The sequence below is a fragment of the Peromyscus californicus genome, unplaced genomic scaffold (genome assembly GCF_007827085.1).
Source record: "Peromyscus californicus insignis strain IS unplaced genomic scaffold, ASM782708v3 Scaffold_2__1_contigs__length_46816999, whole genome shotgun sequence".
Classification (NCBI taxonomy): Eukaryota; Metazoa; Chordata; class Mammalia; order Rodentia; family Cricetidae; genus Peromyscus; species Peromyscus californicus.
The window spans coordinates 5,511,639-5,572,586 of record NW_026294540.1 but is presented as its reverse complement, the minus strand read 5'-3'; the positions used below and the strand labels follow the sequence as shown (position 1 = coordinate 5,572,586).

Below are 60,948 nucleotides of genomic sequence, written 5' to 3'. Positions count from 1 at the left end.
CTCTACCTTCTGTCTTATAGTACTGGGGACTGAACTTGGGGCCCTGTGAATGCTAGACGAGCATTCTACCACTGAGCTACACCCCAGCCTCCCACTGGTCATCTATCTTAGGTCAGTTTGACCTAGAGGAGGGATGCAGTCATGTGGCGCCTCGCACCTCCCGAGGGGCACCTCAAAACAGGACACACACGGAGGCTCAAGCTCAGCACCGTTTTCAAATAATTTATTAGGAATTCAAAACAAAGACCTGGAAAAAGAAGTTACAGATGTGGAGAGACACCGAGGGTGGAATTTGCTGGCTTCAAAAACACCATGTAACATCTTTAAAAAAAAATAATAATTTTTTTTTCCTCAAACAAATCAGAAAATGGAATCCCAGGTCCCTGAACCCACAGTTAGGCCCAGTGGGGTAAGCGGGTCCAGGGACGGGGGCGGGGGCGGGGGTGGGGCGGGGGGGCTAAGTCTCCTGGGGCTCAGCTCAGATGCGTAGAAAATTAAAAATAAAAAACCAGTAAAATGCAGCTTCTCTTTTATTAGGAAATATTTAACAAAAACAAAAACAAAAACAAAAAAAACCCAAAAAACCGAAAACAGCCGCGCATCTTGGTGACGAAGATTATTGCTTTGAGTTCTCAGGGCTAATGGGTTGAGTGAGCGCCTCACACGGACAATTAACTCTCCAGAAGGGGTTTTGAGGGTTGGGGGCTCTGCTGGGGGAGGGAGCTTAAGCCCCCAGCCTCAGACTTGGGTGGGGAAGGACACAGAGAGGGGATAACAGCAGGTAGGCCTCAGCCCTGCCGCATCAGCCAGGTCTCACTCCACGTTCACACCCTGGCCCTGTCTCTTTTCTCTGAAAGGGGTTCCAGGGGAAGGGGCTACCAAGGGCTCTGGTTGCGGGACTATCCTGGTGGGAAACTGCAGTGAGAATGTGGGGGTTCCCTGAGAAGCCCTTTGCTTTCCCTAGCATCTACTCCTTACTGAAGTGCCCCTGATGCCCACCCATGGTGGAGGGCTCAGAGCAGAAACCATGAGGGTCCCGCCTAAGCAGCGGCCAGGAGACCTTTGGAGAGCTAATTCCTTCCCAGCAGGGGCTCTAGGCAGCCCTCCTCTTCCCTGGCCCCTTGCCCCCCACACTGGGTTTTAGGGGAGAGTAGGCCCAAGGCCTTGAACCCAGGAGGCCTGAGAGTGTGGGCCTGCCGTGGCCAGAGCTGAGGTCTGTAAGCTTACGTAAGTCTGAGGAGGAGGGCACAGGGAGGGGAGAAGGGGAGAACTTTGCCCTGTGGGGTCAGGCAATGCCCACACCCCAAGGGGCCTTAGAGAGGGGTGGGTGGGGATAGGACTTCACCTCACAGTATTTACATATGATACAGGACGGGATGGTTCCAGGGGCTCGGCCTGGCCTCCCCGCCGCCCTGCCCTCTGCCCTCCTCTCCAGGATTGGAGGGAGGTGGCCAGGAGACCACACCCATAGACACTTTGTTCTCAGCTGGTGGGGGGGGCACCTGGCCCCATGCCCCCTGCGGCCTGGGGCTTCACATTCACAAACCTAGAAATAGTTTAAAAACAGTTCCTTTAAAAAAAAAAATGTAAAGAGCAAAAGAGGGAAAAGCCAGAATAAAAAAACCAGGGTTGGGGCTGCAGCCTGTGGCCGCCTCCCTCTGTCCCCACTCTAGCTAGCCACAATACAAAAGCCTTCTTGGGGGTGTTCTAAACGGGGCAGCAGGGAAGGACGGGGCAGACCCCAGTGGGGAAATCTGGTGGGGGTGGGGGCGGGGGGGGGGGGCAACCGGCTAATCCAAAATAAATAAAAGCGAACAGGGAGAGGTGGGTGAGGGGAGGGGGCAAGGTCAGAAAGGGGGGGTTAGTAGGGGAACCAGATGTGTGGGGACAGCAGAGCAGGGGCTGGGCCCAGGGGCTGGGGACAGGCAGTAGCGGTCGGTCCGAGTTGCAGCGGAGGGGCTGGGCTGCTGCGGCTGAGGTGTCCCCATCCCCTTGCTGGCTCACTCTGGTCCTCAGTCAGCTGCAGGCTGGGGCGCTGAAAGGTAACGGCAAGATAGAGGGCGCTGTAGCCCACCTGGTCTCTCTCTCTAGGGCCCACAGGATAGGCATGCCCCCTTTCCTAAGCCCTTCCTAAAGGAATTTTGTTCAGACTTTACACTTCCTGTTACATGGCGGGGCTGGTGCTGGGTGCTTACCCCAGATCTTGAGTGGCTAGGTTTATGACCTGTTCCCTGGGAAGCTTATCTGAATCCCACTGAAAACAGCACCTTGTAAGCTATTTGGAAGTATCTCATTTGTTTGCTTTATTCTCACATTTTTAAAGATTTATCTTATTATGTTTATAACTATGTTCACTGATGGGCATGGTGGTACACGCCCTGTAAGCAGAGGTAGCCAGATCTCTGATCTGAGGTCAGCCTGGTCTATACAGCAAGTGCCAGGCCAGCCGCAACTACACGGTACGACTGTCTCAAAAATGAAAACAATGTTCACTTGTGTGGATACGTGCACGTGAGTGCAGGATCGTGTGGAGAGAAGAAAGCACTAAATCTGAACTCCTGGAACTGGACTTACAGGTGGTTGTGAGCTACCAGATGTGAATTCAGGCTCTCTGCAAGGGTAGTGTGTGTTCGTAACCACTGAACCATCTCTACCGCACCCCGTTATTTTTACACCTTTTAAAAGATTTACTGTGTGTATGATAGGCTGGTTAAGAGCACTTGTTATGTAGGACCTGGATTTGGCTCCCAGAACCCACATGGCAGCTCACAGGCACCTCGAACTCCAGCTGCAGAAGTCCTGATGCCCTGTTTGGCCTCAGCAGGCACCATATACATTCCTAGTGAGCATACATACATGCAGGCAAAACATGCAGACACATAAAATAAATTTAAAACCAAACCAAACCTGGACAGGGCCGGGGCTGTGGCTCAGTGTAGATCACGCTAGGAATGCACAAGCCCTGGGTTCAATCCCCAGCACAAATTAAAACCCTCAATGTGTAAGACTGTCCCTTGGGAACTTGGAGCCAATTTAGACAGACAGCAATGTTGGGTGTCATTGATTGCAAAAAAACTCTGTCAGTCCAATGAAGCATGATTAACTTATATTTCATTTACATATTTGTTCTATTAATTAATTAATATTTCGCTTCTTGAGACAGGGTCTTGCCATGCATATCAGGCTGGCTTTGAACTTATAACCTACCGACCTCTGTCTCCCCAGTGCTGGGCTAAGTTATATATATGTTCCTTGTGTAGCCGTGTGTTTGTATGGTGTATTTACTTGTTGGTGTGGGTGTAGCACATACATGTGAGGACGTAAGTGCACCCATGTGCATGTGCATGTGGAGGCCAGTGGCTGGTGGCAATCGTCTTCTCCATTTGGCTAGAATGGCTGGCTAACAAGCTTCAGGGACCCGCCCCTCGGTGCACGGGGCTCCCAGGCATGTGCCGCTGTGCTCATCCTTTTATGTGGGATCTCAACTCAGGTCTTCGTGTTTGCCCAGCAGGCCCTTGACCAGCTCGGCCAGCTCTCCAGCTCTCTTTTTGAGACAGTCTCACTAGGTAGCCCTAGCTGACCTAGAGCGTAAAGGAATCCTCCTGCCTCAGCTTCCCAAGTGCAGGGATTATAGGCCTCTGCCACCATGCCTGGATTAATTTACATCAGGCTGTAGCAAGCTAAGCAACTTCTCTCTTGTGTTTGTTGGCCACTGAGGGCATCCAGGTCTGTCTCCCCCAGTAGGCTGTGCACGCTATTTAGTGGTTAATGGAGCTGGCATTCACAACAGCATCGCAAATGATCGGACTCCGCGGCGGCCCCACCCACCTCCAATTCCTCACCTCCTGCCACCTCTCCCCTGCTTCAGTGGTACCCATTGGTGAAGGCTGTGGCAATCAAGGGACCCTGAAAAGAAAAGAATTAGATTCCTAGGATCCTGGGCCAAGTTCAGACAAACTGGGGGCTCCTGTCATCCCGTGGGAACCCCAGGGGGAGATACAGATTCTTCTAGCTGGCACGTGTTACCCCGGTACAAGGCAGGGCCTGGGAACCTGCATAGAACCAGGGATAAAACGAGGGCAACCCTGAGCTGGACTCTGACTACACGGAAAGGAGATGGTACTCCATTCACACAACATCCTGGAGCCACTGGACAGTGTCCAGAGGACAGTGAGTAAAGCTTATCACAGGACACCCTCTCGTCCTTCTCTTCTCTGTCATCATCCCTCAGTCTCACTTTGCCCGAGAAGATGGACAAGGCCTCTCCCTCCCCCAATTTCAGAGACCTCCCAGGATGAGGGGGTGAGGTGGAGGCCATGAGGCCTCGCCACTCACCCCAAGACTGTGACCGAAACCAGTGCTGGGGGCGGGGCTGGCGGCGCTGATGTAACTGCTGACCCCGGAGTCCTGGTTGGCCGCCCCGTAGAGCTCGGCCATGGGGCCGGGGCTCGTGGTCCCCAGGAAGCCCCCTGTGCGGCTGGGAGTAGAACCTGGAGGAGGAGCCATCGTCCAGGGGTGAGAGCCTGGTAACCCAGAAAGAAGACGGTGATAGCCCGGGTGCCCACGGCCACCCCACCACAGCCACGACGCCATCCCTGCCCAGGACCTGCAGACCCCCGCCCCAGCCCCCACCACGTTCTGTCTGACCCCTGGACAGCCTCCTCTCCCTGTGAGCCCCTTCAGGTCTTCCTCTCTTGCAGCCCAGCACGTTGTCTACGGCTGGCCGAGGTCACCCTGTTGCTTGGAGCCATCTCCCCACCCCCACCCCACCCCCCGCTCCCCGCTCCCGTACTTGACCCATGCAGACTGGCTGTTCTCTCAGCCAGAACAATCCTTGCCGCTTCCTCCATCCTCCTTTTATAAGCCCTTCCTCGGCCTCCCCTAAAGCACCCGCCGGCAACTCCTTAGGACCTGTTGCCTCCAGAGCCGCAGCCGCAGCCGCCGCAGCAGCAGCAGCAGCAGCGATCTTCAGGGTTACGCTCCTCGGCACACCCACACCCCACCGCGTGCATGCTCTGGGGGACGCTGCCAGTGTCGCCCTGGGCTGGCTCAGGCACTCAGCTCAGCCCATGTGTGGGTGAGCGAATAAACGAGCCCCTCTGTCAGTGGGTGGAGCAGGAGCCTCTTCCTCCAGGACGCCTCCACCCCCTCGCGTGCGCCCTTCCCAGAAGGCCTCACCTGTCCCTCGGACTACAGCCGCTGCCGCCGCCGCCGCCGCCATCGGACCATAAGCGGTGAGAGGAATAGCTGGAAGACAAAGTGTGGGCACTGAGCGCGAGGAAGAGGGGACCCGACCACCTGGCAGAGCTCCTCCTACCTGGCCCCAGCTTGGAGAAGGGGGGTCGTTGTGTCCTCCCGCCCCCGTGTCAAAGCACAGATAGCCGCTGTGGACAGCCATTCTGTGCCCTGACCTGATGGGTCCCAGGGAGCAGCCCAGCCTCAGTTTCCACTCTGGACTCTAGGACACCGCTGATCCGCTGTGGCAGAGGCAGTAGCACCTTATCCACAGGGCCCTTGGCAGGGGACATGATGCTTCTTGTCACTGACTGGCCCAGGGCACAGAAGCCAGGCCCATTACCTCAAGGCTGAGGACTGTGAGCTGCAGGGTTCCCCACAGGGTCAGGCTGGTAACGACCCAGCTCTGCTATGTCTTGCTGCTGTGGGTTCTGCATCCCCTCACGCTCCCCAGGGCCTCCCTGACTACCAGGCTAAGTGATCCGAGCCCCTCCCTTGTCCTCTACGTCTGTTTCCCTCCTCAGTTCTGTATACAACAGGTACTTAATAAATGTCTGCACTAAAAAGGTAAAAGAGACTTCTGCTCTTTTTTTTTCCTCCATTTTCTTTTTGGCTTTCTGAGTCATGGCCCAAGTTGGTCTCAGACTCCCAAGCGCTGGGTTGTGCCATCGTAACTGGTTCTACACAGTGCTGGGGACCGACGCCTGGGCTTCGGGCATATGAGGCAAGCAGTCCATCCCCTGAAAATCTTGAGCAAAGTCACTGTGCAGGGGCTTCAGACCCAGCGCCTGCGGTTCCGGAGCTCTGGATTCCCCTTTCCGCCAACCGTCATCTAGCTGGCAGCTTCTCACTGAGACTTCACCCCCTCGCCTTCTCCTGGCGCTTCCACCAGCGTGAAACCCTAAGTGCTCTGCACAGCTTTGTGCTTTATCTTTCCAAGAAACTTCATTTACTTAATTAATCCATCCGTCTCTACTAGCATACCAGCTCCTGCAAGGCAGGGGCCTTATCTGCTTATTTTTATATGTCCCCCAGTGCCTGGCCCAGAGTCAGCACAATAAATATGTACTGAACACATAAAAGAAATACCCAAATCGCTTTGTTCCAAGCCAAGAGAAAAGTTCAGACACCACACTCCCAAGAGCTATGGAGACTGGAACCCATGCCCTCCCCTGCCAAGATACCATGAGCATTGACATTTCCTGACTCAGGCCTACAGGGTAGACCCTGGGCACTAAGGTCTGGGTTCTAACCCTTCATAAAGCAACCTCTTAAGTAGCTAACCTCACTGAGCATTTATCAAAGTATAAAGAATTATTCTTGGCATAATAAATATTTGTTATCCCTGCCAGCCTGCACACTCAGTAACAGCAGGGCCTTGCTCCTTCCCCGCCCCCCCCACCCCCGTGGCCTGGTGGCGCATGTTGCACACAGTAGGTCCTCACACAGAGGTCTTACATGAGCAGACAGGAAAGCCCCCCTGCTCCAAGTGCCAGAGCACTCTCTCTGTTCATTTAAACGGCCATCATCTCCTCCACCACGAGGACTCTGCTTCCTGCTCCCTGTCCTTTACCCTGTGTCTTGCTTCTCCCACTCCTGTTCTGACAGACCGCTGGGGCATCCCTTGGAAGGAAGATCTGAAGCAGTCCCCCACACAGAGCCAGGTCGGGGGCGGAGTCTACAGGTAGGGTGGGAGAGAAGCGGGATGGACAGAGAAACCCCTTGGGGCCCACCTCATGTGCACAGTACTCCCCACTCAGCCTCGCCCCAGCCTCACAGCTGAGTCTGTTGGGGCCCTCACGGCCACAGACTTGGACCTCGTTTTCCCAGTGGGAGCCCACGGACATCCCTGGGGTCAGATGGAGCCATCAGACACGTGTCGCTTGGCCCACAGTGTCTTGAGTGGTGGGAAGCGTTACTATGACAGAATAAAGATTGAAAATTCGTATGAGAGAGTAAAGCTGGCAGTTCTGGCTTCTCGGGAGAAATGAGACGTGAGTACCGCATCTGGAGCCCCTCAAGGATGGGCTGGCACCCAGTAGAGGCATGCCCGGGTCCGGGTACCAAGTCCCCAGAGCCCACTGTGCTCCAGGTCTGTGACCCTGGTCTGTTCACCACTGGGGACCAGAGCTTCCATGGTGCCTGGCGCATGGGAGGCGCTAGATAAATATTTGCCGAATGGATGAATGAGTGACTTTACCTCCATCTGCTCTGCTTGGCCTCACGCCCCACCCTGGAGGGCCAGGAAGCTGAACCAACTGGCCAGTGCCCAGGTACAGTGAGTGTGCCGTGTCCCCACAGCCGTGGGGCTGGCGGGCAGGAGGATAGGGTCCTGCCAGCTCTCCCCGGGGACGGTCCCTCTCCCTCTCTCTTTCTCCCCACGTGGCCTATGAGAGATACGAAATCCGAGCCACTGACCTGTAAGCTCGGGGAGGACTGGGGCGCTCGGGAGAGGGGTCCGCTCTACACGGAATTCTAAAATGAAACGTAAAACAGCTTAGGAAGAAGTAAGGGAGGCCCTCCGGCGTGGCCGAGGGGGAAGAGATGCACCCACGGGGACCATGGGTGGGGGAACAGGCCATGCATGGGACTCGAGAACCCGGAATGGAGAGTGCACAGTCTCAGTGGGTGAGGCAGGGGCAGAGGAGTGGCACAGCCGAGAGAGGAAGAGGAAAGAAGGAGGAAGGAAGCCAGAGGCACCACCTAAACCTGGGGACAAAGCAACACGGGCACCAGATTCTTGACTTTTGCTGCTGACAGTCGAACCCAGGTCTTTACACAAGCCAGACGAGTACTCTACCACTCAGCGGTACTCCAAGCCCCGTTTTTTTGTTTTAAGATTTATTTATTTATTTTTGCCGTGCAGTGGTGGTGCCCACCTTTAATCCCAACACTCGGGAGGCAGAGGCAGGTGGATCTCTGAGTTGAGACCAGCCTGGTCTATAGAGTGAGTTCCAGGAGAGCCAGGGCTACACAGAGAGAACCTGCCTCAAAATACCAAAAAGATGTATTTTGTGTGTATGAGTGTTCGGCCTACACGTACACATGCATACCACGTGCACACCTGGTGCCCTTGGAGCTCAGGAGGACTTTAGATCCCCTGCAACTGGAGTTACTGACAGTTGCAAGCCACCATATGGGTGCTGGGAACTGAACCTCAGTCCTCTAGAACAGCCAGTGTCCCTGAGTGGGGTAAGCACCTAGCGACACCGCTTCCCCGGGGATTTTTGTAGCAGTTGGTTTCTCAGTCTATAAAATGGGATTCCTGAGAGGGTCGGACAACATGCGTACTAAGGACTCCAAGTTAAACAGCCCAAGGGCACAGGATACAAATGCTCAGGGACCCTCCAGTAACTAAGACTCAGATGAACTGGGATGTGGCTCAGTGGTGGAGCACTTGCCTAACACTCTTAAGGCCATGGATTCAATTCCCAGTACTGGGGGGGGCGGTGGGGAATGATAAATAATGCCAGGGGACTGGGGTTGTAGCTTAGCTGGTTGGGTGCCTGACCTGTGATCACGGCACTGAGGAGTGCATGGTGAGTTTGAGGCCAGCCTAGGCTACAGGAGGCTCTGTTTCAAAGACAAATGGCCAATATTGAGGGATGTGGTTCTGCCAGAGTACTGGCCTAGCGTGTGTGAGGTCCCAAGTCCATTCCCAGCACTACATGAATGAATAAAGGCCGGGGAATGACTTGAGACTTTAAAGAAAATGGTAACAGTAACAGGCCAGCCCAGAATTTTGTTGAAATTTCTGTTTAAATGGCAGGTCTAATGCTCTCTTTATGCTGAGTATTTCAGCTTTAAGAGTCAGCATGGCCGGGCAGCGGTGGCGCACACCTTTAATCCCAGCCCTCAGGAGGCAGAGGCAGGTGAATCTCTGTGAGTTCGAGGCTAGCCTGGTCTAGAGAGCGAGATCCAGGACGGGCACCAAAACTACAGAGAGAAACCCTGTCTCAAAAAAAAAAAAAAAAAGAATCAGCACGTAGGCTCTCAGTCTGCGTAACCCGTAAGGGCTCAGTACAGCACCTTTAAGTAGATCTGTAAAGGCCTGACTCACACTGGCCTTTGGGGAAGCCCCCACTACAAGTCCAGTGCTGTCTCTGGTAGAAGTGGCAATCCTGGAGTCGGGTAGGGGCTCGAGAAAGGGAGGAGACAGACAGAGAATGAATGGCTGGGCGAGAACTGTACCATGCAGTGTCACCCGAGGCGCCCCAACTCTCAACTTCTGTGGAGGGGGTTGAAGACGGAGGGGGAGGACTTCCTTCCTCAGACATGCCCTTCCTTCCAAGTCTCCAGTAGGCAGACCCCCCAGCCATGCACCCCAGACACCACCACCCTGAGGAGTCAACACTGCCTGGGACCTGGGGACATGCTAGCGGCAGAGGGTCACCCAGCAGGACTTACCAGGGAACTGGTAGGTGTAGCCAGGGGCAAGGCCTGTGTAACTCCGGCTGGCGTAGGTCGTGGCTTGGAAACCTGGGTAACCTGATGGGACAAGGGGGCAGCATGAGACGCCTGGCCCACAGCTGGGGGGCAGCTGGCTTGGATCTGAGCTATTCATCTTCTTCCCACACCTCGCCACAGATAATCCTCAGTTTCCCAAAGGCCTTCTGTGCAAACAAGTCTCATGCTAAGCACAGCGTCCACTTTATTATCTCATTAGACCTTGCAACGACTGTAATGGGGAGACACTGCAGGGAGTCTCAATGTACAGGCGTGGAAACTGAGGCACAGAGGGACGGCACTGACTGAGAACAAAGCAACCTTGTTACCCAACTCCCTCCCACTGTGCGGTCCCCCGCCGCACCGCACAGAGGGGGGGGGGCGCTTCCTCCGGTCCCCATTTCCCGCCTCCTCAGCCACACCGATTTGCTGCTTTTCAAGTTTGCAGAGCGCAGCCCGGGGTCTCCGCGTGCACTGTCACCTCTGCCTGCGCCATTCCCCGAGAGACCACCGAGGCCTTGCTATGCTAGTGTCAGCCGGGCCTCCCGACTGACACTTTCGGCCGGCCGGAGGCTACAGTTTCCACCATGTCATCAGCTTACGGTTTCTGTGAGGGCTGACAGTCCACCTCTCAAAGAAAACGCCTCAGTCAGTAATAATGGAGCGCTGGAATTCAAGTTCAGACCTGACTAGCTCCTGTCTGCACCACCAACCTCACTTTTTATTTTTTTAAGTTTTGTGTGTGTGTGTGTGTGTGTGTGTGTGTGTGTGTGTGTGTGTGTGTGTGTGTTGTACAGGTGTGCACGCAAGCCTGCTCTCAGGGACTGATGCTGAGTGTTCTTTTCTGGCACTCTCCGCCTTATTTTGAGGCAGAGTCTCTCACTGAGCCTAGAGCTCACTGATTGGCTAGACCGGGTGACCAGTGAGCCCCGGGTACAGAGGTGACAGCCGTAAGCTGTGACTGGCTTTCAAGAGGGTCCTGGGGCTGTGAGCTCAAGTCACCCTCGATCCATGGAGCCAGGACCCGGTAAACGACTGATGGCAGGCAGGTTTTTCTTGCACTTCGGTGTTGGAAAGGAGGGTAAAGCAGCTCACAGATCACAGAAGCCAACAACAACAAACAAAAGACAAAGGCATTTCTCAAAGTGCCGGGTGGAAGTGAGGACACAAGACAAGACAGTGAAACGCCTCATTCCAGCCCTATCCTGTCTGGGAGGGCCAAGGTCTGCGAGAAAGAACAACTCTGGGGCTGGGATGCAACCCGCTCAGCAGAGCGCTTGCTGCGACGCATAAATAAATAAAGCCCGAGCTCAACCTCCAGCCTGACGTAAACTCATGACAGCGCATGCCTGCCGGTCCTCTCGGGAGTTCAAGGTCATCCTTGGCTGCACTCTGAGTTCTAGACTCTCCTGGGCTACAGGGTCCATCTCAAAAAAATAATAATAATAATAATAATTAAATAAAATAAAATAAAGCCTAGCAGTGGTGGCACATCTGTTTTAATCCCAGCACTCGAGAGGCAGAAGCAGGCAGATCTCTGAGTTCAAGGCCAGCCAGGATAGTCAGGGATACACAGAGAAATCCTGTCTCAAATAAATACATACATACATAAATAAATAAATAAATAAATGCATACATAAACATATAAATAAATAAATAAATACATAATACATACATACATACATACATACATACATACATAAAGTAGAGCCGGGCATGGTGACACATACTTTTAGTTCCAGCCCTTGAGAGGCTGAGGCAGGTGGATTTCTGTGAATCCAGCCTGGTCCAGGACAGCCAGGGCTACAAAGTGAGACCCTGCCTCAAACAAACAAATAATCTGGCAACAGCAAAATAATCTGCTCAACTAACAACAGGAGAAAATAGTCCATTAGATGACAGTATTTCATCAATATAAAATCCCAACACTGACGACTACGCCGTGAGGTGAGGTGGGAGGGACAGTTCAGCGGGTAAGAGCATTCACCCCTACCCCTGACGATCTGGGTTCGTGCCCAGCGGAGTCCACTGTGGAAAGGAGGAACCGACTCCTGAAAGTTGTCCTCTGACCCCTACATGTACCCTGTTGCCTGTGTACACCTGCTCTCCTGCTCTCATCTACACACAATCACAATAAATAAAATAAAAAGATGGGGGGCCTGCAAGATGGCTCAGAGGGCAAAGCACATATTAAGCAAGTCTGATGATCCGAGTGTTAAGTCTCCAGAACCCACATGAAGGAAGGAGAGAATTGAATGAAACTGTCCTCCAACCTCCACAGGATGTGCACACACGCGTGTATGCCCCCCCCCCCCCCGAGACACACACACACACACACTTTAAAAATTAAAAAGTACTCTAAGCCGGGCGGTGGTGGCGCACGCCTTTAATCCCAGCACTCGGGAGGCAGAGGCAGGAGGATCTCTGTGAGTGCGAGGCCAGCCTAGTCTACAGAGAGAGATCTAGGACAGGCACCAAAACTACACCGAGAAACCGTGTCTCGCACCAAAACTACACGGAGAAATCCTGTCTCGAAAAACCAAAATAAAAATAAAAAGATAAAAAAAATAAGAAGTACTCTAAAGCCCTCAGAAGCAGAGGCAGGCGGATCTCTGTGAGTTTAAAGTCAGCCTGATCTATAGTGAGTTTAAGGCTAGCCTGGTCTACAGAGCAAGTTCCAGAACTGCCAGAGTTGTACTTCTTTACAAGATTTATTTTATTACTATTATTATTATTTATTATTTTTGTTTGTTGTTTTTTATTTTTGAGACAGGGTCTCATTATATAACTCTGGCTGTCCTGGAACTCACTATATAGACCAGGCTGACCTTAAACTTTCTATGTAGATCAGGCTAGCCTGAAGCTCAGAGATCTGCCTACTTCTGTCTCCCAAGTGCTGGGATTAAAGGCATGCACCACCAAGCCCAGTCCCTTAAAGACTTATTTTTAGTTTTTAATTATGTGTATACTATGTGACTATGTGGGAGCCCTCAAGTCTCCACAGAGGCTATAAGAGGGTTCAGGTCTCCTGGAGCCAGACTCAGGAGCTGCTAGACATGCGTACTGGAAACCAAACTCAAGTCCTCTGTAAGAGCAATGCACACTCTTAATCACACAGCCATCTCTTTAGCCCTTAAGCAGACCAGGCTGGCCACTAACTCAGAGATCCACTTGCCTCTGCCTCTTTAGGAGATACTAAACTCTCTTTCTCTCTCTCTCCCTCTCGCTCTCTCTCACACACACACATACACACACACAAAATGGGGGAGGGGTCGTGCCTCCAGTAGCCCAAGGTTGTAGGCTGGGCCCTTCTCGTGGTGGCACACGACTTTAATCCCAGCACTTGGGAGGCAGAGGCAGGGGATCTCTGTGAGTTCGAGGCCAGTCTGGTCTACAGAGCGAGATCCAGGACAGGAACCAAAACAACAGAGAAACCTTGTCTCGCAAAAACCAATATATATATATATATATATATATATATATATATATATATATATATATATATATATATATATACGCGCAAATGTTGTTTTTCTCTTACGTGTATTAGTGTTTTGCTTGCGTATGTGTCCTGCACCACATGTGCGCAATGCTGTGGAGGCCAGAAGAGGGCGTTGGATCCTCTAGAACTGGAGTTACAGATAGGTGTGAGCTGCCATGTGGGTGCTGGGATTGAACCAGGGTCCTCCGGAAGAGCAGCCAGTGCTCTAACCACCGAACCATCTCCCCAGTTGCTTGGGTGCTTTTCTTTTCTTTTCTTTTTTTGGTTTTTCGAGACAGAGTTTTTCTCTGTGTGGCCCTGGCTGTCCTAGAACCTGCTTTGTAGACCAGGCTGGCCTTGAACTCAGAGATCCGCCTGCCTCTGCCTCCCGAGTGCTGGGATTAAAGGTGTGAGCCGCCACCGCCCGGCTTCTTGGGTGCTCTTGAAGGTGCAGCTGAGTCCTGTCTGATTGTCAGGGCTCACGGCCACTTCCATCACCTGCTCCGGGGAGCCTCCCTGACGCCCACGGCTCTTTAATGTGTCTTCTTGAGACTCCCAAGGCCTCCAGTCACTCTATGGAGAGACTCCTATTTCTCACTTGAATCACAGCCCTATGAGAGCTGTTCCTGCCTCTCAAAAAGCACTATAAAAATCAGCTGAGTAGGAAGAGGCAGAATTCTCCACACCTTTGGGCCTCTGGGATGCTGCTCCCTGTGTCCGGTTCACCATTCCCTTCCTCTTCCTGACCTCCCACAGCGGGCACCCACTCACCCTGCAGACTCAGCATAACTCGTACATAGTTCCTGGTTCTCCAGAGCCTTGGTCCAATTCCCTATGACCACACTCTCCTGGTATCCTACACTTCACCCTAAATTTGTCTGTCGTGTTTTCCCTGACAGACCACAAATCTCAGGGAAGTCACTGCTGGAGTTCCCAGAAGAGGGCATGGCACGGATAGGCGCTCAATGCGGGATGGATACGGATATCCCGATGGGTTAGAGTAGGGGTGAACGGCCCGAGGACCAAATAATAAGAAGCGGCTGGACTACACCGGAGCCACCACAAGAGGGCAGTGCTCCACACCAAACTGCCCACCTTGGGCCGGCACACCAGATCTGAAGCACAGCTTTGCCTTCACGCAGGAGGCCAGACCACAGAGGAGAAGCCCCACCCACACAATCCCCGGGAGCCCCAGGAACGGTTCTAGGCAGGAAGAAGCCACAGGTATAGGGCCAAGCACCTACCCAGCATGCCGATGCCCAGCATGAAGGCGTCCATTCCGTAGGGCATGACTCGAGACCTGCCCCGGGCCGAGCCGGTCGGGGACATCACCTCCTTTGGCTGAGCTTTCTTGCACTCCACCTGCGATGAAACTGGATGGTCAGAGCTTCCTGGGCTATAGCTGGTCTCGTTATCACTATTTAAATGATCGTTTATGGAGTGCTCACTACGTCTAAAGGGCTTTACATGCACTAGTTCGCTCACTGAATGTTCACACCAAACATACGGTGAACATGTACTGTGATTCCGTTTACTTTCAGTTTCAATTAAATACATTGATTGATTGATTGATTGATTTTGAGGCAGGGTCTTATTGTGTAGCTCTGGCTAGCTTGCAACTTGCTATGTAGACCAGGCTGGCCTTGAACTTGTGACCATCTTTTTGCCCTTCTCCAGAAAGTTGCGATTACAGATGTGTGCCATCCCATGAAGCTGGGATTCCTGTCTTATGAAAACTTGGGCTCGGCCAGGCGGTGGTGGCGCACGCCTTTAATCCCAGCACTCCGGAGGCAGAGCCGGGCGGATCTCTGTGAGTTCGAGGCCAGGAAAAGGCTCTAAAGTTACACGGAGAAACCCTGTCTCAAAAAACCAAAAACAAAAAACTTGGGCTCTGAGAAGGACCACCCTGTGACATTGCGTCCTCAAGGGTGTAGGAGAACAGGCTCTGTTGATTTCGGGGAGAACCCCACCCCTGCCCATTTTCAGACCCCCAGCACTTCCCTGACTGCCTCATCCTGGAGTCCCAGCCTCCGATCCCCGACCTCCATCTAGCCCCAGCTCACCATTTTGTTGTTGATTTCGTGGAAGTGGATCTCACACACTTTCTCTACGATGTCCTCACTCTCGAACGTGACAAACCCAAACCCTAGAGGTTAGACAAGGGGCAGGGTCAGAACCAGGGCTCACGGTCAACACCCAGCCCCATGCCGCACATATACCACAGCTCATCTCTTGCGGGCGAGTGTCTGAGAGTTAATGAAAGGCTCTGCCCACAGCCTAAGAGCATCTCAACTACTGGCTGAGTCAAGGTTTCAAGTCCCAAATTACAGATGAACAAGCCAAGGCTCAGAGAGGTGAGCTCACTTGTCCAAGGTCACACAGCCAAGTTAGAAAGTGGTAGCCCTGGGGCTGGAGGGACGCTCAGTTGCTAAAAGCACTCGCTGCTCTTCCAGAGGACGTGAGTTCAGTTCCACAACACTCCCATTGGGCTGCTCAGAACTGCCTGTAACTCCAGCTGGCCTCCAAAGACACCCCCTACACACCACACACACACACACACACACACACACACACACACACACACACACACACACAAAATAAATCTTTTTTTTTTTTTTAAAGTGGCAGAGCCACCATGAAAATACAGTCATCCTTTGGAATCAGAGGGTTAAGGGTTCTAGGTGCCTGCCCTGAGCCCCAAATCTAGGCGGTGCTCTCAAGTCCTTTATACAGAATGGCACATTTGCATAGAATCCATGCATGCCCTTCAGTGAACTCCAGTCCTATCTCGGGTCCTTCTATTGCCCAGCACAGTGTAAGTGGTTCACAAATCCCATTACACTCTACGGCTCAAAGATTAATGGCAAGGGAAACATCTGTATTCAGTACAGATGTAACGGGGCTTAGGGGCTTGTTCTCTTATTTATTTTTCTTTCTTTCTTTCTTTTTTTCAGTGCTGAAGATAGAACCAGAGTCTTGTATCTATCAGCCCACTGGGCTACATTCTCAGCCCTTTAGATATCACTTTTTTTTTTTCTTGGTTTTTCGAGACAGGGTTTCTCTGTGTAGCTTTGCGCCTTTCCTGGAACTCACTTGGTAGCCCAGGCTGGCCTCGAACTCACAGAGATCCGCCTGGCTCTGCCTCCCGAGTGCTGGGATTAAAGGCGTGCGCCACCACCGCCCGGCTAAATATCACTTTTTAGGGAGGGAGGGTCTTTTTAAATTGAAGTTGCTTGAACCCAAAAGTACACAACTCCATAGCAATGTGGGGATGACCTCACGCCTAAGATGCCCAAACCAACCTTCCTACAGAGAACATGTAGGTATACACGCAAACCCTATCTCACAGACACTTGGGGGGCACGGCACTCTACAGGTGTACTTGCCCCGACATACCGGGCACACTTTAAGACCCCCTCACCACACCCATTACACACTCACAGCCCACACCACTCTGCCCAAAGAAGCTAAAAGCCCTGAAGCCACTGGAGAAACAGCCCCTGCCACCTCCTCAGGGAGTCCCCCCAAGGGCTGGGCTGGGATTTCTCAGAAGGCAAAACCCTTGGGAGAAAATCACCAGGCAGGACACAGCAGAGAGGCCCAGATGTGACCAGGTTCTGGGCCAGGAGGACTGAGGGGGGGGAGGGGGGGCGGCGCCTGGGCTTAGCTTGTGTGTGGGGGGGTGCAGACTGCCTGGAGCTGTAGAGTCTACCTGACCCTGGGGCAGCCTGGCCTCAGTTCTGGTGACCAGGGACAAGGTAGCTGGGGTAGGGGGGCAGACACTGACCAAGGAGGGGTCCAGGGTACCGTTGGGGGTGTCCTCAGCTCCTCGTGTGTGTGTGTGTGTGTGTGTGTGTGTGTGTGTGTGTGTGTGTGTGTGTGCAATTGGCCAAGTTTCGAGTGCAGGAAAGAGGACAAAAGCCTTCTGTGAGGCCAGGCCCTGGAGAGGACTTGGATCGGCAGGGATAGGATGTCAGGAGGCACCATGAAAGGGCAGCTGTGACCTGCAGCCCCCTGGCGGATGGATCACAGGCCCCGGGCCCAGCCCGGGAGGGGGGAGGGGCCGCACTCACCTCTGTGTCTGTTGGTAGTTTTGTCAAACATCAGCATGGCATCATCCACCTGAAACACAGCCCGCTGTGTTAGACCCACAGACACCAGGGGCTCCCCAAACCTACACCCACCCATCTTGACTACCCCAGGCTTTATCTTAAACCTGCTCTCTCCAGGGGGACAGCACCCTAGACATCACAGCACATCAGAGTCCACGGGTCAGATTCTCAGCGGATCAGCCTTGCATTTATTAGACTCCAAATGTATGCCTGACACTTGGGCTCCTATCATCCCAACGCTCCCTGCACAGGCTCATCCCCACGGTACAGCTAAAGCAAATGGGATCAGAGAGGTGAAGTTGCCTGCCCAAGGTCACACAGCAAGTCCTGCACCCAGCCAGGGAGGAAAAGGCACAAAGTACGTGCTAGAGAAAGAAATATGGGGGACCAAGATTATGAGGTGGGAAAACCAAAGCCTCTTCCCTTTTTGGAAAAGGCCAGCAGCCAGACTCCCTTCTGCTACAGATCTGTTCTCTAATTGAGGTTTCCTTTAGCTAGAGGCTGTAATTAAAGCAAGTAGAGTTCACTGCCTGAGCTGCTAGCCTGGCACTGGCTGGGGGGAGGGGAGGAGGTGAGAGAGGGGGAGGGGGAGGGTCAACATCAGCTACACTCTCCTGAACCCCGGCCGCCGCTCCTCCTCGCTAGTCCCTCCAAACATCCTCTCCAGACACACCGACCTCTGCCGGTCCTGCCCGCCTTCTCCTGGGCCTGCGTCTTCTCCTGGGCCTGCGTCTGATCCAACCACTGACCTGACTCCTAATGGCAGGGGAAAGTCCTCAGACGAGAAGGCATAGCTTCTCCCCACCCTACTCCAGGCCCTTCCTGGGTCTTAAAAAGATGCCTCTCAAGCCTCATTAAAGCAGGAAGTGCAGACCCAGAAATAGGGTGGGCCTCCTTAGAGAACCCGGAAGCTCTCCTTAGGGGTCGAGCTAGACCAGGCCTCCGGTTTTCCCAGAGGGAACCAAGACCCCCCCCACTGAAATCGGAGACCGTGGGGTTCCTGGAGAATCTCAGCAGAAAATGACAACTTCCTGCAGCAGAATGCCATCCTCACTCCCGAGCCAATGACCACATTCAGACCTCTAACCCCAGCTCGGCCGGCAGTTAAGCCGACCTTCTCATCCCTAGCTTAAGCACTGGAAAATGGACACCCAGGAGGGTCCGATCAAAGGGGAAGCTTTGAGGAGGGCAGGCGTGAGTTGGCGTCTTGGATACTGTGTTTGCTGGCTGGGTGTCCTTAGGGTAAATGGCTTTGGGTTTCTACGACTTTGATCCCTCCGTCTGTAAAATGGGTGTTCACAGAGACTGTTTCTTAGAGAAGTTAAGTGTAAGGAGTACACAGAATACTCAGCTTCCAGGAGCTGGGGTTCAGGATGCACTGGATAAACAGCAGCTGTTATTATCTTTATTATGGAGGGACCTGCCCACAGTCCCAACAGGAGAGAAGGACTCCCAGGTCCCACCAGGGCAGCTGCATCAGTTATAATCGACATCACTATTCTACCGGGCATCTTGACTTGAGCTCAATTAATTATTTTTTGAATGGATGAGTGAATGAACAGAAAGAAGAAGAAGAAGAAAAAAAAAACAGCCACACCCTTCCTCCTTAATCCTGCAGCTTTGAGTTCCTTGCCTGACCCACAAACTGATTCAGGTCAAATCCAGTCCTTCCGGCCCCTCTTCCACCCAACCTTCCAAACTCAACATCCTTGGGTCCTCCAAGCTGGGCTCGGTTGGCTGGACGGACCCCCATGGAGGCGGTGGGGTGGAAGCCGGGGTAGGGCCCCCTGAGGAAAGTGGCTGGGGGTCTAGGGTACCCCCACACCGGTGGTGTGCCCCCCCCCCCCCCCCCCCCGTCCCGGGGCCGGCTGAGGGGAGGGAGGCTACCAGCCCAGTGTCCTTAATAGGCTTTGGTCTCCATGGGAACCTGGGGGCAGGGGGGCTCTGGAGGGGGGAGGGGAGGCGACCGAGGCCTGCTGACCAGTGGGAGCCGCCAAGTTCGGCGGCGGCTAAGCCTGAGTGGCAGCCATGGCGGCTGACCATTGTTCCCCCCTTGGTGGCGGCCCCTCGATCCAGGCGGTGGGGGGGGGTGGCCCCCCAGCCGCGGGGCCCTTGGCATTCCCGGCTGTCCCCCTCGCTCCCTGGCAGCCTATTCTCCAGCTCCCCCTGGCCTCCCCGGGCCGGTTTCACATGCCAACGCCGATTTAGGCCCGAACAAAAGACGCGGCCGCTGACGGCTTCTCCTGGGGCCCGGTTGCCATGGCAACGCCGGCCCCGGGGGCAGGCGGCCTCCAATCACAGCTGCTGGATCAGATTAGTGCGGGCTCTAATGCTCGGTGCTCAGACACAAAGACACCCCGCCGGAGCCGAGCCGGGGCCTGCAGCTTCCCAGGAGCGCCCTTTCCCTCTGGGGCCCAGGCTCTGCCTGCCCTGCATCTTGGACCCAGGGTCCCCAAGGAGGCGCCTGAGCCAAGGCCTCTGGCCCCAACACGTCAGCATCCTCTGGCCTGCAGACCCCCCACCCAGCCACAGCTCACTGTCTTATCTCCCAAGCCTGGTCCAGCTTGGCCTTCTGGGGAAATTCACATGTCGTGATGGACAGAGCAAGGGACCCAACCCCTGGCCTATCTCACCTGAAACACTCCAGCAGGCGGCCCCTCCTTCACCCCCTGCTCTTCAGACAGACAGACAGACCCCTTTGACACTTCCCCATGGAACCTTCAAGTTTACACTGCTCGATTTTTCTAGGGATACCTTTATTGTCTTAGTGGTACCACACCTCCTCCTCAAGGCCTACCTCTTCCAAGGCCCAGAAATGAAATCTCAACACACCCAAAAGCTGAGGGCTAGTCATCTATCCGGGCCAGAGCAGACTTTGGGATGTTTTTCTTCAGTCCCAATACCTAAGGGATCAGCACCATCCCCAGCTCCCCACCTGGGTAAGCAGGGTACCCAATGCAATAAGGGTTCTTATTTATTGGCGTCTTATCATCCTCCCCAGGAAGGTGCAGCTGCCTGTGGCCTGGACAGGTGCAAACTCCCAGGAGGCAAGGGGGGGGGGATGGATTGAACTGGCTACAGGAGCACCTCCTCCCTTGGGAGAGTGAAGAGAAGCAGGAGAAAAATACTGAGGAAGGGTGAGGACAGAGACTATGCGGCTTCCTCTCCCTGGAGAGGTCCAGAGTCTGAGGCCCATAGATGGGTGGGGAACCCAAACTGACTTGGTCTGACCTCACCTGAGGGAGGGCCAGGCCCTCCTCTGCCCTGTCGCTGGAACTGGGATGATCTGACTGCCACCCCCAACCTGGCCTGATCTATTCTCTCTCTGGTGCTTCCCCGGCCCCAGCAAAGCACCCCCAGTGAAGACCTACCTTTCCAAACTGCTCAAAATATTGCTTCACATCCTCTACTGTGGTGTTCACCGACAGCCCCCCTACAAAGATCTTCTTCGTTCGAGTGACCATCTGTTAGGGGGAGGGAATGAGAAAGTGGGCATCTGAGTCCTGTGGCCTACCACCACCAGCAGGGGCTGGGGGAGGGGGGCGTTTCCCCTGCCAGGATGCCAGCTGACAAGCTCACGGTGCGGTGGCCGCAGCTTCTCCAGGGCCCCAGCTTCTCCAGGGCCCCAGCTTCTCTAAGGCCCCCTTCCAAGTTCCCCCTTGGACTCCTGCTTCTAGGCCTGTCATAAGCAGCTGTGCACCCCACACTCTGGCTGGCATGAGATGCCAGAGATGCCCCTTTCTGTCCCCTAAAAAATGTGTTTCTTTCCCTCCGCCCACCCTGGGGTCTGTGTATGAAGAATGCCTTCCCTAAGGACCTATACAAGGAAAGGAGGGGGTATGCCCATAGCCCAGACCCACTGCCTAGCACGAAGACTCCACCAGTTCTCCTGGGAGACACCAAAGCCACCACAGGGTGTCACCAAACTTAACGCCGACATTTTCCTCATCAACCTTCCTCCCAACCCAACCTCTGGCAGCCCCGTGGCCCCAGCCCTGTTTTAGGAAGAACACATGGTCCTAATTACCCCAGGAGCGCATGGCTAATCCCAGGCAATTCCCAGCCCCATCCTAACACTAAGGGACCTTCTGTCACCAAACTGCTTAATGGAATTAACCCAATTCCGACCATGTGCTCCCTGGTGTGGCTTCCTTCGAATACCTGCTCCGGTAATTGCTTTCAGACCCTCTGCTGGACCCTTTCCAGAGATGCCCCTTTCTGTCCCCTAAAAAACGTGTTTCTTTCCCTCCGCCCCGGCAGGAGCTGGCAGCCTTGATGGAATCCATGGTGCAGAATCTCAGAGCACCTTACTTGCCACCAAGGGGGGAAATGAGACCTCCTTGAGAAGGTCCAGCCAGTCCTGGGGCGATCTCAGCAAAGTCCAGACTCCTGGTACCAGACTTGGCCTTTCTTCCCATCCCCGTAAGTCAATGGCTTAAAAAACTAAGATCTGGTCAGTCGCCATGATGTCTGGAATTGAATCTAAGGTCCTTGCCTTGCATCACAAGTTTTGAGTGCTCTTTTGCTCAACTGCTCAGATTTCCTTTTGCCCACCCTTTGCTCTGGAAGAAAACCCTTGAGAGCCCCAGATGCTCAAGTTAAAACACAACAGGTAGCCATGTGGTGGCGGTCCTTTAATCCCAGCACTCAGGAGGCAGAGGCAGGCGGGTCTACAGAGCAAGATCCAGGACAGCCAGGGCTACACAGAGAAACCCTGTCTTAAAAAAAAAAAAAAACAACAACAACACAAAAAAAAAAAAACAAAAAAAAAACCCACATACAACAGATGACAGACCTGAAGGGTTCCCCTCCAAAAGCACAACACACCTCACACCAGAGACAGGAAAGTGACTTGAAGTCAGAGGCACACTCTCTCATCCAAGCTAAGACAAGCTTGTCCCTCCAAGACTCAGGGTCCAGAGACTGTGATCTATGAGGCTAGAATCACACTCGGGGTCCAAACTGTATTGGCTTCAAATACAGGGCAACAAAATGACTTCCTCTTTTCCGACACACGCCAGCCCATCTGCTGCCCACCCCAGCACACAGGTGGGAAGATGCACAGTGTCTTCACTCCGTACAACACAGGTATCCCCTCTCCTCACCCCAGCACACCCCAGAAACACTCCAGACAGAGGTTCCCGACACATCTGCCAGAGAAGAGAATGCTGGGGAAACCATTACCCGGAACTGCCCAGGATAAAGGCGCTTCCCCAGCACATGCACACACAGTCATCACACCTACCTTAGGCTGTGCTCTCCGAGGAAAGGCCACCTTGGGATCAATCTGCAAGAGAAGTATAAGGGGACAGGTAAGGAGTGGTCTTCGGTATCACGTACAGCCTGGGGTGGCTGCACAGTAAGAATAAGCACAGTAGCTTTGGGCAGGAAAACACGCTGGGTTCAAATCCCACGTACGCCACTTTCTAGCTGTGAGACCCCTGGCAAGTTATTTAAACTTCGAAGAGCTTCAAGGTCAAGTTCACCTGCTAAACGGACAACTAATACCTATTCCAAAGGGTCGCCGGCAGGTTGGTGACTTCAGATAGTGCACACCAACCAAGCATGTGACGCAGTGTCTAGCTCACAGTAAAAATTCAAGCCAAGTCTTTATTTCACCAAGTATGAGACACCGAAGGCCTCGCCGAACAGACGCCACACACGGGTGTCAGTGTCGTGACCGACTGCCTCGGTGAGGCGCGGAATTCTAACTTTGCCAACGGAGACTCCCTGCCTGGAGAGGGCCAGGAGGAGAGTCCAGACCCTCCCAGGAACAGACTCAGTTCTCTCTCCTCACGACCTCTGACCCCTGACAAGCCCTCCTAGGGGCTGCTGCACACAAAACAGCTCCTGATAGTGCAGCCAGCCAGGCTCCAGGTGAGGCAAGCCGCAGTCTTTGGTGGTGTGAAAGGGCATTGGGGCTTGGACTTAGAAACTCTGGGCTAGAGGCCAAGCCTGTGATCTCGGAAGCTTCACCTGCCTCAGTTCCCTCATCTGCAAAGTGGGGACAAATCACACCCACTTCTGCTGAGGGCAGCTGCGGCGGGGTGGGGGGGACCACATGAGATAAAGGGTGAAAGCCGCCCTTTGTGAACATCCCTTCGCTGCACAAACAAAGGTGTTATTACCAGAAGGCTACCTTTGCCCTTGACTATGAACAGCCAGAGGGAACCAAATCAGGATGCACCTGGGTACGACTCCTGGGCGCTCAAGCCGCCCCGAACAGACGGTAAGAAACAGAACACGACACTCTGTGACCGAGACAGGGCCTACGAGGCTTGGTCATGCCAATTTCTTGCCGCTCACACGGACGGACATCACTTAGAAGTTACCAGCCAATCACGGGCAAGATCTATCTTTTCCCAAAGTTCCTTCCATTCAAAACTCAGCCTCGTTCTAGACAACTGGCCCCAGCCTCCCTCTGCCTGCATGGCATGAACCAGGAAGTAGAATTTCGCCAGCTCTCCTCCTGGAATCTGCCGAGAGACGGAACTCCAAAAACCTACCCTAGGACAACGTCCCTCCTCCAGCGAGGGTTCTGTGATCTCTCGGGACAATCAAAACCACGCACTGCCCGCCTGAAGTGTTGATTCCATACCTCTATGGACACTCACATCCTTTCATTTCTCCCAGATGCAGGCTCCTCAGCCACCTACCTACATACCTCAATGCACAGACCCCGACGGACAGACAACACCCAAGCCATACTCCCCCCAGACCCACATGCACCAAATCCTCAACACACATACACACCACACCACACCACCACCACCACCACCACCTCCACTCTGACTCACAGCTGGCAACATAAATAAAACCCAACAAGTAAATAAAAGGTGAAAGTTGGCATCCAAAATAGACTCCTGCCCGCCCCCTTCCCCAGCCCAAGAGATGCTAAACACAGACAAAGCCCTTGCGGTTGGCAGTCTCCATCTCCTAAGGATACCCATCTCGCCATCCACCACCCCCCCTTCCCTTATCAATCTTGCACTCCTCCAGTCCCCCAGCACCAGCTTCAGCCTCAAGCTTCCTAAAAGCAGCAGAAGCCATCAGGACATTCTGAGGACAGGGGATGGTAGGAGAAACAAGCTGCTTGATGGCAGATAATCACCAAAAAAAAAAAACAATAGGCCACTGTCTCTGCTTTCCCAGCCTGGGTCACTCAGGCTGAGCCAAGAGGATCCTTTCAGAGAAGGCAAAGTCGAGGCCTGGCCTCATTCGCTCATTACTGTGAACAGGAGTGGGAGCCACTGGGCAAAGATAAGAGGAGCTGGGGACAGACGGTAATTTAACAAATTCTTGGGCACAACCAGCCATTGTTGCAGGTAAACAGGAGCCAGTGACTGGCCCAAAGCAGGGAGGCCCAGGGTTGGGGAAGAATGGGGGAGTGTGGAGAGAGGTCACACTGTCCCAGCCCCCCCCTCCCGGCAGACAGTCACCCCCATCACCAAGTAAACCTTCCTATGATTTTTCTCCTTTTCCTTGTGGAACCCCCTGAGCTGGCCTCCGCCAGCGCCCCCTGCAGGGTTCTAGACACTGGGGAACAGTGGGGAAACAAGCAAAATGTTCCAGGAGTTTGAATGCCAAGCAAGCAGCTTCTCCTAAGATCTGGCTTCTCCTAAGATCTAGTCTTCAGAAGGACCTCCCCCCCCCCCCATGCAAGCTAGCTCCAGGTTCATAAATCCCCGGTAAGGGCAAAGAAGGTGCGTGCATGTCTTCTACACAAAGCAAGGAGCTCATTGACCAAAGTCCGGGAAGGAGGGCAGGAGAAGGGGAGGGGGGCTCTGGGATGCTTTGCCATTGGTCTGGAATGCAAAAGGGGGTGTCACAGAGTCAAACAGTAGTTAGATTTCAGAGAAGCCACCGTGGGTCACTGCAGCCCTGACTCACTCAATCTGGGGTAGGAGAGGGACCTAGCTCGACCCCAAACCCTGAAGTATCAAGATCAGTACTCACAGAGAGAGAGGGTAGTAGTTGTTGCTGCTGCCCTCGTCAATACCTGAGTGGGTGTGTGTGGCATCTTCTCCCAGGCCTGGCCTGGGATTTTTTTTTTTTTTTCTTCCTCCCTCTGCCCCCAACTCTACTGAGAAAGTTTCAATGCATGACAGCTCTCAAGTCTCAGAAAACTCTCCCCCTCTCCTCCAGAACCCCATCCAACTGTCCCCTGGAGAGCGTCCTGATTCTCTCCCCTCCGGCAGCCTCCCACTCCCAAAGGACCCCCCCCCCCCCGAAACCCCGAGGGTCACTCACGGTTTTGGAGTCCAGTTCGTGCCGCGATTGCGCCAGCACTTTATCCACCCCCGCCTGGTCCATGAAAGTGACGAAGCCGAAACCCCTGCGCCGCGTAGTGAGGGAGAAGCAGGCAGATGGTTACAAGGGCAGTGAGTGGCCGCGGTGGTAGGGGCGAGCCCGGCGGCAGGGGAGGTTTCAGCGACTCACCTGGATCTTTTGGTCAGGGGGTCCCGCATCACCAGACACTCCTTCACCTCCCCGAACTGGCCGAAGTATTCGCGCAGCCCTTCTGTAACCACACACCCGCCTTCGGACCAGCCCAGGCCCGGAGCCCTTCCCCCTCCTCCCCCGTCCTTTGCCCCCGGTGACCCCAGCGCGGCCCTGCCGCCCCCGCGCCAAGCTGCCCGCGCGCGCTCTCCACTGCCGGCCCCCCCCCGCCACCCCTGCACTCGCCGGGGGTTCCCGTGGAGCCTTCCTGGCGCCCACCGGGGCCTCGGGGAGGCAAGGGCCGGGCCGGGCTGGAGTGGGGGACCGCTCCGGTTGGGTTCCCGCCGCTCCGGGAGCCGCCTCACAAAAGTTTGAGCCGCAGGTGCGAGCGGAGTTGGAGCTGCCGCTGGCGGGTCCCGGGGGCCCAGCCCGCCCCCCCCCCGATGCCCCCTGAACACCCCCCCCTTCAACTGCTCCCCAACCCGCGCCGGGCCGTGCGCGCTCGCCAAGCGTGCTGCGCTCTCGGGGTCCCCGGGGCGGGGCGCGGAAGAGGGCACGAGGGCGCCCGGGGTCAGCAGGGCGCAGGGCCGGGCAGGGGCGTCCGGGGCTGGGGCGCCGCAAGGGGTGCAGGGTGGCGGTGCGGGGCCGGCGGGTGCTCCCCGGGCTGGCTCACCCTGCGTGGTCTGCCAACTGAGTCCTCCGATGAACATCTTGCTGCGGGGAGGAGCAGAGACACAAAGGGCCCGCGTGAGCGCCGGGCGCCAGGGAGCAGGGGGCGCGGGCTCGGGCCCCGGGGAGGCCCCGGCCCGACCCGGATCGGCCATGTTGGCGGGGCCGGGGCGGACGCGGGCTGGGCAGGCCGGGCCGGGCCGGGCCGGACCGTACCAGGGGTCGTGCGGCGAGTCCGGGGAGGCGAGGCCGGGCTGGGGCGCGTCAGTCTCCATCGGGAGCCGCGGGCGGCGCGGGCAGCGGAGCGGCGGCGGCGGCGGCGGCGGCGGCGCTCGGCGCGGGGCAGATGAGGAGCGCGGCGAAGGGGGCCGGACGGACAGGCCATGCTGCCCCCTCCCCCGACCCCGCTCGGGCGGGCGGGCGGGGACGGCCAAGGGGAGGGCCCGCCGGGGGCCGACCTGCCGGCTCCTCCCCCCGCCGCCCTGCGCGCATAAAGCCCGGCGCGCGCCCGGGCGCCCGCGGAGGCGGCGGCGCTGGGATCCCCCTCCCGCGGGGCTCCTGGGCGTCCTGGGGGCGAGCGGGCGGGCGGGCGAGCGAGCGAGCGAGCTCCCCCTGATTCCCGGTGCGGGCCCGGGCCTGGGGCGCGGCCGCACCCCTCACCCACAGCGGCGCGGGGGCCCGGCCGCGGGAACGCCCTCCCGGGATGAAGCGCTTCCCGGTGCGTTCAAGGTAGCTCGGCTCCGGATCGGGAACCCTCCCCAGTCCTGCCTCCCAGGTCCCCGCTATTCAGAATTTAGAGGACGCCCCTAATCTTCCTGGGTCGGGTTGGAGATGGCCCAGTGGCCCCCCGCCCCAGTCCCCACACCTTCCAACGGGTAAGAATCTCTCCTCCCGGTCCGAGCGAGAAGCCGCCCTTGGAGCCCCCCAGTTTCTCCTGAACCTAATTTAGACTACCCTGACTGTGGTCTCCAGTCCACTCCTAGCTTCCCACGTCCCAATTTGGGGAGCCCTCGCAGTCCCTCGCGTCCCGAGTGGGGAACCTCTACCAGCACACCAGTACAATCTCCCCCAGTTTTCCTCGTCCCTCCCGGGCCCTCGCTGCCCAAATTGAGAGTGCCTCGCGCGACTCCCCCCAAATCCCTTCTCTCCACACCTGGGACCCCTGTGGTCTGTTGAGAGGATGCCCTGCCTGGAGCCTGGGTTCTCAGTTTGCTGCCTCCCTGCCCTTGTGTGTACAGCTAGCTCCTCCTGGCTCACTCTTCCAGCCCCTTCCCGACTCTGTCTGGAGTGGGGGGACCTGGTTCCAGACGCCGCTGGATCCCGAGGAAGCTGGAAGAGAATCAGTGTCTCAGAGATTCCAGTGAGGGAATCTCTGTGCACTTTCCCCCTCGAATGACCCCCTCTTTTTACAGAGTCCTAACTCCCTCCAGTCTGCTTTGGAAGAACCTGAACTGCCTGCCTACCCACCGAGTTTGGAGTTAACTTCCCTTCAGTAACTCATTCGCCTCTATGAAGCCGAACTCCTTCCCTTCCTCGGTCTGACTCGTGTGTCTTTAGGATCTCCTCCCTCCTAGGACACCCCATGTCTCTTCACTCACTCCTGGAAATTTCTCTCCAGCCTGGGAAGACCAAGAAAGTCTCTTATAGCTGACGGGAGGTAGAGTCCACCCTCCTTCCTCAAGCCTGAGGGACCTCTTGACTTCCCTGGTTGACCACCAAATTAGAAATGGTCAAGACAGGAGGCCTCAGGGGGCCCAGCTCCATCCCTGTTCCTGCTGTGGATCTTCACAAGCTCCTCCCTACTACCTTACCTCTCCTCCCTCACCCTTCCTTCCTTAAACTCACCCAGTAGCCCTTTGTACCCACCTTACACTTACATACCTTTGTATTGATGGGTGCCCCCCCCCAGCCTTGGCATCCCAACCTGGAGGTGCTATCCGGGTCCTCTTAGCACCCCCCTCCCCCATCCATCACCCCGGGGTGGGGGGGGGAGAGGACTGAGACTCCTTTAACGATTTCCTTAGGGACCTTGTGGGAACGCTCAGCAGGTATATCCTGCCACGGAGTACAAACAAACTAGCCTTTTCCTATTTGTCTCTCCCACCGGTTCTCAGCATCCCCTGGATTGGGAGGTGGGGTGGGCCAGCCTCCTATACAGGATGTTTCCTACCATCTCAGCATAAGCTGGAACTTCAGGTGTGTCTTTAGCAGAGACCTAGACCAGGGTCAGCAGGTAAACCACTCCCTGTGCCCGGTGTTGGTGACCTGATTCCTTCTAGATCTGAACCCCGGGGTCCTTGTGTGTGAAAATGTGCTCGGAGACATGCGGGGAAGGGCGTGGTGAACATTGGTCTCTGTGCTCATGCCTTTGGCAGGTGGCTCGGAAGCCAGGACATAGTAAGCATTGTTTGTTCAAAGCCAGCCAAGACTGTAAGTAGTAGCTTAAGATAGCATCCCTTATTGGCACCCTCATTCAGGCCCCTGGAGCAGAAAGCCTCTACTTCCTATGTGTCAATAACTAGTGTGTAGGCACAGTGGTATGGAATGGACCTACGTCCCCTGCCACTGCAGGTTCATGGCTACCTGGCTGGTTCAGTTCACTTGGCTCACGCAAGGGACAAGGAATCCTTCTCAGGGTGGCCCTCCCAGGACAATGCAGCTGCAAGATGCATGATCCTCGTAGTAAATGGGAGGATCTGGAGAGTATTAAGGAAAACTGATCCTCAGATCACTGGGACCCAGACTCTAGAATTGGGAGATTAGAGGAGGTAGCCCCCTGCTCTTCCTCTCCAGTACTACGTACCCGCGCTCACTCCAAGCATAAAAGAATCATTTGCTTTATAATGCTTTTCAATACTCTTGAGAAAGACATCTCAGACAAGGGGACATGGCCGCCCAGCCACGGAGATGATGTAGCCTGTCTCAAATATTTACAGAACACCTCCCTTCTAGACACTATCCCAGATACAGTATTCACAGCCACCATTATGATGGTTGGTTTGTGGCCAACGAGAATCAGATGAATAAATAGGAGCACTGTTAAGTGTTATGGAGAAGGGATGGGGAGATTGGAAGGTATCCAGGAGAAAGTGATACTCAGATTTGTTCATTTATGTAGCCCAGGATGCCCTGGAACTCATGATCCTCCTGCCTCAGCCTCCTAAGTGCTGGGACTACATGCATGAGACCACACCTGGTTTGATGTCCAATTTTGGATTTCTGTTATATTTTAGTGTGTGTGTGTGTGTGTGTGTGTGTGTGTGTGTGTGTGTACATGTGTGCACACCATGGTCCACAGAAGGAAGTCAGAGGACAATTCTCAAAAGTTCTCTCTTCCGTCATGTGCTTTCTAAGGACCAAACTCAGAACGTCAGGCTTGGCAGCAAATGCCTTTACCATCTTGCTGGCCCCTTATATTTAATTTTAAATCAGGAAGGTGGTAAGTTGGCAAAGACTTGGAGAGAAAGTACGTGAACCTACAATCCAGAACTCGTTTGTTGTTGTTGTGTTTTGTTTTTGAGACAAAATTTCTCTGTGTAGCCCTGGCTGTCCTGGAACTCGCTCTGTAGACCAGGCTGGCCTCGAACTCAAAGACCCACCTGCCTCTGCCTCTGGAGTGCTGGGATTAAAGGTGTCAACCACCACCACCACCTCACTGCTTTTTTTTTTTTTTTTTTAAGGCAAGGTCTCATGTAGTCCAGGCTGGCCTGTGTAGCAAGGATGACCTTGAATTTCTGATCCTTCTCCGCCTACTTCCCAAGTGGTGGGATTATATCCAGGGCTTCACACATGCCAAGCAAGAACTCTGTTGAGTGTCTTGCCTTGTGCTTCCTCCAACTTCATTGTTTGAGACAGAGTCTCACTCTGTAGCCCAGACTGGCCTAGAATTCACTGTGTGGAGTTGGGCCAGGCTAACTTCAAACTCAAGGCAATCCTCCTGCCTCATCTTTCAAATGCTGGTATAACAGGCATGTACCACCGAGCCTGGCAGCAGAACTCTGACATCAGCATTTTTCCTAAATAAGCCCCTCTCAGATGATGCTGATAGCTGAGGTTTCACTTTAGGCAAGTTTTGGGGAAACACTACTTTAAGGAGCTTTTGGGAACAACTGCCAAAACTGAGGGTTAAATTATAATATGTTTGCCTTTGGTTTTATAGGACTTAGTTCAAAATGTTTTGATTTATTATTGTGTGCTGTGAGGGTGTGTAGGCACACTGTGCCATGCCCGTGAAAGTGAAAGGACAATTTGAGGGGGTGAGTTCTCTCTCCACTGTGGGTTCTTGCAATTGACACCCAGATCGCTGTGTGGCAGGCCCTTTTACCCTCTGAGCCATCTTGCTGGTCCAGGTTCGATGTTGTGTTAAAATGTCACAGAGGACAAAGGCTCCCGCCGCTGCCGAGGCTCGAACTGACTCCCAAAAGTTGCCCCCTGACTTCCGCGCCTGCGTGCTCACACAGATACTCGTGCACGCACCCATCAGTCAGTGTGATTTTAAAAGCACGGCACTCGTGTTTTCACTCTGAAAATGCAATACCCAGGCGAAGCGCCCGGATGAGCCAGCGCATCCCAGTTCTTCCCCACGGAAGGGAAATCTGACTTTAACCTGATTAGGAAGTCTCCATTCAGAATCTTCTCCCCCCACCCCTCTCTCCCTCTCTTGTGTCCTTTCTTTTTCCCTCCATTTTCTGGTGTGTGTGAGGGAGTGTGAGGTTGTGTGGATGACGCGTGTGTGTGTGTGTGTGTGTGTGTGTGTGTGTGTGTGTGTGTGTGTGTGTGTGAAGGCCAGAGAACAACTTCAGGTATCTTCAGGAACGCAGTCCCCTCTTTGTGACAGGGTCTCTCACGGCCTGATGCTTACCAACTGGATGAGAGCGGCAGCCCCCATGCCTGGCATCTTCATCACACTTGTGGGGCAAGCTCTGTACAGTCCGAGCCATCTCCCCAGGTCTTCCTTTCATTCTTCCGGAATTCTGCTTTGTTTTGATTTGTTTGGTTTTGTTTTGAGACAGGACCTCATGGAGCCCAGGCTGGTCTTAAACACTCCTGGTCATCCTCACTCTGCCTCCCAAGTGCTGGTCTCACAGGCACATGCTGGCCTACCTGCCCGTAGAACCGGTCCATTTTACAACCTCCCCTCGCTTAAAAAGTAAAATAAGATCATGCTTTTGAGAGTGGTGTTTGGTTCGCAGCAGCACTGGTCTGAAGGTAGGGGAGATTTGCATGGATGCCTGGCCACCACGAATGACCAGCACCAACCATGTCAACAATGTCCCCCACCAACTGCTTCACTTGTAGGAATAGGCAAATGTTGCAGATCCGGTATCCCTGGGACTCCATAGTCTACTGCAGAGGCTACCGTGGGTGTACACTGTGGGGTATAGAAAACACATGCTGTGTCTCCACCATCATGGGAGCAAATGGGGCCGTTTTGCTGTCCTCAGAGTCCTCCAAGTTGTACCTCTTCACACACCCCCTTTCTCTGGTGCTAGACACCATTTATCTTACCACTGCCGTAGCAACTTCTCCTCCAGAATGCCATAGAGCTCCTGAGGACATGCACTGTACATAGCCTTGCAGACTGCCATCCTTGGATAGTAATGTGCATGTGAGGTCCCTTCATACCTTCTCGTGCCTTGCGACTCATTCCTTCATTCATTCGTCATTTAGTTAGTTTTAGACAGGGTCTCATCGTGTAGCAATGGCTGACATGAAATTCTCTGTAGGCCAGGCTAGTCTTGAACTCAGAGACCTCTGTGCCTCTGCCACCTGAGTGCTGAGATTATAGGTGTGTGACGTCATACCCAGCCCACTCCTTTTCAGCGCTGAATAATACTCCATTCTCTGTGTGTACCCATTCATTCATTTGTTGAGGAACATTATGAATGCTTTCAAGTTTAGGCAATTTATAAACAAAGCTGCTGAGATGGCCCTGTGCAATGTTTTTTTTTGGGGGGGTGGGGGCGGTTCTAATTTTTCTCTCCTCTTTTGTTTTCTCAAATCTCTGGACTCCACCAGGAGTTAATAAACCGAGATGAGAGCAGCTGACTGGGAGTCAAACAACCCATAGACTGGTCCAGGGATCTCCGATGCTCTATATGGGTCTCAAGCTTTACCATGAAGCCTTCCGAGCCCTGTGTCCTCTCACAGGTATTTCAGCACTGAGATCCTGCACTTGGAAGCGTCCCGAAACTCTGACGTGGGCGGAAAGATAAGAGAGCTCTCTGTGCATTTCTCTGGTCCAATTCAGATTCAGTTACTATCAGCCTGGGGCCCGGCGGACAGCTCTCAGTGGTCCCCACATATACAAATAGCTCTCTGGGTTCAGCTCCCAGCACTGGAAAAAAGAAAAGAAAAATGAAGTATGTGTCGTGTTAGCCTACCCAGAGACATACAGATCAACGGGAAGAACTGGCGGTTTAGCAATCAGCCACCGCGGGCTAGAGAGGGCTCAGCCGTTAAGAGCACCACCGGGCCGTGATGGCGCATGCCTTTAATCCCAGCACTCGGGAGGCAGAGCCAGGCGGATCTCTGTGAGTTCGAGGCCAGCCTGGTCTACAGAGCGAGTTCCAAGACAGCCAGGACTACACAGAGAAACCCTGTCTTGAAAAACCTAAATAAATAAATAAATAAATAAATAAATAAATAAATAAATAAATAAATAAACAAAACCCCCAAAACTCCCTGGGGCAGCAAGGTGGGTCAGCAGGTAAAGGTGCTTGCCGACAAACCTTGTGGCCGAATGGTCTACAGAGCGAGTTCCAAGACAGCCAGGACTACACAGAGAAACCCTGTCTTGAAAAACCTAAATAAATAAATAAATAAATAAATAAATAAATAAATAAATAAATAAATAAATAAATAAACAAAACCCCCAAAACTCCCTGGGGCAGCAAGGTGGGTCAGCAGGTAAAGGTGCTTGCCGACAAACCTTGTGGCCGAATGGTGGGAAGAGAATGGACTTGACAAGTTGTCCTCTAATGCACTGTGTCCCAAGCATCCCTGCGTGCACGCATTACACACACACACACACACACACACACAATTAGCAAAACTTAGGTCAGGGCTTGATGTTTCTCTGTTTTATCTGGAGACAGGGCCCACTATATAGCTCTGGCGAGCCTCAAACTCACTCTGTAGCCCAGGCTGGTCTTGTAAACTCAGAGATCCGCCTGCCTCTGCCTCCCAAGTGCTGGGATTGAAGGCGTGCGCCACCACTGCCTGACTCATTTATGTTTGGGGGGAGTTTTTTTTTGGTTGGTTGTTATTGTTATTGTTGTTTTGAGACGGAGTCTCACTATGTAGCTTCAGCTGGCCTGGAACTCACAGAGATCTTCCTGACTCTACCTCCTAAGGGCTGTTTTGTTTGATTGTTTGTTTAAATAATTTATTTTTATTTTCTGAGGGTTGATTGGTGTTTTGTTTGCATGTATGTCTGTGTGAGGGCATCAGATCCCCTGGAACTGGAGTCACAGACAGTTGTGAGCTGCCATGTGGTTGCTGGGAATTGAACTCAGGTCCTCTGGAAGAGCAGTCAGTGCTCTTAACCACTGAGCCATCTCTCCAGGTCCGTTTTGTTTCTTTTTTTTTTTTTTTTTTCTTTTTTTTTGATTTTTTTGAGGCAGGGTTTCTCTGTGTAGCTTTGCGCCTTTCCTGGGACTCACTTGGTAGTCCAGGCTGGCCTCGAACTCACAGAGATCCGCCTGGCTCTGCCTCCCGAGTGCTGGGATTAAAGGCGTGCGCCACCACCGCCCGGCTCCGTTTTGTTTCTTATCATTGTTTTTTTTTTTTTTTTTTGGTTTTTTTTCGAGACAGGGTTTCTCTGTGTAGCTTTGCGCTTCTCCTGGAACTCACTTGGTAGCCCAGGCTGGCCTCGAACTCACAGAGATCCGCCTGGCTCTGCCTCCCGAGTGCTGGGATTAAAGGCGTGCGCCACCACCGCCCGGCCTTATCATTGTTTTTGAGGACATGGTCTCATGTAGCTCAGGCTAGCTTCTTGTTTAAAACGTATCACATTTCATGTGCGTCTGTGCGAAGGTCAGAGACAACTTTCAAAAGTCACTTCTCTCCCTCTCCCTTGTGGGTCCAGCGATCGATCACGGTACATCTTTGGCCTTGGGCGAGAGGCATCTTTATCCACTGAGTTGTGCCACTGGCCCTCAGGCTGGCCTCTTGAATTCATTCTGTACCTGAGGATGACCTTGAAATGATCCTCTTCCTTACGCCAGAGTGCTGGGATTCCAGGGATGTGCCACTACACCTGGCTTCAGCCTCCTTTCTGGAATAATGAAAATGTTCTAAAATTGATTATAGTGATGTTTCAAAATTCTATGAGTCTATTTTAAGGATTGAAGTAGGTAAATTGGATGGTATGTGAATTATATTGCAGTAAAGATGTTGCCAAAAAAAGTATAATTTTACCTAGTGTGACCCTGTCCCTAACCTAGTGCCTATCAACAAAATGAATGTACTGCCCCCGCCCCCGCCCACCCTCACCATGACATGCTTTCTCCTTCATTATCGTCGCCGAAACATTATGAAGCACTTTTCGTCTGCCAGACACAGTCCTAAGCACTTCCCAGGATTTTCCAATTTTGTCCTCCTGGCAATTTTATTCTATTTTTATTTCCCTGACCAAGGAAACAAGTGGCACCAAGTTAAGCAATCTGTCCAAAGTCGTATAATAAATGATAAAATAACATCTCAATGTAATGGTGTATTGAGCAATCAGGATGTACCAGGCCCTGCACTGAACACTGGGCACCAGTACATTCATTCAATGCTTACAACTACTCTGGGGCAGGACTCTATTTCATAGACCAGGAAACAGGAACCCGGAGGAGCAAATATATTCCTATTAGCTCCGATTGGCCAGTTGTGATAGTGCACATCTGTTGTATCATCACTCTGGAGGCAGACACAAGAGGACCATTCATTTGAGGCCAGCCTCGGCTACGTAGTGAGATCTTATCTCAAAATAACAACAACAAATAAATAAACAAATGTCAGATGGTTAGCAGGTGGGTGAGCTGGGGACGTCAGAGATGTTTATGATGTCACTGTTCCCATCATAAACCACTGTACCACGTTACCCACCCCTTTAAAGTATACACAATACACCTGGTAATCATAGATGGTTCTGGATTATCTATCGTGCTACGATGAGAGCTACTAAGAGCAGGCACCCTGTTCTAAGCCTCTTTGAAGTTTCCATCCCCCTCTCCACCTTTGGACCCATGTATTACAGATACTGAGTACTTAAGCGTTAACCCAGAGGCCAGGTGGGGTGATGCTTGCCTGTAATCCCAGCGCTCTGGATGGGGGGGGGGCAGGAGGACCACAAGTTCAAGTCAGAAGCTGGGGGTGTGGCTCAGTTGGTAGAGTATTGCCTTGGGTTTAATCCCCAGAACCACATAAACTGGACATGGTAGTACATGCCTGCCATCTCAGCCCTCAGGAGACGGAGACAGGAGGATCAGAAGGTTCAAGGTCATCTCAGTTAGGTAGCATGGGATGGCGAAGGAAGACAGCGATTCCCACACTCACAAAACGGAGCACAGATTTATATACGTCCACATGTCACTTCCCAACAGCGATGCAGTGTTGAGAGGTGAGTTGAGGGGTTTTGTTGCGTGAATGTCGACCTAAACGGTACAGTCGATCATTTGATGTGCTCTCTTGATGTGATCGAGACAGTCAAGCACCAAGGATGTGAGGCCCCTGACAGCTTACCACAGCCAACTATTTCACAGTAAAGTTTAAAACAATAGTCAATATTAGTACATATGTATGCAGTGCATTTTAATCAAACCCACCTCCCATTTCTCCCTCAATCCCTCTCCTAGCCCCGCCACTCCCCTCTCCCAATTTCCTGGGCTCTACCTACTGAGGCCACTTAGTGCAGTGGCTCTCAACCTGTGGGTCACGACCCCTTCGCCAAACTTCTATCTCCAAAAATATTTACATGATTATTATTATTGTTATTATTACAGTAGCAAAATTACAATTAAGAAGTAGTAATGAAAATAATTTTGTGGTTGGGGGGGTTCACCACAACATGAGGAACTGTATTAAAGGGTCGCAGTGTCAGGAAGGTCGAGAACCGCTGCCTTAGTGCATGGATCTGTGACCATTCGCTGCAACATGGGTAGCCTCTCAGGGCCCACATCCCTGAAGAAAACTCACCCCGTCACCCACCCACCTCACCCCACCCCCCCCCCCACACACAAGCCATCAGTTGGCAGAGATCCTCAGATAGAGCTAGAATGTCGTCACCAGCCCTGCCCCCACTTGTGCCGGGGTTTGGGCTAGCCTGATCTAGTGCAAGTCTTGTGCTTGCAGCCCGGCCCCAGTGAGTTGTGTTTGCAGCTGCTCTGCCCTGTCCAGGAAGTAGTTTCGCTGCCGATGTCCACTCCCTTCTGGTTCTTACAGTCTTCCTGCCCCTTCTTCAGAGATGATCCCTGAGCCTTGGGGGATGGAGGTGTGATACAGGTGTCTCATTGAGAGCTGAGCACTCCACGTTCTCTTTTTTGTCTGCACATTGACTAGCTGTAGGTCTCTGCAAAAAGAAGCTTCTCCGGTGAGGGCTAAGGACTGGTCCACACACCCCAGTCTGCAGCTTCCACTAGAACCATTATTTTTAAAAAGAGAAAGACATTATTTTAAATGTTTCACATACCCTAGGCTAGACTCAAATTGAGGATAACCATAAACTTTTGTTGTTGTTGTTGTTTTGTTATTGTTGATGTTTGAAACGGGATCTATCTATGTAGCCTGCCTGTCCTGGTACTCACTATGTACATCAGACTGGTTTTGAACTCACAGAGTGCCTCTGTCTCTAGAGTGCTGGGATTAAAGGCATGTACCACCACACCCAGCAACCTTAATTCTGATCTGAGATTATATGCACTACCGTGATCAGAGTTACTTGGGATTTTTTTTTGTTTGGTTGTTTGTTGTTGTTGTTTGAGACACAGTCTGTCTGTATAGCTCTGCCTGTCCTGGAACTCCCAATGTAGACCAGGCTGGCCTCAAACTCAGAGATCTGCCCACCTCTGCCTCCTGAGTGCTGGGATTAAAGGCATGCACCACCACCTGGCCAGCTTTAGGGTGTTTGTTTGTTTGTTTGTTTTTCAAGACAGAGTTTCTCTATAGTTTTGGTGCCTGAACTGGATCTTGCTCTGTAAACCAGGCTGGCCTCGAACTCATAGAGATCTGCCTGGCTCTGCCTCCTGAGTGCTGGTATTAAAGGTATGTGCCACCACCGCCCGGCTTAGCTTTAGTTTTTAAATTTCTTTCTTTCTTTTCCTTCTTGTAGTCTTGAACCCAGGGCCTCATGTATGCTGGGGGAACAAGCTACCACTGAGCTGTGTTTCTAGTTCCCTTAATTATATGTATATTTATTGATGTGTAGAAGGAGTACATTCTAAAATACCATTTGGGTGGATAGGGGATGCAGGGAAGGAGAGGTGGGGAAAAAACTGGAGATGGAATGTTTACACAAGATGGAATGGGAGTAAATAGGTGTAAACTAAACTAAGGATGTATGAAAAAGATATATGACTATTATAAGCTAATTTATATATGTATACGTGTTTATACATACATACATATATATACATATACATATATGTATTTACAAATAAGTTTGAACAGGCTGAGTGGTGATGTCAGCGGTGCATGCCTTTAATCCCAGAACTTGAGAGGCAGAGGCAGGCGGATCTCTGTGAGTTCGAGGCCAGCCTGGGTCTACAGAGCAAATTCCAAGATAGCCAGAGCTACATAGAGAAACTCTGTCTCAAAAACCAAGAGAAGAAGAAGAAGAAGAAGAAGAAGAAGAAGAAGAAGAAGAAGAAGAAGAAGAAGAAGAAGAAGAAGAAGAAGAAGAAGAAGTTGTTGTTTGAACAGAATTCCCTGCATGGGTAGATAATGCTGGAGATACACACAGAGAAAAACCTGTCTCAAATAAATAAGTAAATAATAAAGCATAAAGCACTGTTATGCAGAGTTAGACTGCTCTTGTTTGAGATACAGGGTCTCTCTGTGTAGCTCAGGCTGGCCCTAATATCCTGGTCCTGCTGCCTCAGCCTCCTGTGTGCTTGGAATTAAGGATGTGTCACCTACACATCTACAACTGTACTTTTTAACCAAATCATTTAAAAATCTCTACAATGTAGTAGATATAGTCTCTCTCTCTCCCTCCCTCCCTCCCTCCCTCCTCTCTCTCTCTTTCTCTCTCAAAATATCTTCTATGTTTATCTTATTTTATTGGTCCTGGGTATCAAACCCAGAGACCTACACATGCAACACATGCAAGCCATGCTTTGTCCCATTGAGATATATACCCACAGACCCAGGTGCTGTATTCAGATACGTTGGTTTGAGATGGGGAGGGTTTCACCGTGTGTTGCTCAGGAGGCTTTAAAACCCTCGGCTCAAGCTAGCCACCCGCCTTAACTTCATCAGTAGCTGGGACCAGCACCCTATACCGTCGTCATCACAGGGATGACCACTCCCAGCTCCATAACTTCAGTTTTAATGGATACAGAATAATGGCACGCCTCTTTAACATGTATGTGTGTATGCCCACCCACGTGTGCCACCGTGTGCGTGCGGAGGTCAGGACAGTTTTCAAGAGCCTTTTACGTCCTTCTACTAGGTTGGGCTCGTGGATCAAACTCAGGTTGGCAGGCTTAGCGGCCAGCACCTCTCTACTCACCAAACTGTCTCACTGGCCTGTAATTATGCATCCCTATGGGAACTAGGGCAGCATTTCAATACATATAGGTTATGGTCTTATGCCTGTCCTGCAGGTGAAGAAACCGAGGCTGAGGTGCCTAGAATGACAAGCCAGGTAAGATCAAACAGCCAGCCACCTCAAGAGCCCACATGTGCCTGACTGTGAAGCATGAGTTGCCCCCCACCCCTGCTTTGTGCCCCTGCCCTGGCATGAGGGATTTAACTGAACGATTCTGCTGGCCCGGCTGAGAACACCCAGTGTGTCCAGATCTGCTGACTCTCCCTCTTCTTCACCTTCTCACTGTCGCTTCCAATGACAACCAGAGCGAGTTTGATGTGTTGGTGAAAGGAGGGGGGTGAGGCTGCTTTCAGAGTTGTATGTTTTCGGCCACCGGAGTTGCCTCCTCCTGCCTGTAATTAACTATTTGATTTAGTCTGGTCAATTAATAATCCCACAATTCAGGGGTCGAACATGAAGATGCTAAAAGCATGCTTCTTTTATTAAAAAAAAAAAAAAACATTTTGTATAAGTATTTATTTTGGGAAACTGAACAGAAACCACAGGTCTGTTGCTGGTGCCCGTGGGGGAGGGGGGTGGCAGGCTGTTGGCAGGGGCTTCCCCTGTACTTGGGGCAGGGCATAAAGATGAAGGGCTGGCTAGAGGGTAGGGTCCCCTGCTCTGTGCCCTCTCCCTAGAGATCAGGTTTTCAGCAGTCCCAGAGAAAATAGCTTTTGGAGTCAGCGAATAAAGAGGAAAAAGCATTTGACAGGGAGGCAGGAGCCTGGGGCTCTGTCTCTGACCTTGAAGCACGCTCTTCCCCTCCCAGAGCCCTAGTTTATTCATGTGCAAAATGGAAAGTGTGGCCAAATTATACTAGAGACAGGAAATTGAACTCAGTTTTTCTACTGACGGGCAGTAGCTGTGGCTGGGTTAGGATGGAAATCTGTGATTGATTATCAATGTCTGCCACGGATACAGGTAATTGGGGAATAGGACAAGATGTGCCTAATACAGTAAGGCTTTGGTGTCTAAAGGTTTCACATCCATGAATTTAACCAACCATGGAATAAAAAAAAAAGGCGTGTGTGTATGTGTGTGTGTGTGTGTGTGTGTGTGTGTGTGTGTGTGTTGTTGTTGTTGTTGTTGTTGTTGTTGCTGGGAATTAGACCCAGTGCCTCAGGCATGCTAAGCAAGCACTGTTCTGAGCCACATACATCCTCAATGCCCCACCTCCCTCTTTTTATGAAAGGGTCTCATTCTGTAGCCTGGGCTGGCCTTGAACTTGCTATGTACCCCAGACTGTCCTGAAACTCTCCGAGTGCTCTGTGTGTAGGCCAGATGACCATGTTGGATTCCCTGGGACTGGAGTTACGGGTGGTTTGTGTACCGGCACAGGGGTGTTGGGAACTGAACTCTGGTCTCTCCAAGAGCAGCCTGTGCTCTTAACCACTCAATCATCTCCCTAAAACCCTGGCCTCATTTTTTGAGCCACGGAGTCTTGGAAAGGTGTGAAGGAAGAGGCGAGCAGAGCAGAGACAATTGAAAGAGAGCGGTGTCAAGGTTACATCCACTAACGATGTCACTCCTGCTCTCAGCCTTTAGACAAACTCTCCTGGTGGGGACTTAGAACTTCAGGTGGCGTTATTTGAATACCCACGGAAGTGTGTCACATGGGAAAGTTGTCCGTCATCAGTGTACCAGTTTCAAAATGGTTGCACGCACGTTACCATGGAGAGGCTCTGCCACCCTCTCACTTGACAGGGAGACAGACGCTCCGAGATCCGGACAAGGAAGTGTTCCGTCCAAGACCATACAACTAGCTTGGTGGCCCCATCTTTGCATCTTGACTTCCTGCCAGCGGTGGTGGCGCACGCCTTTGATCCCAACACTCAGGAGGCAGAGGCAGGCAGATCTCTTGAGTTCGAGGCCAGCCTAATCTACAAAGTGAGTTCCAGGACAGCCACAGCTACACAAGGAAACCCTGCCTCGAAAAACAAAAAACAAACAAAAAAAGAATCTTGACTTTTCATTCAGTGAATCAAACTCACCTTTGCCAGCACGCCCGTTACTTCAGCAGTCAGTACCCCACCTGAGTAAGACCTTTTGCCAGTTCTCATGGAGTCTAGCCTCCAACTCAAGGACATATTATAAGAAGTTATAACAGAGAATGAGATCTTTAGGGAACCTCGGAGGCTCAAAGGAAGAAGAGAGTGGATGGAGAGAGAAGAAGTTTGGCATTCGAGCAGAGTCCGAGGCAGACATGGAGGAGAGAGCCCTCCTGAACCGGTGTTTCTCCTCTCTGCCCAGCTAGTGTCTCTAGCACCTGCCATGGCGCTCAGTCTACAGTAAAGCTCAACCAGGGTCACTGACTTACACAGGCTAGAACTTATTCTCGCAAAAATGGAGAGAGGAAGTCAGGCTGTGCTCATGGCACTTGGGAGTTCAAGGTCTTCCTCTTCTTGGAGGCTAGGCTACCGCCCAGCTCATTCAGCAAATATTTAATAAATGTCTGCTATGTTCCAAGTACAGTGCTAAGTGCTCTTCCTTGGGACTTGACTCCACTAGGCCAACCATCGCCAAGCCCGTCTTTCCCTCCCTCTCTTCCTGATAAACAAAGATAGCAGCAGTAGCAGCCATTTACAAAATATCCCACGGGCTTGCTAAGCAATACACACCAACTGATTCATTTAGTCATTCCTCAAAACATGAGGCTTGCCGGGGCGGTGGTGGCGCACGCCTTTAATCCCAGCACTCGGGAGGCAGAGCCAGGCGGATCTCTGTGAGTTCCAGGCCAGCCTGGACTACCGAGTGAGTTCCAGGAGAGGTGCAAAGCTACACAGAGAGACCCTGTCTCGAAAAAAAAACAAAAAAAAAAAAAAAAAAAAATGAGGCTTTTTGGGGGGGTGGAGTCTGTGAGACTCAGATCCCAGTATACTAGGCATGTCTTCCACTAGAGACTGACACCCTCAGCTCCCATTAACTTCACACAGTAGCGAAAAGCCAAGCCCAGAGAACATGCATAGAATCCCAAGGCCACATAACAAAAAAAATAGGGAGCCAGGATTTGAACATAGACTCGAAGTCGTCACATCTGAATCCAACTACTTCTGTCTTACCTCTCCGTCTATCAAGTGAATCAAGGAGCTGCCTTCCTTGAGCGATATTGACCTAGGATGTCTAGGACAATGGTGCGGTCCATAAAATGGCTTACTGCACGACAGTACTTCTGTTCCCTAGCATTAAATAAAAGCCAAGGTTGGTGACACATGCCTGTAATCTTAGCACTGGGGAGGCCGGGACAGGAGCTCTGGCCTGGAGCTCACTGGCCAGATCATCTTGCTGAATCGGGGAACTCGGCGTTTTGTGAAGAGACTGTGTCAAAAATTAAGGCGGAGAACAATAGAGAGAGAGAGATGCTTGAAACTGTCCTCCGGGCTCTATGAGCACATGCGCGCACTCACAAACAGGTGCATGTGCATAGACCACTGGCCCATGCAGGCATAGAAAAGTAAAAAGAGTAGCTTAGTGACATGGGACAACATGTGACCTGGTGTCATACTGCCCTCTGCTCTAGCTGAAACTCAACAGCTCCCTCGAACCTATAGAACAAATCTCGCTGAGCATGGCCAGCAGATGACGAAGCTCAGGGTGGCCTGGCCCCTGCCTCTTCTGCCATACAGCTGTTACCCCCCTTTTTTTATTAACTGACCTTGAAGAATCTGGAAATCACCAGATTCATCCTTGGCAACAACCTTCTCCCTGGCCAGAATACCCATCCCTTATGCTTCTCTCCCGGAGCTTTCTTCTGTCTGCCTAGAGCGTCCTTCCCCATTCTGCAGCATCTTCCTGCTATGGGCAAACCCATCTTAGCCTGGGCACCCTTCCTCAGCCTGAGCTTTCTATCCCCCGACTGCGCCCTTCTCTCCTTCCTGTGCCTCATAAATTCCCTCTTCCTTTTCTGTCCAGAATGAGTGTCACTTCCCCACAGAGACCTTCTGCTTCACTTTCCCTTGCCCTTTGCATTTCCCTGCAGCCTTTGCTACAACTGTGTGTTTTCGTGCCCATGTGACTGTGTGCATGTGTCTCCTGATTAATGCCCCTGAATCTCCCCCTCCCCCTCTTAATCCTCTTTCTTTTTTTTTTTTTTTTTCTTTGCACAGAGTCTCATGTAACCCAGACTGGCTTAAAACTCAATATGTAGCTGAGGACGAACTTGAATTTGGAATCCTCCTGCCTCCACCTCCCCACTGCATCACCATCCCAGTTTATGGATCACTGGGGGTGGAACCCAGGGTGCATGTTAGGCAAGCACTCTGCCAGCTGAGTTACAACCCAGCCTCATTAAATCCTTCCCAAAAGTAAGGATTGTTTTCTCTTGTTCCCCATGGTGTGGACTAGCGCACAGTAGGCACTCCATCTTGAATGCACAATGTGGTGGACCCATTGCCCTCCCTAAGCCTTTGGACATAATAATAATGACCACTATGGTTTATTGAGCTCTTTCAGCAGCCTAAGCACTTTCTCATGCTATTTCATTGGCTCATCAGATAACTCTCTGATGCTGTTTTAATTACTAGTATATCCATATGAGAGATGAGGTCCAGAGACACGCCCCTCCTTGGCTAAAGTGGCATCACATGTAAGAAGGAGAGCAGGGTTTCTGCCCAGGCCTCTTCTTCTGGCCCAGGTACACTATGCCAAAAATCACTTGGTGTCACCTCACAGAGGTGCTTCTGGGACTGTCCATGTTGCCCCCTCTTGTCCCTTCAGTTCCTCCACCAACGAGCTTCTGCCTTGAACTCTGTAGCTACCGTCGGGAGACCAGCAAGTCTGTGGGAGCGGCTCCTTAATGTAGTATTACAGCACCTAGAGAGAGCAGGCAGCAGGGTTCAACACCTGTCCTTCCAACTGTGACCTAGAAGTGAGATGCTGAACCTGAAAAGCGAGGACTTCCCGGTTCTGCTTTACTGCAACTGACCCAGCTGTCCCCACAGCAATGCTGTGCTTGCTGGGTCATCAGCATTAGCAGGCTCCAGAGAAGCCAGAGTCCCTGGGAGCCACTCAGAATGATCCAGAGAGAGAAGCCTAGTTCGTCGATATGTGTTCTTTGTATTTATTGGGTTTAAGTTTGTACAGTCATACTCTTGGCACGTTTCATATTTGATGACAAAAAACACCCAGATATTTTTGACTGGGGTGTGGTCGGGCACATCTGTAATTACAGCATAGGGGTTTCAAGGTCATCCATAGCTGCTCATGAAGAGATGAGACGTAGAGACAGGAGTCTCCTCGGAAGCTAGAGAGCCAGCTAGCCTGGCACACACAGTGGCAAAAAACAAAGAGACACTGTCGCAAACCAAGTGGGAGGTGAGGACTGACATCTAAGTTAGACCTCCGTACACAAGGTGTGGTGCCTGTGCACCCACACTTACACACATGAATGTGGACACATACATGCACACTGTATTTACACAAACACACACACACAAGATACAACCTTGGAATGTAGTTCAGTGGCAGAGGGCTTATGCAAGAACTTGGATTTGATCCCCATCACTTTTAAGTTTCTTTTTCCATTCAATGCTTGTTTTATTTACTTTTATTATTTTATTTTTTATGTTCATTGGTTCATACTGCATGTATGACTGTGTGAGAGTGTCAGATCTTGGAGTTACAGACAGTTGTGAGCTACCATGTGGGTGCTGGGAATTGAACCCGGATCCTCTGAAAGAACAGTCAATGCTCCTAAGCACTGAGCCATCTCTACAGCCCCTATTTACTTTTTTTTTTTTTTTTAAATTAACTTAGCTATTGCGGTACTGGGGATTGAACTCACAGCCTCACAGAAAGTTTTGCCAATTTGAGTTCTATGTCCCAACAGCTAGGGGAGAAAAGGGTGGTGGTGGGCGGGGAATGATGAGCTGATAAATGCTACACATACGCGGGGCCTAGGGAGATGGCTCAGCTCATGAAGAGCTTGCCTCCCAAGCCAGAGGACCTGAGTTAGAGCAGTAACATGCGTGTAAAGCTGGGCACAGAGGCACATGCCCGTGATCACAGCACTGCAGGGTCAGAGACAGGAGGATTCCTGGGGCTTGCTGGCCAGCACACCTGCTTGAGTCAGCAAGTTCCTTGTTCAGTGAGAGACCCTTCTCCATGAGGTGGAGGGACTTAGGAGTTCAGTGAGAGACCCTTCTCCATGAGGTGGAGGGACTTAGGAGTTCAGTGAGAGACCCTTCTCCATGAGGTGGAGGGACTGAGGAGTTCAGTGAGAGACCCTTCTCCATGAGGTGGAGGGACTTAGGAGTTCAGTGAGAGACCCTTCTCCATGAGGTGGAGGGACTGAGGAGTTCAGTGAGAGACCCTTCTCCATGAGGTGGAGGGACTGAGGAGTTCAGTGAGAGACCCTTCTCCATGAGGTGGAGGGACTGAGGAGTTCACTGAGAGGCCCTTCTCAATGGGGTGGAGGGACTGAGGAGACAACTCAGAGGATAAAACACTTGCCATGCAAGTGTGAAGACTGGAGTAAGGTCCTCAGAGCCCACATAAAACCTGGCAGGCCCGGACAAGCTGCTGGCTAGACTAGCCAGAATTAGTGAGTTCCTGGTTCTTCTGGGGAGCAATCAAGGAGGACAGGCATACACACACACACACACACATACACACACACACACACACACACACATACACACACACACACACATACACACACACACACACACATACACACACACACACACACACACACACACACACACACACACACACATGCATATGCACCCAAATACGGATGTGTGCTCACACATTTGTGAACATGCATACACATATGGATATACAGTATACACATAAAAAACAAAAAACAACAAAAAACTAAATAAAAATAAAGAGTGATGGAGGAAGACTTTCTTTTTTCTTTCTTTCTTTTTTTTCTTCCTCTATTATGTCTTCCCACTCCAGAGAATCCAAAGCCTCTGGCCTCCCTACACAATTAAAAAAATTAAAATAAAAATAATTAACTAACCTGGCATTAATAAAGACAAAAATGAATAAAAGCAAAGGGAATCTGGCTGGCCTGGGTGGGGATGAGATGAAGCTACAGATGTTGGTTTGGGAACCTGAACTAGTCTAGGGTTCTGATCTCAGCAGTGTGTGTGTGTACACTGGGATTCACCACAGTATACAGAACAGAGCAAGTTCTGGTGGTGTTGGCAGTTGGGGTAGTATGAGAAGAAGCCTGGATGCAAAGTGAGTCTTTTCTTTCTCTCTCTCTTTCTTTCTCTCTCTCTTTCTTTCTTTCTTTCTTTCTTTCTTTCTTTCTTTCTTTCTCACTTTCCTTTTCTTTCCTTTTCAAGACAGGGTTTCTCTGTGTAGTCTTGGCTATTCTAGAACTCACTCTGTAGACAAGGTTGGCCTGGAACACACAGAGATCCACCTGCCTCTGCCTCCCAAGTGCTGGGATTAAAGGCATGCGCCACCACCGCCTGGCTCCTTTTCTTTTCAAATAAAATACAAAATGAAATAAAAGGGACCTGAATGGCATGGAGCTTCCATTGCTGGACCCACAGGCACACAGGATTTGGTTGCCACACGCCCCCACCACCACCCACCCCATGCCAGCAGTATCACACACCAATATACAGATAACCTACACACACAAGTTCATGCACACCTGCACACACATGTATATATACATGCATTAAAAAAAAACTCATGCGGCCGGGCGATGGTGGCGCACGCCTTTAATCCCAGCACTCGGGAGGCAGAGGCAGGTGGATCTCTGTGAGTTCGAGGCCAGCCTGGACTACCAAGTGAGTTCCAGGAAAGGCGCAAAGCTACACAGAGAAACCCTGTCTCGAAAAACCAAAAAAAAAACAAAAAAAAACAAAAAACAAAACAAAAAAAAAAAACTCATGCTAAGTAAACATAGATGTTTTTAGCTAGACAGTGTCATGTATTTCCATTTACTTGACCTATCAAAATGGGGGCAAGGCTAGAGATGTAGCAGGCAGGTCAGGGGCTACCTCCATGGGGTAGAGAAAAGTGGACTGATGTCCCATTACCTATGGTGGGACACCTTGCTCACCCTTGATGCAGCGGGGAGGGACTTGGTCCTGCCTCAACTGAATGTACCAGGCTTAGCTGTCCCCCCATGGGAGGACTTAATCTTCTGGAGGAGGAGATGAGGGATGGGTCCAGGGGAAGGAAGAGGGGGGAGGAGAGGGAGGAGGAATGAGAAGGGGGATCTGTGGTTGGTATGTAAAATGAATTTTTAAAAAAAAATTTTTCTTAAGTGGAGTGATGGTTAAGTGAGCCACAGGCTTGTCGGTGAGGTGAGGACAAGGAGGAAATGGTAGAAACAATGATGCACAACACTGGGATGGTCCTATGATGCACACTTTGAGGTGGCTAACTGGGGGCTGGGCATGTAACTCCATGGTAGAATGTGTGCCTAGCATGTGGAAGACCCTGGTTCAATGTCCAGTACCAGAAAAAGAAAAAAAAAATGTCCTGTTTGCCAGGTATATTTGCATGCAACCAACCCCAGCAGTGGAGGCTGAGGTAGCAGGAAGAAAAAAATAAATTACAATAAATAAAACATGTATATGAGAGTGCAGATGCCCGCAGATGCCAGAGGCACTGGATCCTTTAGACTTGGAGTTACAGGCAATTGTCAACTGCCCGATGTGAGTTCTGGAACAGAACTCAAGTCCTCTGCAAGAGAAGTATATGCTCTTAAACCATGAGCCATCTATCCAGTTTTCTTACACAGACCAGATTACACGGTATTCACCAAGTCTCCTGGCAACGTATCAATTACCATTCCAGATCAACATATTCTCCCCCTTCCCTTTTTCTTTTGGAGACAGGGTCTCACTATGTAGCCACTGCTGGCCTGGACCTTGCTATGTGGACCATTCGGGCCCTGAACTCACAGAGACCCACCTGCTTCTGCTTCCTGTGTGCTGAGATTAAAGATGCGCACCACCACATCAGGCAAATATCAGTACATTCTTTTTAACGGCTCCAGCATGTGGCTCTCCCTGGCGCTGGCTCTTCTTCCACCCTAGACTTGATCAACCCACTGTTTCTCTCAAAGATTAAGCTCCAACTTGTCTGCCTCAGGCTTGCCTGTGACTGTGACCTCCTCCACAGGCACTGTGAGTGGGGGCTCTAACTCCCAGCAGGTGACTGACCCCACAGGCTGCCTGCTTTGCCGAAGTCATTGTGTCTTGCAGTTTGTCCTGTCTTCCAGCTAAGTGTCCAGACTCCCTCTCTGGTCAGCAGCATGACTTCAGACAACTACCTAAATTCTGTGGGTCTCAGATGCCGTGGGGACATTAACACACACACACACACACACACAGAGAAAGAGGGAGGGAGAGAGAGAGAGAGAGAGAGAGAGAGAGAGAGAGAGAGAGAACACAGGGCACAGCTCAGGGCCAGCTGGTGTCATTTGATCTCTTTGGGGTGGGAGGGGGAGGTGGGCAGAGCCCTGGGTCTGTGGCCACCTGCTTTGGGTAGGGCATTAATGCCTGGTGCTGAGGCAAGAAGGTGAGGCCGAGCTGGGCGGCCCTGGGAACCCGGGAAAGAGGCAAGGCTGGAGTGGAAACGTTTAGAATGAGAACAAACGGGCCCCTGAATGGGAGCTTTTATTCCTGCCGCAGAGGGCTTTGTTCCCCAAACACGTGACACACAAAAGCCTCTACTTGAATTCGGGAACCCAAATTGGTTCTCAGGTGGGGGAGGAGAGGGGTGTCCGGATTTCGGTATTCCTTAAAGGGACAATGCTGTGGGCTAACTGGTCTCAGGGTTCAGGCCTCATTGTCAGGGGGAGAGGGGAGGGAGGGGCAGGGGTGGGTGTGAACTGGACCTGTGGGGGTGGGGCGGCTGTTCAGAAGAGGATGGGGGGGGCAGAGGAGGGAGGATGCAAAGTGGGGAGAATGGAAGACAGCCCTGGCCCCGGGCCTGAGAAATAGAAGGCACTGAAGGAAGAAAGGGAGCCGAGAAGAGAAACCAGTGGAAGGAGTGATTAGAAAGTTCTCAGTGGTCCGCCGTCCTGCCTGACGAAGGCCCTTCCTAGCTCTCAGTCACACTGGCTGCCCGCCTCGCAGTTCCTCCAAGTCCCCACGCTGGATCTCGCCTCTGGGTTTCTGCCGTTGCCCGTCCCTCCACCTGACCTGCTTCCCACCCACCTACAGGATTACGTTGATCCGGTAATCCCAGATACCACCCCCTCAGAGGGAAACCAGAAACCGGCCATGCCCCATCCATCTTGTGCCGAGCTCTGAGCTCTCTCCCGGAGGTCAGCACAATGCTTCACCGGAGTGGTGACTAAGACACCTGAGCCTGCCTGGCTAAGTGGGGCAAGAGCGGTGGCTGCCACCGTGCTGCTCATCCCTCCTCTGCCTAAAAGCCATTGATTTTAGGGTCAGGTGGACTCGGGCCTCTCTTTGAAACTTTGTCGGGGGTGCCTTAGGCAAACCTCTAACTTCATTTTCCTCTCCCTCTCTCCCTCTGTCCCTCCCGCCCTCCTTCTCTTCCTTCCCTTGTTTTTTTGTTTTTGAGACACCATCTAGCTATAAAAAAACCTAACCTGATCCTCCTGCCTCAGCCTCCTGAGTGCTGGGATTACAGGTGCGGAACACCATGCCTGGCTTGATAGGTCATTTCTGAAGCAGGTTTTTGTTTGTTTGCCTACGTGTCTGGAGACCAAAAGGAGGGTCTTGAGTATGCCAGGCAAGTACTCTACCAACTAAACTGCACCCCCAGTCCCCCCACCCCCGGCCCCAGCATGACTCGATCGGTCCTATTGACAGATGATCAAATAGTCTCAGGGAGGTTTAGAGTTCGCCCGAGAACACACAGGAAGGAGCAGAGTCAGGATTCGAAACCAGCTCTACCTCACCCCAAAGGTTGTGTTCTGCCTTCTTCAACCCTGCTGTCCTCTTTGACTTCTGAAACTTGGCAGCCAGAGCCACAGCCAAGTGGCACAAGCAGGATGGGAAGGGGTCACCCCAGGTCCCCCTGTTAGCATCCAGCTGGAGGCCTTACGGTATTATAGGTAGAGGGCTGAGTTCTGGACCACTGTGTCCGTGCTCTGATTACTTTAAACTTATGTCTGAGACTAAGTTTCCTGGCACATACCTTTAATCCCAGCACTTGGGGGTGGGGCCGTTAGGGGGCAGAGGCAGGCAGATCTCTGTGAGTTCCAGCACAGCCTGGTCTACAAAGCGAGTTCCGGGACAGCCAGAGCTACATAGTGAGACCCCTTTCTCCATTTTTTTACATCCACATGCACATACACAAATTAAAAAATGAATTTAAGGGGCTGGAAAGATGGCCCAGGGGTTAAGAGCACTAGCTCTGCTTCCAGAGGACCCGGGTTCAATTCCCAGCATCCAACATGGCAGCTCACACCTGTCTGTAACTCCAATTCCAAGGTTTATGACACTGTCATACAGACATACATGCAGCTAAAACACCAATGAACACAAAATAAAAATAAATTATTTAAAAAAAGAATTTAAAAGTGAAAAACATTTTTGAAAATATATATATTTGAGGGCTGAGAATGCAGGTTATTTGCATAGTGTATACAAGGCCCTGAGATTAGTTGGCAGCAACTGCATAAACCCAGAGGTCCTGGGGGGGCGCATGCTTGGGAGGTAGAGGCAGGAGGATCAGAAACTTAAAGTCATTCTTGGCTTTATAGGGAATTAGAGGATAGCTTGGAGCTAGAGACCCTGTGTCAGAAAAAAAAAAAAAAAAAAACAGGAAAGAAAAAAGAAAGTTATATTTCACAGTGTCCCCTATGACTGTGGTCCTCACTGCTTAGGGAGCTGATCTGGGAGGGGGCTCTTTTGAACTCAGGAATTGAAGGTCAGCCTGGATAACAAGAAAGGTGTCCTCATAACTCATAAGGGGGTTTCCATCTATTGGCCTAATGGCTGCATTGAAGAAGGGCTGAAGGACGTGGAAAGAGGAAATCCAGTCAACTCTGTGGTGTGGGCACATGCCTTCAGCCTGGGGGAGACTCTGTGGGGAGGGGGCCACTCACACTGTTCCGGGCTGAAGGGATGGTCAGGTCCATTTTTAGCTCCGAGCTGCAGACTGGGCCTTAGGTGCAGAGGCCCTTTAAGGTTATGCCCCCATATTCCTTCCCTAATTAGCTAGCTAAAGAAAGCTGGCTTGAAATGGGATTGCGCAGACCCAGCTTTGGGGCTGAGGATCGGATCAGAATCATTCCGCTAATCCGCTGAGATCATCAGTTCCTGTGCCCTTCAGGTGGCAGGTAGTGATTCTGAGCGCTGCCCAGCGACTGCCACTGGAGGAGGGCTGGGCTTCCTCTCCTCCAGCCTGTCCTCCCACCTGCCTTTGAGGTGGGTACCAGTAGGGGACAGAGGCAGGAAGGAGGAGGTAAACAGCTCAATTGTACAACCCGCCCTACTCTCCAAGCAGGAGCCATATCTGTCCCTCCCGTGCCTGACTTAGGAAACCACACTGTGAGGTACCTTTATCATTTATCATATTTTCTTTCTTTCTTTCTTTTTTTTTTTTTAGTTTTGGTGCCAGTCTTGGATCTCACTCTGTAGACCAGGCTGGCCTCGAACTCACAGAGATCCGCCTGCCTCTGCCTCCCGAGTGCTGGGATTAAAGGCGTGTACCACCACGCCTGGCTAAGACCAGCTCTTATGTAGCCCAGGCTAGCCTGGAATTCAGCACTGCCGCATGTAGTCTAGGATACCCTTCAACTTCTAGGCCTCCTGAGTGCCAGGATTACAGTACCGCCACGCGCTGCCGTGCTTTGTATTTTTCCTAAGCATTACCCACCTAGGCTACCCAACCACCTAGGGAGATCATTAACACCATCCCACCACCTTACCTAAGCACAAGCCTGGGAGCGGAGGGTCTCTCTTGCCCAGGGTCCACTAAGTCAGCCCGCTCTGTCTTCTCCTGACACGTGCTGACTGAGACCCTGGCATATGCTGCCCAATTGCTCTAAAGTCACATCTCTTGTCTTGCCTGTTCTAGTAACTACTTCAGTAAGGCTTGAGGCGGTGGCTGCTACAGAAGAGGGCAGTCTTCGCAGAGTTCCCGTAAACGCAGGACAGTTTAAGACACAGCGCATGTGCAGGAGGAGACATAAAAGCAGCGTTTGAAGTCTTCGGACCACAGTCTGGCTTGGGTGAAATACGTGGAAGACCTTGAAACGACTGGTACGAATGTGGTCCTAGCAAAGCTGGAAAGAGCTGAGGCGCGGGAGCGCACACCGTTAATCCCGCAGGCAGAGAGGCAGGCAGAGCTCCGAGTTTGAAGCCAGCCTAGTCTATATATTGAGACCCTGATTCAAAAAGAAAACACAACCGGGGAAAGATCCGGGGGCTAGGCATTCGTCGCCTGGAGAACGGGAGAGCATTAACGTGACATAATCATGAAAACGGAGTACTCCTCAGCCACAGAAGATGGAGCCACCCCACGGCATGGATGAACCTCCCAGGCTTAGCATTGAGAAGAGACAGCGAGACTCAGAGAACGGACTACACAGTCCCATTCTGATGACCATGGTCAAGAACGCCCGATGTCAGTCCTTGGTACAGATGTCCAACTAGTGACCGTTCGTCACCAGGGAAGGGAGTTCCAATCAACCCAATGGAAACATTCTATATGTCCTGATGTGGATGCAGTCTCTCTCACAGCAGTGTCCCCAAAGGTAACCACTTGCCAGGAAGTAGATTTAATATGTATCCATGTTTGGGGCTAGAAAGAGGGCTTTTGGGTAAGAGTGCTTGCTGCTCTGCTAGAGGACCCAGGTTCAGTTCCCAGCATCCACATTGGGCTGCCCACAACTGCCTGTAACTTCAGCTATCTGATGTACTCTTCTGACCTCCATGGACACTTGTGCTAGGTTTAGAGAGTTTGCACACACACACACACACACACACACACACACACACACACAAATATACATAAATGAATAATAAAATAAATCTTTAAAAATCTATTCACACTAATATATATGTATTATTATATCACTGTAACAAGTTAAAATTTTAAAAATATTTCATGCTAGCCAATGTGGTAGTATTCACTTTTAGTCATCACACTCAGGAGGCAGAGGCAGGTGGATCTCTGGGAGTTAAGAGCCAGCCTGGTGGGCACAGTTAGACTTGATCTTAATAAAGACAACAATAATGATTTTGGCTTTTTTTTTGTTTTGTTTTGTTTTGTTTTGTTTTGTTTTGTTTTTCAAGACAGTGTTTCTCTATATAACAGCCCTGACTGTCCTGGATCTCACTCTGTAGACCAGGCTGGCCTCAAACTCACAGAGATCCACCTGCCTCCGCCTTCCCAGTGCTGGGACTAAAGGCGTGCACCACCACCGCCCAGCCATGATGATGATGATAATGATAGTTGTTATTTAAGCGGTTCTGCAATTCCCAGCACTCCAGAAGCTGAAACATGATGGAGGATTCTAGGCCAGCCTGGGCTACATAGTGAGATTCTGTCTCAAGCAGCAACAACTTTTTTTTTTTTCCATTTAAAGGTAAACAGCGATAGCTGTGGTACCGCTAATCCCAGATTTAGGAGATAGAAGTATGAGGACCAGGAATTCAAGGGCCTCTATCGGCCGCTCCCCAGTGAGTTTGAGGCCAGCCTGGGCTACATCAGACCATGTCAGTGCGTGGGGGGTTGGGGATAATGGGAAAGAGGGAGGCTATAGGGAGAGGGAAGGAAGGAAATAAGTAAAGAGCAGTTCATGTTTGGAGGTGTGGTTCAGCAGCCGAGCGCTAATACACTGGCACAATAAAAATTTTGAATTCAATTTAGCCTAGCTAGGTCATGTGCCAAAGGCCTGTGCTCCCAGCTCTCAGGAGGCTGAGGCAGGATGTTGAGTTTGAAGCCAGTCCAGGCCACGCTATAGGTACTAGGCCAGCCTGTGTTACATCGAGTGACCTGGCGAGTAAGAGGGCGGGAAGGGGGGGCGGATGGGGATGAGGGTGGCGTTCAGAGAGTATGCGCAGACATGGCCAAAACAAAAAGCAAGCTCACAAACAAAAATCCCACAGGATGACGTGTAAACGCCGGCATCCCTGTCTCCTAGGATGCCAAATGAGATCCAGGATACTTAGCGAAGTTTGAATGTCAGATAAACAACACGTGGTACGAGCATGCCCTATACAATATTTGGGACATACTTCATTCCCCCCCCCCTTTTGTTATCTGTCATAAGCAAGAACTTAACAGGGCGTCCTCTATTTTCGCTCACTAAATCTGGCGGTCGCCCCCCCTCCCGGGACCCCGCCCGGCTCGCAAGCCCGTGCCCACCGCAGGGGGAGCGCCCTGCGCGCCGCGCAGTCACGCCGGCCGCAGCCTGGCAACGCGGCCACAAAGGGAGCCCGGGAGGCGGAATCTTTCCACATGCCTGATCAATGGGGGCGCGGAGACGGCGGCGCAAACAGGCCCGAGACAGCCGCACAAAGAGGAGGCCCCCTCGGCCGCTCCCGCCTTGCATTGATCCCTCTCCTTTGTGGCTCGGACAACGGGAGAGGCGCCTCGCGGGGACTCGGCCGATTCTCATTAGGGGCGAAGGCCCTCGAGGACCCTTGGCCCCCAACCCTCCTCCGTAGCATCCCTTCTATAGGCTCCAGGCCGCAGATCGGGGAGTGGAGGGGCGGGGGAGGGGGGTCCCAAGTCCATCTGGGGACAGGGTGGGGTCGGAACATGTCAACAGTGCAGCCACCCAGACTCCGCCTCCTGAGGACCCCCCAGTCCGCCCTAGCGGGTCTGATCTGTCCCCCTGGTTACCGGCAGGCCTCCTCGAATAGTCTTTCCTTTTTTTTTTTTTAATTTATTTATTGAGTAAATATTTATTGAGCGTTTGCTCCAAGCTGTTCCCGTTCCCTCCTACTCCCAAGACCACTTGAACCCGCCAATCCTTTCTCCGAGTATCATCACCTCTCTGGGAAAGCATCTTTGGCCCATCTCCCACCTCAGGTTGGGCAGGGAGCCCCCCTCCCCCGCTCTGTGCCCTTCTCCAGCCCCCAGCTCTTCAATCACAATAAGGACAGCTAACAATTACCTAGCACTTTCTATGCCTAGGGCCCCCAAGCATTTGACATCGGCTGGATCCTTTTTTTTTATTTGTTTTCCTTTTGTTTTGTTTTGTTGTTTTTTTTGTTTTTTTTTTTTTTTTTTTTTGCTTTTTTTTGTGCGTTTTGTTTTGTTGTTTGTTTGTTTTTAGGACAGGGCTTCAGTGTGTATGTAGCCCAGGCTGGGCTTGAACTCTGTATAGCACAGGCTAGCTTCAAATTGGTAATTCCCCCCTGCTCTGCAGAAGTGTAGCACATGCCCTACCCCAGGTTCCTTCAACTCATACAGCATTCTCCAGATTTGAGCTTGCGTGGTGACCTCCAATTTTCAGAGATGGAAATGGAGGTCTGGTATGCTGAGGGCGGTAACCCCCAAACGCACAGCGCTAGCAAGGGGCAGATCTGTGAATACTAGTGTGGCCTAGTAACGAGTTGCCCCGTTAGTCCGTTTATCACCCTGCACTGAGTCCATGTGTCCGTCTTTGTCTGTTTCCCCACCAGACACGGTGACCTTGGCATTCAGCAAAACCAGGGTGGCTGTGAATTATTTATTGATCTGAATCTTGGGTTTAAGAATCAAGCTGAGGGCCAGGGACTGAGAGTGTGGCTCAATGATGAAAGACTTGCCTGGGTTCTGGGTCTATCCCCAGCACTGACAGGCAAAAAATGTTTGCTAAACTTGGAGTAGTTAGCGCCTTTAATCCCAGCACTTGGGAGGCAGAGGCAGGCAGAGCTGAGTTTGAGGCCAGCCTGGTCTACAGAGTGAGTTCCAGGACAGCCAGGGCTACACAGAGAAACCCTGTCTCAAAACAAAAAAGAATTTTGCTGAGGGTCTGGAGAGATGGCTCAGGGTTAAGAGCACAGGCTGCTCTTGCAGAGGACCAGGGTTCAAGTCTCAGCACCCACATGGAGGTGGACAACCATCTTTAACCTCGGTGCCAAGGGATCTGTCGCCTTCTAGGCTGCTTGGGCCCTGCAGACATGCGATACACAGACATACATACATACAGTCTCACATATACACAAAATAAATATTTTTTAAAAGAATTCACCGGGGGCTGGGGAGATGGCTCAGCAGTTGGGAGCACTGGCTGCTCTTCCAGAGGACCCGGGTTCAATTCCCAGCAGCCACATGGTGGCTCACAACTGTCTAGCTCCAATTTCAAGGGATCCAACACCCTCACACAGACATATATGCAAGTAAACACCAATGTACATAAAATAAAAATAAGTCATTAAAAAATTTTTAAAAAAAGAATTTGGCCGAGAATCTGATACAGTTTCTGCATGAAAATGAGGTCGAAATCAGACGCTCAAATAACATAAGATGGGTTACAGGGACCTGGAGTCTGGTACACAGCTATATTTCCTTGTTTAAAAAAACAATCAGCTTCACTGAAGAATAATTTATAAGCAAGGAAAGACACCCATTTTGAGTGTCTAGTTCAATGAACATTGACAACAGCACATACCGGAGCAGTTCACTGTCATATGAAAAACATTGCCATCTCCCAGAAAACACCCCACGTGCCCCTGACAGTCAGTGTCCTTCCCCCCTGTTCCCAAGGCAACCCTATCATCAGTTTTCTCTCCCTATAGATTAGTTTGCATTTTTCTAGAATTTCATAGACACGGAAATCCTACAAGAACTCCGTGTTTAGCTCGTTTTTGTGAACGCGGTTCGATGGTCGGCCTGTGCTGGTGGGTGAATGCCTGCCCTTACATCCTGCTCTGCTCCCAAGGTCCTTCCATTTCAGCCTCTTCCTCTGTAGAGTGAAGGTAGACGCTTCCTGATTTAGTTGAGAGCAGGTTCACAAGGAGCACTGAACCTGCATGCTGTAGGTATGCAATAAATGCTCTTGATTATTATGACCTCTCCCTTGAAGATGTCAAGTCAAGGAGTGTTGCGGTTTGAATAGGCATGGCCTCCATAGACTCCTGGGTTTGAATACAGTAACTTTCCCAAGACGACACACAGAAAGTCAGAGTTGAACCCAGGCAGCCTAGTCTTGGGAGTTTCTCCAGACAAGGTCTCTTTGAACTCAATATGTAGCTGAAGATGACCTGGAACCCCCGATCCTCCGCCTCCATCTCCCACGATCCGAGGTCACAGGTGTGCAGTACCATGCCTGATTTACGTGGTTCTGGGGGTCCATTCTAGGACTTTATGCTGGACAAGCACTCTATCTAGTAAGCAGCAGCCCAAGCCCACTCCTTTATGTTGTTTTATTTTGTTTTTCGAGACTGGTTTTCTCTGTGTAGCGCTGACTGTCCTGGATCTCACTCTGTAAACCAGGCTGGCCTTGAACTCACAGAGATCCGCAATGCCTCTGCCTCCCGAGTCCTGGGATTAAAGGCAGGCACCACCACAGCCCGGCTTTTATTCTTTTAAAAGAATTACTATCATGGGCCAGCTGTGGTGGCATATGCCTGTTATCCCAGCACATTCAGGAAGTGGAGAACAGGAGGATTCCAAAGTTGAGACCAGTGTAGACCAAACAGAGAAACTGTTTAAAACACACACACACACACACACACACACACACACACACACACACACACATAATGGTATAACATATGAAGATCATGCTTGCTTTTTATTTATTTTTAAACTTTTTATTTTATTGAGACAGGATCTCACTGTGTCATCTTGGCTGTCCTAGAACTCAATCTGGAGACCAGGCTGGCCTCAAACTCACAGAGATCCCCCTGCCTCTGGCTCCTGAGTGCTGGGATTAAAGGTGTGCCCCTCCATGCCTGAAGGAAAAATAATCTTTCTTGTTCTTGAAAGGGTGTCTGGGGGTGGAACCCAGGACCTTGCACAACGCCAGGGAAGCTCTCTGCTACACGCTGTACTCAGTCCAACGGGCCCTCTGTGAATCGTGGTAAACTGCCTCTTATCTTTCCTTCAGCAATTTCCTTCATCCTACCTTCTGGTCATCTTCACTCTCCCTGTCTTCTCCAGAGATGTAGTATAAGGTAAATATAACATATAATAGTGTATGTACTATTATATATACATACATGCGCTCAACTAAAACTACGCTATTGCTAACATATATGCATGCATATGTATGCGCATGTTGGGGAGGTGCACTGGCCTGTGTGTATATGGGTGTGGAGATCAGAGGTCGCTTTAGATCGCTTTCTTTTTGGAAATGGCTTCTCTCAACCTGGAGCAACCCATTTTGGCGCGACTTCCTGGCCAGCAGGCCCTGCCCCTCCTCCTGTCTCTCCCTCTGCCACCACCGCACCAGCCCTGGGATTAGGGGCAACCACCACCACACTCAGCCTTCCTGTGGCTGCTGGGGATCCAAACTCAGGCCACCACGCTTGTGTGGCAAGCATTTTACCCATTAAGCCACCTCCCCAGGCTCACTCGGGTGTATTTTTAGTTTGAGTACCAGGCGGCGGCGGCGGCGGGGTTCTGAGCACTGGGCAGACATCAACTCTCGTAAGTCCCCAGGCGTGATGTGAGGTAGGGCAAGCTCCCATTTTACAGATGTTATGGTAGATCTAAAGGAGCTGGCTTTGGAGCCAGGTTACCCAGGCGTCACTGCTGGAGACAGGACTTCTACAAAGCTTTTCCCTTCAGATCCCATCACCCCTGTCCGCTGAGTCTTCCCGAGAGCTGACGTTTTTTTCTGGATGCTTCTTCCCTGCCCTCTCCGAAGGTTTCTCTCTTCCTGCCCATGGAGTCTAAGTTTCCTCACCTACCCCACCCTGGTCCTCCCCCCACTTAGTCTGGGCAAGGCTACAATTTCAAGTGGGGTTGAGTTCCTCAGGAAAGGGGCTGTGACAGAGCCCCTCCCCTCCAGTCTCGTCCCATAAATACCCCCTGTGTGCAGCGCCCAGGGGCCCGGGGGAGTCAGGCAGGCTGATCTGTAATTAGAAACTTTTCTCCCTTCCCTGTCAGGAGAAGGGAGGGCCCAGGTCTGGCCATTTTATTTGTCATGAATTATTCAGGAGATGGGACGTGGAGGAGCGAGGGCCCCTCTGCTTACCAGACCCTTCCCTGGTCCTGCCCCAAAGCAGCCTGGCTCACTCAGCCTTGTCCCTGAAACCCAGTGAATAAACAAGTCCCCACGGGGCAGGCAGCTCTGCAACTAGGGTTTGCATCAGATCTCAAGGGGAATGTGCCTTCTCACCTGGAAGGAGGTGCAAACAAGGTTAGGAAGAGAGAGGCCGAGCTGGCACTTGAACTCAGAACTCAGGGACTGGACGGCAATACGCTCCTGTTGTGTCTCGAGAGCGGCTGATGCTGGAGAAAGGGAGCAAGGTCCAGCAGGTTGGCCCCAACGGGCAAAGGTGACTAGCCATTTCTGCTTGCTTTTGCTAAAGTCTCCCCCAGCGAGGAGAAGAGGGATGGTGTGTGAGGCAAGGAAGCAGCTGGCGAGCAGCAGTCACTGGGAGACAAGCAGGTCTCTCTGTGTAGCCTTGGCTGGCCTGGACCTTCTTCTAGGCTGGCCTCAAACTTACTGCGATCCTCCTGCTTCAGCCTCTCACGTGTTGGGATTACAGATGTGAGTGGCCACACCTACCTAAGTAGGTCTTATTTGAAAAGAATCAGCATACAATCCCCAGAACCGCCAGGAAGAGAGGGAAGGAGGAGGGAGGGAGGGGAAGAGGGGAGAGAGAGAAAAAAAGATTCCCATAACCCTTAAGGAAGATGCTATTGTGCCCATTTCATGGATGTTGAGTCTGGCAGACATTAAGCAAGTTTATTCAAGGATGCAAATCACAGGCTAGTAGAACAGGAAGTCGGTCCTAGCGCATCCCTGCATGGCACACCCTTTGCCGTCATTCTTGGTGGGTGGAGAGATGGTACCAAGGAAAGCGGGGCTCTTGCATGCTCCCGGTCCTTAGATCATTCTTCCCTTGATGTCAAACTTCTGGTGTGCAGGGGCCTCCCTAGGACAAGCCCTCCGGGGGTCATAAATGACTCTGTGGTTTGCCATCCCCATATTATTCCTTACAGTCTTGCGTCTTGCGACGTGGTCTGTGGTCCCTTAGCAGACCCTGGGTGTGCCCTTTGACATGAAGCTACTCAGACAGAGATATGAGGGGGAGAGAGACAGAGAGAGAGAGAGAGAGAGAGAGAGAGAGAGAGAGAGAGAGAGAGAGAGAGAGAGAGAGACTCAGACTCTGTGGGGTTCCCAGGGAAGCCAGGAGCTTAGGATTTGGGAAATAACCACCTAACCTCATGTCTTACTATCTACATGAACTTGGGCCAATTCCTTGAACTCTCGGTCAAAATGAAGGTAAGTGACAAGCAAAGGCTGCTGTGAGGAGTGCCGAAGAGAACCCTACAATATTTGGCATGGTGCCCAGCACGCAGTGGGTGCTCAAGCAATGGTGCCACCACCATCATCATCATCATCGTTCATTACAGCTTTTCCTTAGGGGACTAACAGGAACAAGGTGGGTATGTGACTTCCGGATTCAGCCCTGCTGTTTCCTCTAGGAAGCCCCTCTCTCCTGTGTCAATCCTTACCCTGCTGATGGCGCTTCCTCCACACAACCTCTGCGTTGAGCCACAGGTGGATGATCCAACCAAGACGCAAAGTTAGCTGAAGAATGTGCATGTGACCAAATTAGAGCCAATTAGAGAGAGCCTGACATTTATCCCAGAGAGACGCAATTTTCCCACTGGGAAAAAACAGGCAAGACGAGGCAAGGCGCTCATATCCATGAGCTCCTGGATCCAAGTGTGGGCCAGTAAGGAATAATAATTAT

The 60,948-nt window shown here is 51.8% G+C and overlaps 1 protein-coding gene and 2 long non-coding RNA genes across 14 annotated transcripts in view; 1 reads left to right on the top strand and 2 right to left on the bottom strand.

Annotated features, from left to right (window-relative positions):
• Nucleotides 1–207: 207 nt before the first annotated feature.
• On the bottom strand, nt 208–26,710 carry Msi1 (musashi RNA binding protein 1). 4 transcript variants are annotated; one of them, XM_052755123.1, is made up of 15 exons: nt 26,599–26,710; nt 26,387–26,427; nt 25,714–25,795; nt 25,525–25,609; nt 22,520–22,561; nt 20,646–20,738; nt 17,236–17,284; nt 15,226–15,308; nt 14,407–14,524; nt 9,643–9,723; nt 7,654–7,710; nt 5,179–5,247; nt 4,336–4,523; nt 3,843–3,906; nt 208–2,035 (listed from the first exon to the last, which is right to left on the bottom strand). In XM_052755123.1, exons 1-14 carry the CDS (start codon nt 26,655–26,657, stop codon nt 3,865–3,867), a joined length of 1,089 nt encoding a protein of 362 aa, XP_052611083.1. In that variant the 5' UTR covers nt 26,658–26,710; the 3' UTR covers nt 208–2,035; nt 3,843–3,864. The 4 variants fall into 4 exon arrangements, with proteins under 4 accessions (XP_052611083.1, XP_052611084.1, XP_052611085.1 ...); XM_052755124.1 differs by having other exon boundaries at nt 4,336–4,490; XM_052755125.1 differs by lacking the exon at nt 7,654–7,710.
• A 133-nt stretch (nt 26,711–26,843) lies between these two features.
• LOC128120891 (uncharacterized) lies at nt 26,844–27,917 on the top strand. Its single transcript, XR_008221990.1, has 2 exons — nt 26,844–27,100; nt 27,795–27,917. It is a non-coding gene; the product is annotated as an uncharacterized LOC128120891 (long non-coding RNA).
• A 32,002-nt stretch (nt 27,918–59,919) lies between these two features.
• LOC128120890 (uncharacterized) overlaps nt 59,920–60,948 on the bottom strand; it is a 28,538-nt gene continuing 27,509 nt past the window's right edge. For all 9 annotated transcript variants that reach the window (XR_008221980.1, XR_008221982.1, XR_008221988.1 and 6 more), the window contains 2 exons: nt 60,707–60,782; nt 59,920–60,255 (listed from right to left, as the gene is read on the bottom strand). This is a non-coding gene — a long non-coding RNA (uncharacterized LOC128120890). The remainder of the gene's footprint in view (nt 60,256–60,706; nt 60,783–60,948) is intronic.

Coding starts and splice junctions, on each gene's coding strand:
- Msi1 (XM_052755123.1), bottom strand. CDS start 26,657: ATGGAGACTGACGCGCCCCAGCCCGGCCTCGCCTCCCCGGACTCGCCG. Junction 17,285..20,645: donor ATTTTGAGCAGTTTGGAAAG/GTAGGTCTTCAC, acceptor GCTGTGTTTCAG/GTGGATGATGCCATGCTGAT. Junction 5,248..7,653: donor AGTCCTCCCCGAGCTTACAG/GTCAGTGGCTCG, acceptor TTTGTCTTCCAG/CTATTCCTCTCACCGCTTAT.